Source organism: Vigna unguiculata, chromosome 8 (assembly GCF_037176805.1).
Source record: "Vigna unguiculata cultivar grain cowpea cultivar isolate G323 ecotype 2 chromosome 8, ASM3717680v1, whole genome shotgun sequence".
Classification (NCBI taxonomy): Eukaryota; Viridiplantae; Streptophyta; class Magnoliopsida; order Fabales; family Fabaceae; genus Vigna; species Vigna unguiculata.
The window spans coordinates 4594249-4658584 of record NC_140799.1 but is presented as its reverse complement, the minus strand read 5'-3'; the positions used below and the strand labels follow the sequence as shown (position 1 = coordinate 4658584).

General features: G+C 32.0%; 3 protein-coding genes, 1 long non-coding RNA gene and 5 pseudogenes across 4 annotated transcripts in view; 6 read left to right on the top strand and 3 right to left on the bottom strand.

The window, feature by feature from the left end:
• Window positions 1–2781, top strand: part of ER (enhancer of rudimentary protein) — a 7077-nt gene extending 4296 nt beyond the window's left edge. Inside the window, exons 3-4 of the mRNA XM_028084278.2 lie at window positions 1833–1953; window positions 2417–2781. Coding sequence (XP_027940079.1) covers window positions 1833–1953; window positions 2417–2507 — 212 coding nt within the window. The 3' untranslated portion in view covers window positions 2508–2781. The remainder of the gene's footprint in view (window positions 1–1832; window positions 1954–2416) is intronic.
• A 347-nt stretch (window positions 2782–3128) lies between these two features.
• On the bottom strand, window positions 3129–5280 carry LOC114194183 (L-type lectin-domain containing receptor kinase IX.1 pseudogene; annotated as a pseudogene).
• A 7378-nt stretch (window positions 5281–12658) lies between these two features.
• On the top strand, window positions 12659–14965 carry LOC114194180 (L-type lectin-domain containing receptor kinase IX.1 pseudogene; annotated as a pseudogene).
• Window positions 14966–19599: 4634 nt separating this feature from the next.
• On the bottom strand, window positions 19600–21461 carry LOC114194254 (L-type lectin-domain containing receptor kinase IX.1 pseudogene; annotated as a pseudogene).
• Window positions 21462–26274: 4813 nt separating this feature from the next.
• On the bottom strand, window positions 26275–27041 carry LOC146884041 (cytidine deaminase 1 pseudogene; annotated as a pseudogene).
• A 2052-nt stretch (window positions 27042–29093) lies between these two features.
• Window positions 29094–30523, top strand: LOC114194252 (L-type lectin-domain containing receptor kinase IX.1-like). The gene has a single exon (XM_028084375.2). It carries the CDS (start codon window positions 29212–29214, stop codon window positions 30508–30510), a length of 1299 nt encoding a protein of 432 aa, XP_027940176.1. The 5' UTR covers window positions 29094–29211; the 3' UTR covers window positions 30511–30523.
• A 6314-nt stretch (window positions 30524–36837) lies between these two features.
• LOC114194181 (L-type lectin-domain containing receptor kinase IX.1-like) lies at window positions 36838–39575 on the top strand. The gene is made up of 2 exons (XM_028084275.2): window positions 36838–38201; window positions 38780–39575. The coding sequence occupies exons 1-2, from the start codon at window positions 36859–36861 to the stop codon at window positions 39429–39431; spliced, it is 1995 nt and encodes a 664-aa protein (XP_027940076.1). The 5' UTR covers window positions 36838–36858; the 3' UTR covers window positions 39432–39575.
• A 1304-nt stretch (window positions 39576–40879) lies between these two features.
• LOC114194182 (L-type lectin-domain containing receptor kinase IX.1 pseudogene) lies at window positions 40880–43111 on the top strand (annotated as a pseudogene).
• Window positions 43112–47318: 4207 nt separating this feature from the next.
• LOC114194185 (uncharacterized) lies at window positions 47319–48175 on the top strand. The gene is made up of 4 exons (XR_003606350.2): window positions 47319–47526; window positions 47598–47690; window positions 47775–47876; window positions 47959–48175. It is a non-coding gene; the product is annotated as an uncharacterized LOC114194185 (long non-coding RNA).
• The last annotated feature ends 16161 nt before the right edge of the window (window positions 48176–64336 follow it).

Sequence of the window (64336 nt, the reverse complement as noted above, 5' to 3'; positions counted from 1 at the left end):
CAATAAAACTTTGATGTTTATGAGATAGATTCTCAATGCATATATATTGAGAAATAGGATGTTTAATACATTCTGAATAACACTTATCTTCTCATTGTTATCTAAAGGGATCCTCACCTTTTGAGTTAGACAACTCTTATTGACATGCAGTCAAAGAGGACTGTTTCCTTCTTTGATATTCTTTGCCGAAGAATTTGTCTTCTTCTTCCTTACTGTTGTTGGATCAATCCAATTTGTTGTGGCTTCATCACTTATATCTTGAACATCTTGCAAAGATAGTTGTGCTAATGACAGGAAGGAAAGCTTCTTTACTTTAAGTGCTTTCACCCTTGAATAGCATGGTTGGCAAAAATGGATTGTTTCATGAAAGATGACATCCATGGTGACAAAGACACAACGATTCAGTGTTGAAGATTTTACGTCAACTAAAGATATGACTAAACTTCAATATATAAATGAGTGCAAATCTTACCTTACAAACTGTTTTTTTTTTAGATTGAGTTAGGTTTAAATTTTAATTTTTAAAATGATATTAGAGTTTTTCTTAGTGAGGTTATTCAAGCCTATCATGTCATTTGCTATCAGACTATCTACAAATATCTAGTCTTATGTTTAAGATATTTAGTGATAAGTGTGAAATGTATTGGAAATTCCACATCGACTAAATATTTCACCAAATTACAGTATGCAAGTGGGTGTAAAATCACCTTAGAAGCCAATTTTTGAGGTTTAGTTAGACTTAAAGTCCATTTTTTAAAATTACGATGATAACATTTATACCCTTTATTAGAAGGATAACTAACAACTAATAATACACATTTAAGGGTTCTAGGATCTAATTTATTGTGATTAGAGGAACATGAGAGTCAACAAAAGCAAAATATCCAAATACGCAACAAGGCAGGCTTGAAACTAGGGGAGAAGAAGCAACAAAAGACAATAGAGACTCAATAGGTCCAATGTCATATAAGCCATGGGTAAATGCAACTTATCCCAATAGGATTATGATGCAACTGTTGGCATTGTGATTACTGACGTGGGCACATCTTTCTGACCCACCACTGGCCTTAACAGCGGTGGTGAACAACGGCGGTGACAGATCTTGATATGGCAGTGAGAAAAGGCTCCCTAGATCGGGAGTGTTGGTACCAACTTAAACTATTACATGAAAATAAAGAATTATTTTATTGATAAGAATCACACCAATTAAATTCCAATCACCTCTTTTTGTATTAATCAAATTCTTTGAAATAAGAAAATAAGCTTATGTGAAATGAGTATGAAGATTTTAAAAATATTTTTTCCTAATCACTTTACTGAGAATATTTTTGTTCTAATAATTCGCTATTTACAACAATATTGATTGAACCAATATCTGCATCGGTTTTCCATACAATTTACTGTACCCTTATTTACGCAATGCTCTCAACTGAATAGAGCAAATGATTATGTTTTCATGTTATTTTTTTGTTTCAACCGTTCTGGAGTCAAATAAAGCCATGAACATTGATTATTTTTTCACTTTTTGTTTGATCTGAATTCCATTTCATAGAAAAGGTGTTACATTCTTTTGGATTTTTACAGGAATGTCCATAACTTATCAAATGTAGATAAATACATAAAAAACAGTGGTATTAGTCTTCACTAACTTAGAAATATAGCATGCTAGAAAGGTTATGGATAGATAACTGATGCTTGCTATGAAAATAATTTCCTTTTCTTTTTGGGGTACAAGCTGGTATATTTTTTTTTACATATATTTTAATTTTTGTATTTTATTTTATCTATAATTTTTTAGCATTACATACAGTTTTAATATTGTGCTTGTACAGGCATATGTGCATTGTATGAAAGGAAACTGAAGGAGTTAAATCCGGCCATCAGAAATCTCTCTTATGATATTGCTGATCTCTACAACTTCATAGATGGTCTTGCGGACATGAGCGCCCTAGTGTATGTCTCTCTTTCTCTCACTCAAATGATAAGTGCGTGCATAGTTCATTAATTCAGTCAGACTTTATTAGAAATGCAGTAAGTGACATAGTGCCAGCTCCAATAATATTTCTGTTTGTCGGCTTAATAGATGAAATAAGCGACCACAGATAATTTTTTTAATATTCTTTTAGAGGTCTTATATCCTTGATAACATTGTTGGAGGAAAAAAAAATTATTTGTAACACTCGTTCTTCCCCTTCCTCCTCCTATCAGTCTTGAGGGTTGATAAGAACTTAAGAAATCATGGCAATCGTTGTATCATATGTTTGCCCTTAACATGTTTTGACCCTCTGAAAAGAGTTAGGAAAAATGAGGGGTGTCTTGTGACAGGATATTTCAATTGTCTATGCATATGTTGTTTTTTAAATATTTGGGTCTTCATGGCATTAATTAATATGACGTGTTGATTCTACCTGCACAGGTATGATAGTTCAATTCATGCTTACTTGCCGCATGATCGACAGTGGATTAAGCAAAAAACCTTCCAACATTTGAAGAAATTGGCACATTGATTAATCCCTTAACTTTTGGCAATTCAATGTAAAAAATCGCAAAGGGTTGAACCTGTCTGTTATGTGGCTATACCCCGCTGGCTATGTAATATGAATACCGAATGCTGCAAATGTTGGCACGTAATTATAATTCGACAGCTGCTAGTGCTGAAGTTTTATGAACAAACAAATGATTGTCGTGGGCATGGTTGCTCTACCTTCAATTGTCTGAGAATTTGTCTTTTTAAAATACCTTCATCTTGTGGTAATGTCAACCCGTAAGTTGCACCGTTGAGTATCCTCTCCATACATTATAATTCATGAATGCTAGTTTTGAGAGTTCATTTTCCACATGGCTAATTTGTTCTGTAGTGGTGGATGCTATGCTCATAAATGTGAGGTAGCATCTGCAACTATCCAGTTATTTACTTCTGTAAAAGAGAATTTCGACTTGAATAAGATATGAAAATTTTGAGCAGAAGGGATTAGTTAAAAAAAGAGAAAAAGAAAGATGAGTAGAAATGGTAGGGTGGTGTTTCACTATTTTTAAATAATTTATCCTGTCTCACTTCCATTTTTTCACTGAAGAATTACTTTCGATTTGAAAGTCATTGGACTCGCGAAATGCATAATACGACAGTTATTTTTTTAAGAGAAAAATGGCTTAGATCGTATAATTTAGAAGTCTTCTAGAAATATTTATTTCTCTATAGTCTCTATTATTAAAAACATATACATGCATGAAATACAAATCACAGACACAGAACTAGACCACAACTTGCTACATACTATCTTCTCATATACATTGCATGCTGTTGATGAGTGCCACTGGTGTGTGAAGTCATAGTGAAAGCATTGGCAATGGCGTTTCTTGCTTTAGAGTATTAATAACCTGTTCTGCCTTTGGCCTTTGCCTGTGATCTGGGTGAGTACACCATATTCCCAGAGTGAGCAAACATCTCATTTCTTCCACATCATAATCTCCCTTCAATCCCTCATCTGCAGCATCCAAAATATTTCCATCCACATACTTTTTCCACACCCAATTTGTCAATGGTACATGGTTATACTCTCCATCCTGGTAAGTCCTCCTCCCACAACCTATCTCTAAAGCCACAACCCCAAAACCATACATGTCAGACTCCTTGCTGGCCCTTCCTTCCTTCACATATTCAGGTGCAAGGTACCCATATGTCCCCACCACCCTTGTCTTCTGAGTCCTCAATCTTGGATCCACCAACTTTGCTATCCCAAAGTCACTAACCTTAGTGTTGAAATCTGTGTCTAACAAAACATTACTTGACTTTATGTCTCTGTGAAGAACACACTGCTCCACCTCTTCATGAAGATAACGCAGTGCCCTAGCCACACCTAACGCTATATTGTATCTCACACCCCATGTCAAGGTTCTCCTGTTGCCAAATATATGAGTGTCAAGGCTTCCATTACTCATGTACTCAAAAACCAGTAACAACTCTCCTTGCTCATGGCACCACCCCATCAATTGCACGAGGTTTTTATGCACAAGACGACTTATAATCTTCACCTCGTTTGTGAATATTCCCTCAGAATCTTCTACATCAGAAAATATCCTTTTCACTGCAACCACGCGCCCTAAATCACTCAGAAACCCTTTGTAAACTTGTCCAGTGCCTCCTTCTCCCAGCCTTCTATCATCTGCAAACCCGTTCGTGGCTGCAACTATTTCCTCATAACCAAACCTTCTAGGCATAGCTTCTCCATTGAAACCAAAATCATGTTCGTTTCTTCTCTTCTGGATGATGATAAACCAAGAAACAGCAGCAACCACTAGCATGAACAAAACAGAACAACTCACTGCAACAACCACTACTTGGACTGAAAACTTGTATTTAACTGTGATGCCATTATTGCCTTCTTTTTCTTTACTGTTTAACTGTGTGGAATTCAGAGTTGACGTGAGTTCCCAGGAATGAATAACATTCTCCTCATTAGACAACCCGGTTGCACCCGAAAACCCAACAGTGACCCACTCCGGGAGAATTTCCCCTAGGTCAATCTGGTACGAAAGAGAAGTGTTGGGCATAAAACCAGAACTGGTTTCCTCAAAGAACCATGAAACAGCAAGGAGTTTGGCAGAAGCACTGTAAGTTATCAACACATGCCCCATGTTCCCTATGTTGCTGTCAATATCAAACAAGGAAGAGTTGAGAGACACCAAGGAGTTATTGTTTATACCCACATGCTTCATTGGTGGATCAACATTAGCATTTGGAAAAGTGTCAAATTCAACAGCAATGATGTTATCTTGGTTGGCACCGTAAAGGCCGAGACCGCCACCACCTGAATCCGACGGAATCGGGTAGGCAAGGGGTGCGACGTAGAAGGCAAAACCGTCGCCATAGTCGGTTCTCGAGGACACATCGATGGTGAATGAAAAACGGGTAGAAAAATCAGTGACGTGTCCGTTAGAAGAGTTTTTGAAGCGTAGAGGGAGGCCATAGATGGCTCTTCCAATTCCATTGTCGACGAGAGAATTTAGCACTATGCTTCTGTTCTCAGTTTTGGCTACACCAGCGTATCCAACAAGGCTTGCACTTTGAGTATCGTTGAAGTTAGTGATGTTGAAGGAAAGTGGTTGAGCTATGGTTAATGGAAGAACGAGAAAGATGTAGCAAAGAAGAAAAGTTTTGATGTTGTGGAAACGTGCCATGGTAGCCAACATGGGTTTTCACGACAGAGTCTATGTCTTAGAAAGCTATTTCCGCATTGTCTTGTCTTATATATTTGGTTACATACGATAGGATGATTTGTGGACTCATAACCAAACGTTTTGAAGTGGTCTTGAATTGGAATGGTTCATAAGATATTTGTTTTGAACGTGCAGCACAATCCAAAAATATAAATACTACTAAAAAAACTCATATTTATTGTTAATTTTGTTTTAATTTTTTTTAAGAATTACTTACAAATTTTGTTGTGAAAAAAATTTTGTAAAAAATTGTTACTACTTTTTTATAAAATATTTTATATAAAACACTTTTTACATCAAATTTTATAAAAAATATTTATAAATTATATAATTTTGTAAGAAATAATTATTCGTAAAGAAATTACATGTCAAATAAGATTTTTAGAAAAATGAGAGATTTTTTTTTTTTTGCAATTTTTTCAATAAATTTACAAAAAAAATTCTATGTAATATGAGAATTTTTCATAACGAGACCTACTCTAGGAGTTATAAATTATATGTAGTGTAGAAAGCTAGACAAAAAAAATTAATACATATATGGATGTGGAGAATGAGTCTACTGATCATGAAAATTTTCATAATAAATTATGAGTATACAAATTAACAATTTTTCTTCCAACTTTTTCTTATTATTTGTTTTATTTTATTTTATGTTTTCTTCGTTAATTGTGACCTTGAAGTGTTGTGAATTTCGTAATTGCAGGGGTGAGTTTATATATGAATGGATACAATAAGTGAGTGAGACATATTATAGGTTAATTAGTAATTAAGAATTTAGGTTAATGTGTGAGTATTAGTTCTTGTGTTGTGGCTTGAGCAATGAAATTGAATAATGGAATCAACACAAAGTACGAGTATCGGTAACCATTCCAATCCATAGCCAATGACAAACCATAAGACATGTATTTAGTTGACCAAAACATGATGCTAACAAACAAAAACTTATGCCAAATATCGGACTTTTGTCGTACACATACGATACTTTAAAACGTAAATGTTAATTCGTGTGACTTTTGAAGACCAACTATAAAAATGTTGGTTTAATCAACACTAAATTATCACTAATTTTTAAATTATTTTTTTTAATTAAAAGTTTAATATCAACTTGGTCATCAATTAGTATTGATTTAGCTTACACAAAATAAAATCTACTTATAATGGACGAAGGAAGTGTAGTTGATATAAAGATGAGTGTAGATGAAGAAAATGAAAGTGAATGAATGAGATGGGCGTAAATGAAGGAGATGGGGAGAATAATGTGGATGTATGAGATAAGAATAAAATGTAGATGAAAGAGATGTGTTTAAATGAGAAAATCAATTTGAACAAAGGACATGAATATGGATAAAAGAAACAAGTATGATAAGATTTATGAATGTAAATGAAGAAAATGAGTGTGATGAGGTTTATTTAAAAAATGAGAAAAAAAATTATGAATAAGAAAATTTGTCTTCTATAATTTAGATATTTAGATTAAAAATAATACTATTTATGAATAATGCTATTTATGTTTGTTGTCAAGAATACACAGAGATTCATAATATATAACTTATAACGTTGACTAAGTTAATAAGTTAACGTTAATCTTATTTATTGTAGTTAGTGTTCTCATAATATGTTAATTTAAATTAACGTTTACTATGTCAACACTAACCTCATTTGTTTCGGTTAGTCTATGCTAATTAAACTAACACTAACTTTATTTAGGTTAACGTGCACTAATCAAATTTATTTTAGTTAGTGGTTGCTAACTTATTTATTTTGAATATTTATTTTAATTAGTGGTATTTAAGCTGGGGCTTCTATTTATTTTTCATATTTATTTTACTTGGCGTATGTTAAGCTAATTTTATTGTTTTAACAAATTATCTTAGTATAGGTCAAATCAACACTTATCCGACATTAACGAATATTTATTTATTCAAAAATTTTAAAAATACTTTTACACTTTTAACTTTTTCTTAAAAAAATTAATCTTTTACGTTATATTAGAGTTCATTAACATCGTACTTAGGTCAATAGTAATATTTGGAAGATAATTTTTTTTTTTTTTTTTGTAGTTACACAGTGTTGTTTCAGAATATTATGACATTCTACAACTAGTTATTTAAGATAAAATAATTTAATTGTTATTTAATCAAGTATTGAGAACTAGTTATTTAACCAACTTTAAAATAACTAGTTAAATTACTTTAAATTACGGGGAGCAGTCAAGAAACTTTGGTGAGGTTGTATTGAGGAAAGAGGTTGCTCCTATTTTTATACGAAGTACTACGTAAAAACAACATACTAATACTTGTTATTATCTATCAAGATATATTCTACCCAACTAATCTTTCTTAAAGTTAATGGAAGGAAAACTAGAGCTCTCAAAATAGTTTGAAACCGGCGAGTCAACTTGGTTTACTACGAGTTTAGGTTGGGTTGGGTTAAAATTTTCTTATAAATTTTAATATGAGTTGATTTTAAATCTGGTTCAGCTAGAATCCGGCTCACCCGGGCTGAACCTGTGGTGAGCCAGGTTGGCTCATCAACCTGCAGATATTTAGCTAACACATAAATAATTTGTATTTTTGGATTTTGGTTTGTATTTGGATTCTATTAAAGTTTATTTAGATTTTAATTAGAATTATAATTTAGTTTTGACTGAAAAAAAATATAAAAAAAATATTTTTTTAATTAAGTGAATCCGTGAGTCAACCCTTTTAACCCGCTAACCTGTGGTGAGCCAAATCGGATTCGAATTTTTTTGGCTCGCTAAAAAGTGAGCGGGTTGGATTGACTTACTAAATCATCAACCCGCGAGTCGAATCAAGTTACCTATTTTGATAGTTTTAAGAGAAACATATTAAAAATTTTCTACAAATTTGATCCACGGAATACATATAAAAATCTAAAGTATATGAGTTGAATGTAATAATCATATATAGTAACTTTCGGAGTACAAACATTGTTAACTCTATTTGCATGAGTATGTGTGGTAGTTAATTTGCAATATTCTTATAGGAATTCAAGTCATTTATAATTTTTGTATTAATAGTAATTAATATATATATATATATATATATATATATATATATATATATATATATATATATAAATAGAAAATACTTATATAACAACTCTAAAGAATCCACTAAAAGAAAATGAAGTTAAAAACATAAAAATATAGAACAACTAAAGCAATAAAAACTTTACTCTTCTCATGTTTTATCTTATTAACTCCACATTCCTACAAACTTGTTTAACCTCTCTTTAAAACCCGACCCGAATGTATAACAACAGTATTGTTGATTAATTTTAGGTATAATTAGTCGTATAATATCCAGTTTGGGGCTAGGGTGTCAAATAGGTACCCGGTTTAAAAAAAGTGTCAATTGTATCCCAACTTTTGAAAAAGTGCTTCAATTAGGTCCCTTTCAAACAGAATTGACTAACGCCGTTAGTCAACGTGCCACGTGTCAGTCTGTGGTTTTTTTGATTTTCTTTTTAATTTTTAATTTTTTGAAAAAAAAAATGCCATGTGTCAAGTCCCTGTGTATGACACGTGGCATTGTCAGTGTCACATGTCAGTATCATTATCAGATGTCATTGTGTTGATTTCGATTTAGTCCCCATATATGTTTTTTGTTTCAATTTAGTACCTAAGTATGTGTATATGAGTCAATTTTGTCCCAATTTTTTTAATAATTAAAAAATCCATTTTTTTATAAAATTAAAAGTAATTAAGTATAAAAGTTTAACAAAAATTAAGTATTTGATATTTATATTAAAATTTAGTGGTAAAAGTCATTTTATTAAGTCATTTTTAATAATAAAAAAAAATTAGTATAACATTCAAACCAATAGAAGTTTTGGTTTAAAATTAGTAAGAGACAATATTGTTCTATTTAAAGAAATTAACAAAACATGAGTACTTAATAAAAAAGTAATTAATAAAGTAATATGTTAAAAAGTCGTTTTTAATAAAAAATATTAGTATAACATTTATATAAATAATAAATTTGGTCTGAAATTGAGAGGAACAATATAAATATTAGTACTTGATTTTGTAAAAATATTTATACTTAATTATTTTTAATCTTATAAAAAATGGATTACAAAAATATTTTAATTATTAAAAAAAATTGGGACAAAATTGAATCAGATACACATACTTAGGTACTAAATTGAAACAAAAAGACATATATGGTAGGGGTGGCAAAACGGGTTGGACCGGTCCAGCCCGTCAGCCTGTGCTAAAAGGAACGGGCTGTGTTGAAGATTTCAACCCGTCAGCCCGTTCTGGCCCGTCCCGTCCAGCCCGTCAACTTGACGGGCCAAAGTACGGGCCAGCCCGTCCTGGCCCGTTGGTCCGTTTTAAAAAAATAAAATAAAAATAATTAAAAAGATTAATTTTTTAGGTTATATATTTTAAATGTATAAATATATAATAGTATTGTAATTTAAATCATTAACACCTACAAATTAAGTTTGAATTATTAGTTATAATTGAATAATTTAATATGTAAATTTAATAATTATTTTAACTTATCTAATTAAAAACATTAACTAATCAATTAAAAGTTAAAATAATATTTTATTTGATTAAATATGACTTTAATAATAATTTATATATATATAAACAAATTTAAAAAATAAAACAAATTAAAAAATTTGAAAACTAATTAAAAAAAAAAAAAAAACTAGACGGGCCAGCCTGGCCCGTTAGCCCGTCCTATACGAGACGGGTTGTGACTATTGGCCCGTTTCTGTTTGACGGGCCAGCCCGTCCAGGCCCGTTTTTTGACGGGCCACATACGGGCCGAGCCAAAACGAGTTGGGCTGGCCCGTTTGCCACCCCTAATATATGGAGACTAAATCGAAATCAACACAATGACATCTGATAGTGATATTGACACGTGGCATTGTAATGTCACGTGACAATGCCACGTGTCACACACAGGAACTTGACACGTGGCATTTTTATTTTTTTTTCAAAAAATTAAAAAAAAATAAAAAAATTTAAAAAAATTTAAAAAAACCACAGACTGACACGTGGCACATTGACTAACGACATTAGTCAACTCTGTCTGAAAGGACCTAATTGAAGCACTTGTTCAAAAGTTAGGATGCAATTGACATTTTTTTTAAATCGGATACCTATTTAACACTCTAGCCCCAAACTGGATACTATACGACTAATTATATCTTAATTTTAACTCACCTTATTCATAATACTCCTCAAGGAAGATAGGAAGTATATAATAACATGAAATCGTAATTCAATTAATTATCTTTAGAAAAATGTCTTCGAATTATTTTGCATATTATTGAAAGCTTCGTTCCTAAAACATTAAAAATACAAATATGACTTACAAAACAAATAAATTTAAGCGAGATTAGTGGAAACTTTCATAACTTGAAAAAATAAAACCCTAGCGTGGGCCCCACCCCAATTACTACCTCAATTTACACTCCTAAATTATTTGCATCCATTATTGGCATCCATTATTGGCTTATTCTATGCTAACTCGATTCAATTATAACACAGAAATGAGAATCAAAACCAAATTATCTTACTTATCTACTGTGAAATTTCCTCTGCATTACGTTGGATCATTTAATTCAGTCAATAACGTTTCAAACCAAATACTTTATACATAGCTTCAGAAGAAGACACCGTGCTATACAAGTTTCAATATCTACAATAATAGTATTTTAAGTTTATCATTATGTATCAACATATTTTTTTTTATTAAATAATGATATATTTGTGAAATAAATATTTATTACAGATATTAACAGAAGTATACTAAAATAAATTTATTATTATCATAACTTAAAAAATAATGATGATTTATTTGTTAATATCATATAAAAAATAAATTAATCTTAGGTATTTTTCTTTGAATTCAAATATAAGCAATTTTTGACCCTCTCAACCCAATTTATGTTCATTTGAACTTAAGCCTCATCTCAATAGATATATAGTTCTAGTTATTTAATGAACTTAAGTGCCATAATTACTATTTTTCATTCTAAAGAAAATCATTTTTGTTTATATTTAAATTGGGTGGTTGTAGCTATCCGCATTGGTTATTTTTAAATCGTGATAATAGATAATAAATATTATAATTATAAAAAAATTATCTATAACATTATAGTTAGAATGAAATGATAAAATAAAGATTCATTTAAATTTTAAGAAATTAATTGATTGTTCCAATAAGAAAAATATATTTACTGTACACATTTTATCTGTGGGTGATGATATACAAACACCCATCTAACACTAATAAAAGAGTATTTTTTACCTTAAAATATAAAATAAATTAAGATAAATCAAATAGAAATAAAAATATTAGTTTTTTATTATTAGAAAGGTTTAGAAAAATTGAAAAGTGTATGTTTATAATTTTCCCTTTAACTATTGTAATTAAATAAATAAACAGTATGTTTTCCAAAAAGAAAACAAAATCAAATAACTAATACAGTACTATTCTAGTATATGTTTTCCAAAAGAAAAAAAAAATCAGATATATAAGTTGTCTGTATTGCACGGGAAAATAAATCAATTAAATGATATCACATGTTCTTACGTCAATATTTTTTTTACATGAGATAAAGAGATAGATAACTATATTTGAAAAAAAATACTTATGAATAAAATTCTAGTTTTTTTCCCCTAGATTTGCGTATATAAAAAATATATTTTCTGATAAAAAGTAAACTATATTTGTCAAACAAATCTCGACATGGAATCCAATTATCAATGTAATTATTGAAAAATTATTCTTGAATTTCTCAGATAGGATAAACGTGTAATTATAACTATTACTAATGCTTTTATTTTTGATTTGAAAATTAAAATATTGTGTTTCTACTTTGCTCAATGTTGTGAAGACTTGGTCCAACAACAACATATATTTTTTCCACCACAACTAAATTAATTCACGTAATTGTCTCACTCTCCTTCCTCTTCATTACGCTTGACTACCAAGTCAACATAACAATTGAAATGAAAAAATAAATAAATAAGAAAAGTGCAGTACACGACATTTCGAGTATTTGAGATGTAACCTATAGGAAATATTTAGACTCAGTCAGTAAAACTTCTTTATCTGATCTTCCTCTTTAGTTAATCTCTAATATAAGTACTTATCATACATTATTATTTTTATTTTTTTTTTGTTTTCAGTATTTTATAAAACTAATACACTTTTATAATTTTGCATTTATACTTTAATGAGATGTAGATTTGACAAAGTAAAAAGTAATTTTTTATTCTTTGAATTTAAAATATTTTTTTATCTTCACCATGCTTCAATAACTGTATAAAAGTTCATAGAAATTTCACGATGAAATACTTTATATTATTAAAAAGAAAATTTACTAAATTTTGAGTTAAACTTTATTTAAGCAGCAACCTGCATGAACAAATTCAGAACAAACTCACTCATTCTCGGAAACAAATCCACTTTTGTTGTTCTTGTTCTCTCATTCTTTCTTTTGTTTCCTGATGAATTCCTTAGCTCCAGCAAAAGTTCAGACCAGAAAACAGCCATTGAGAATGAGATTTCTAAACATGGTGACCATTTTTGTTCTACTCTTAGCATTTCCTTCTCCTTTCCTTAGAACAGTGGAATCACTAAATTTCAACATAACAAACTTCGACGACCCTGAGAGTGCAAAAAACATGGCGTACATGGGTGACGGCAAAACAAAGAATGGTTCCGTAGACCTTAACATAGTTTCGTATTTATTCCGTGTCGGGAGAGCCTTGTCTGCACAACCTTTGCACCTTTGGGATTCGTCTTCAAGAGTTGTAACAGACTTCACAACACGCTTCACTTTTTCTATTGAAAAAAGAAACGATGAAACGGGTTCCTACGCTGACGGTTTCGCCTTCTATATAGCCCCTCACGGCTATCAGATTCCTCCAAACGGTGCAGGTGGCACTTTTGGCCTTTTCAATGGCTCTTACAATAGCTTCCTTCCCCAAAATCGCATTCTCGCTGTTGAGTTTGACACGTTTAACGGCTCAATTGACCCTCCAATGCAGCACGTTGGCATAGACGATAACTCTATCGTATCTGCGACTTACGGAAAGTTTGAGATCGACGAAAATCTGGGGAAGAAATGTAACGCTTTGGTAACCTACAGTGCTTCCAACAAGACCCTTTTTGTGGCTTGGTCCTTCAACGGAACCGCAACGAGATACTCCAATTCTTCACTTTCTTACCAGATAGACCTCTTGGGAATTCTACCCGAGTGGGTTGATGTTGGGTTCTCTGCTTCCACCGGCGAACTCACCGAACGAAACATCATTCACTCGTGGGAGTTCAGTTCCACGCTGAATTCTTCCACTGCTTCGAAAGATAATCCCTCTGGTGGCAATGAGAAGAGGGGGAATGGGTTGAGCAGGGCTATGGTGGTTGTGGTGGTGGCGTGTTCAATGATTTTGGTGGCCGTGGCAGCGAATGTTGCAGCTTGGATAGTAATCATGAAGAAGAGAAGGGGTAACGGCGATTGTGGTTATGATGAGGTTGGTAAAGGTCGTTCGGCTAGGTTTGATTTGGACAGGGAAACTATACCGAGAAGGTTTGATTACACAGAACTAGTTGAAGCCACGAAAGGGTTCGCGGATGAAACAAGGCTTGGAAGAGGAGGCTCGGGACAGGTTTACAAAGGGGTTCTGAGCCATTTAGGGAGGGTTGTTGCTGTGAAAAGGATTTTCACTAACTTTGAAAGTTCAGAGAGGGTTTTCATCAACGAGGTTAAGATCATAAGCCGTCTTATACACAGAAACTTGGTGCAGTTCGTAGGGTGGTGCCACGAGCAAGGAGAGTTTCTGTTGGTTTTTGAGTACATGCCCAATGGAAGCCTCGACACTCATCTCTTTGGCGACAAGAAAACTCTGACCTGGGACATTAGGTACAAGGTAGCGTTGGGAGTGGCTTTGGGACTTCGTTATCTTCACGAGGATGCGGAGCAGAGTGTTCTTCACAGGGATATTAAGTCAGCGAATGTGTTGTTGGACACAGATTTTAGCACAAAGCTTGGAGATTTTGGGATGGCAAAGTTGGTGGATCCAAGGTTGAAGACTCAGAGGACAGGGGTGGTGGGGACTTACGGGTACCTTGCCCCAGAATACATGAACGGAGGTAGGGCTAGCAAGGAATCAGACATTTATAGTTTTGGGGTTGTGGCTCTTGAGCTTGCATGTGGAAGGAGGACTTACCGTGATGGAGAGTTTCATGTGCCTCTGATGAACTGGGTGTGGCAACAGTATGTGGAAGGGAATGTGATGGATGTTGTTGATGAGAGATTGAAGAAGGAGTTTGATGTGGATAAAATGAGAAGCTTGATCGTTGTAGGGTTGTGGTGTACTAACCCTAACGACAAGGAAAGACCAAAGGCTGCAGAAGTAATAAAAGTTCTTGAGCTAGAAACGCCATTACCAGAGCTTCCACTTGATATGCATGATCGTCCTTCTTTTTCTCTAAGTTCTTACACGCATGCACTACCCAATTATAATTCCTTACAATCTCTACCCTTCACTAACAGTTTTGTCACTACTGGACGTTAATTTGAAGTCAGGTTCTGATGATAAGTTATGCGTAGTTTATTTCGTTTTATTTTATTTTTGATGTTGGTTTTGTTACAAAGTATTTAGTGGTAGTGGTTGGAAGATGATCTGTTTTCTGTTTGAAAAGTCATGGATGAACATCTAAATACTAGATGTCACTGATAAGGATATGTATTATAGGTGATATATATATATATATATATATATATATATATATATATATATATATATATATATATATATATATATATATATATATATATATATATGATGTACTTGATTATGTTATGTAATAAAGGTGGCATGCACATCTTATCCCACAAAAAGAGATGAAAATTAATCTTCTCTCTATTAAATTTTGATAACTTTCTCTTATAATTTTAGGTATTATTTTTTAAGTGGTTTTTCATTTTTCATTTTTTTTATTTTAATATTAAAAACCAATTAAAAGAAAAACGTATTATTTCATAAAAAAAAATCACAAGTCAAGTCAAAACGTTGTTATATAAAATAAAATAAATATTCAGACAAAAGAATATTTCCGTTGTTATATATTTAATGCAAGAAAGTGATTCTACAATGCAATCACTCTCAATATGACTATCTACCAAATATAATATGTTGGCATGTAAAAACAGTGGTTGAAAAAATGAACACCACAGAAAATATTTGAGCTCCAAAAATCTCACTTAATCTCCAAGTGAGATTTTCTTAATGAAGTCCTTAATTGTGAATCTAGACCTTTCTAGGATTATGGATGGTATGATTAAAAGCACAGTAAAAATAATATTGTTAATATTTATCTTTATCTAATATTTAGCCTTAATAAAGACAAATTTTGAACAAAAAGTGTAATACAAGGTTATACAATAACACCAAATATTGAAAAAAAAAGAAAAAATATATTTTGAATTATATAATATATTAAATGCATTATGATATATCTAATAGTAATAAAAATGATTAGAATCCGTCTTAAAAAAAGCTTTAGTTTTAATTGATATTAAAAAAATAAACTAATTAAAAGTGATTGAACATATGATCATGGGTTTAGAGCCTTCACGGGAGGAGCAGATCAAATTTTAAGATTATTTATTCTTTATTTGCATCATTGTCTTTTAAACTTCCAGGAACAATTTTTCTTCTTCATTTCATAAATATATTCTGTTATAAAATTAGAAAAGGCAAAAGTTAGAAATACAAAAGTTAAAACTATATATAATATAATCTACCAGTAACATAGAAACCCTAATTAATTCTATCTAAAATTTAAGAAAAACTAATATTTATGGTTTTGTAATAAAATAGTTAATAAAACTTCAATTTCTATTTTGTAATTGTGGATGATTGATTGAGTTAATGTAATGGTGTCAAATGTTAGAGAAACGCGAGCAGAGACAGAGGTAGGTATATCGGTGGGTCATGGTCTCTTTTTTTTTTTTGCAATTTCAAAATTTAAGTATGTGTAAACAAAGGTAACATAGTAGTACAAAACTCTTTTTCACTCTGATCCATGCTATGAATGAGTGCATGCTCGGGATAGGATGAATGAAATGTTAGATTCTACAATTTTGCAGAGAAGTGGCCAAGACATTCAACAAATTTTCTAATTAGATTCCTTAGTTATGAAACACAACAAAGAAGATGGAGAAGAGGATGAAAATAAACTCACATATAACCAATTCAAGGATAATATATTAACTTTGCTAGTTGCAGGCCATGATAACACAATTGCTACTCTTACAAGACTCATTAAATTTTTTGTTGAGAATCTTACTGTTTTCGAGAACATGAGAATAAGTATTGAAGACCCTATAAAATCTTCTTTGTTCTATATTCAATGATTTTAAAATTTAACTTCCTAAATTTTCAGGAGGAACATAAGCAGATTGTGGTCAAAAGAAAAGTAGGAACAAATCTTACCTAGATACACTTGATTGGACACTTGCATAGTTATGATTTGAATTGGATACTTTTTTTCTCAAATCAATGAATTGAATGTCTCACTTGCATAACTGACCAAAGCTCACATGATTCACGGAATTCAACATTCTTTCGGTAAAACTAGAGTTTGCTTTTGCAACAAAAAGTGAAACAAGACATGAAAGGACTAAGGTAGCTGCTGATATAACACCATTTGCTGATATAACACCATTGCACACACAAATCTGTATGACCATAGGCTTAATTGTAAACTAGTTTCAACCAACCACCACCTGTTTTACCTACTGCTGAAGGTAACACTCACACGACTTGACAAAAATGCAACAAAGTTACATTACAGCTAATATACTAGGACAAGTTACATTACATGAGATGGATTGAGCATACACTTCTTTCATAGACCATCAAAGTCTTACACAACTGGGTCAAGAAGCAGAGAAAGATTCAAAACAAATGTGACTTGCAAGGTGGAAAAAGGCACACCAGACCAGTGATGGTGAATGGATAACAAAAGGGCTGCAAGAAAATTCTTGTCCTCTTCACCAACTTTGGCAAGAACAGAAAGCCATAAAAAACCAATTGGGCAATGCTACAATACCATTTTTTGCAGGCTAAACACATGCCTATGCTAGTACCTCCCAATCACGTTCGACTTCAATATTGAGATACATTAGGGTTTCACAATCAAAGAATCAGAGAGGTGTTTTTACCTTACCTAGTAACTCCCAGTCGAATTTGTGAAATCAACAACTAAGTGGGGATTCGCTCAAGCTCCACAAACCTTGAAATTTGTTCGTTCACCAATCTTCATAAGAAATGGAGGTCCGGCAAGAATGGAGTTCGGAGGTGCACTGCAAAAGAAATGAGAAATGAAGCTGAAAAATAAATGTGGTACACAAATGCAGCTGGAACAACAAAAAAAAAAAAAAAGAAATGCACCTTGTTGTTCAAAGAAGTGAGGAATGCATCTTCTTGCTAAAAGCTTTTGAGAAAAACAACTTCTTGCTCGAAGAAGTGAGAAAACAACTTCTTGCTCGAAGAAGTGAGAAATGAAACTTCTTCTCGAAATGTAGCTTCTTCTTCAAAATATTACGTGCGAAGTGGATTTAAGCTAGCTGAAAGGTCAAGACTCCAAATAAAAGGGGGAACTTTAATATGTGCGAATCTTTTTAACTTCTCATTTTTTTCCTCTTTCTTAGACCTAACGTCGACAAAGAGTCAACAAAAGTGGACACTATTGCGTTCCAGACTTGCGTGACTCTATTGCGTCCCATACTTGCGCGACTCTATTGCGTCGTCTTCGAAGACGCTAACTGCGACGTAAAACTTCAATAATAATATAAAATGTTAATATATATTACCTGACTTCCACTTTAAATATTTTATATTTTTTTCTTGTGTAGGGTCGGCTTAACGGACGTAAGGCCGACGCTATTAGCGTCATACTTGATGTAGACACAATTTTTTTGCGGCTAATTTGAAACATTCTTGAAGTGACCATATTTAATGACTAAGGGTATGATATCAAAAGAGTTAACTTTCTCTTTAAATAATAACATTCTATTTTTACAAATAAAAAACAGTTACTAAGAATTTTAAAGAAGAAAATAATTTTTTTTCTGTTTTAAGCTTTCTATTTTTTTTTCAGTTTTAAGTATTGAAGTATTATAAAAAAATGAAGTAAATTTATGTCTTAATAAGGAAATGTTGTTTTCTTTTATAATAAGAATAAACTTAAGTGCTAAATAAATTTTTTATGATGTGAAACTTCTTTTCACTTAAATATTATGATTAAATTAATATATAGAATTTTTACTTTATTTTTTATTCACTTTCGTCCATGTTATTTATTTTATTCAATATATTACACTAGGATCAAAATTTTTTATAAATTTGTAAATGTTAACCGGCTTCTCACAACATTTGTTAAGTTTTAATTAATGCGAATATTTTACATTACATAAATACAATGAAAATTGCAAAACAAAAAAAGCTGTCTAATAATAGTTTAAATTGATAAATAACAAATTAAATTTCTAAAACATAAAATAAAATTTAATCAGCTAATTTAAATAAAATGACTAGTTTAAATAAAAAAACATATACATTTTTTTTTGAAAAAATTAAATAAAGCACTGAGTTTTTTAATAAGAAATTAATAATTTAAAAAAAATTATTATTATATAATAATATAATTTTTCTTAAGAAGCACAAACTAAACATCAAGACAAAATTAATTAATTAATTTTGATTCTAACATATCTATGATCATTCACTCGATATTTATTATACTTATAAAAAAAAACCAGAATTTAACAGTCTTCATAGAAAAGAGCCAAGAAAGACACTATTACATCACTAAAACTGCTTTGGACTCCACTTGGCAAGATTAACATATGTGTGATGAGTATTTTAAAAGTTCAGGAAGCATTCCAAAATGAAAATTATAAATTAAATGAAAGCTACTTATTGATAAAGCTGTCGGGTTGATTTTCTTGAACTAAAAGCTTTTGGTAAACTTTAATGTTTATTGTTAAGGAAAAAAAATATTTGACCCATTCTTACACTCATTTAGTAAATTATTTTTCACTGTCTCATTAAAAAATATTAAATAAGTGAAAGATATATACAAGAATATACCAAAACCATACACTGTGGCCAAAATATATTTATAACAAACTTTATTTTATTATTTTAAACTTCAGTGTTTCTAATATGACTTAGATAACATTGTTAATAATTGATAAATTACAAAGATAATATAAAATTAGATCTTCTAAATCGTTTTTTATTTTTATTTTTATAATAATTAACCATATTTCTTGACTACTTAAAATATGACATCAAATTTGAAATATGCTTCCCCTTTGCACTTTTGCAGGATAAGAAGCAGGATCATGCATGTTTAGTAGACAGGATTGGCAGTGACACTTTTTGTTGAAGAACATTAATAACCTGTTCTGCTGTTGGTCTTTCCTTATGGTCTTGTAGGGTACACCATAGTCCCACAGTGAGCAAGCATCTCATTTCACTCACATCAAAATCCCTCTTCATTTTCTCATCAGCACCATTCAAAATCTTCCCATCCACATAATGTTTCCACACCCAATTCATCAAACCCACATCATCATAACTCCTCCTTCCACATGCTATCTCCAAAGCCAAAACCCCAAAACTGTATATGTCTGATTCTTTGCTAACCCTCCCTTCCTTTACATATTCTGGAGCTAGGTACCCATATGTCCCCACCACCTTTGTCCTCTGAGTCCTCAATCTCGGATCCACCAACTTTGCTATCCCAAAATCACTAACCTTAGTGTTGAAATCTGTGTCTAACAAAACATTACTTGACTTTATGTCTCTATGAACAACACACTGCTCCACCTCTTCATGAAGATAACGCAGTGCCCTAGCCACACCTAACGCTATATTGTATCTCACACCCCATTTCAAACTCCTTCTGTTCCCAAACAGATGAGTCTCAAGGCTTCCATTATCTAAGTACTCCATAACTATCAATAACTCCCCTTCCTCCTCGCACCACCCGATCAACTGCACCAGGTTTTTATGTATAAGTCGGCTTATGATCTTCACCTCGTTTCTAAATATTCCCTCCGAATCTTCCACGTCTGAACAAACCCTTTTCACCGCCACCACGCGTCCTAAATCACTCACAAATCCTTTGTAAACTTCTCCATGCCCACCTTCTCCTCCAACCCTTCTATCATCTGCAAACCCGTTCGTGGCTGCAACTAACTCGTCATAACCAAACCTTCTAGGCATAGCTTCTCTGTCAAAACCAAATCCATCCTCGTTTCTTCTCTTCTTCATCATCCAACACGTAACACCAACAACCACGATCACAAAAATAGTACACCAAATCACTGCAACAACCACTACTTTTCTCCGACCCTTGTATTTTGTTGCGATCACATTTTCTTCGTTTGCTGGGGAAATGGTTAGATCCAGACTAGAACTGAATTCCCAGGAATGGATGACGTTTTCCTCAATGGACGACCCGGTTGAACCTGAAAAACCAAGAGCGACCCACTCCGGTAGAAGTTCCGCTAGGTCGATCTGGTAGGAAAGATAAGCGTTAGGCGTAGAAGCGGAACTGGTTCTCTCAAAGAACCACGAAACAGCAAGGAGTTTGGCAGAAGCGTTGTAGGTTATCAACGCATGCCCCATGTTCCCTTTGTTGCTCTCGATATCAAACTTGGTATAATTGAGAGATACCACAGAGCCATTGTTGATCCCTACGTGCTGCAATGGTGGGTCTAATTCGTTTATAAAAGTGTCAAATTCGACAGCAACTATGGGTATGTTTTCATCGTATAGGCCGAGACGGACACCAGCTAAGTCGGTTTTCGGAATCTGGTAGGCAAGAGGTGCAACGTAGAAGGCAAAGCCATCACCGTAAATGGAGTTAGGGGATTGGATAGTGAACGAAAAACGAGTTGAAAAATCGGTGACTCGTTGGTTAGAAGAGTTTTTGAGGTGTATTGGTTGGCCATAGATTGCTCTTCCAACTCCACTGTAGGTGAGTGAGTTGAGTAGTATGGTTCCGTTCACAATCTTGGCTACGCCAGCGTATCCAACTAGGGCTGCACTTTCAGAGTCTTCAAAGTTAGTTATGCTGAAGGAAAATGGTTGAACTATGGTCATTGGAAGGATAAGCAGAACAAGAAAAGTTGTCCAGTGGTGGGAATTTTCTGAGGTAGCTATCATGGTTTTCTTTGACAGAGTATACTAGGTCCGAGGAAGCATGTTCAGGATTGTCTTATATGTCTTTGCAACTTGCAGGTAAGACACGGAAGAAGATGATTCATACGAAACTTGCATATAAATCATAATAGAATGACGTAGTGACCCCTAACCACACGTTTTGAAATGGTCATGATGATCAGAAGAATACAGTTTACTATTAAATTTTGACAAAAGGTGTTATTTTTTAAATAGTTTTTAAAATATTGAGAATGAAAAAAAAAAATTAGAATTATTTAAAAAATGACACCTAAAATTATAAAAGAAATTATCAAAATTTATTACTCAAACAAATATTTTCTTTTTTGGAATGATTCATTAGAATTTAATTTCAAAACGAAAACTTCCTAAAATTTAAGATGTTAATGTAATAAATTCAAAAATAATTTATTAATAGTGCTAGATTAGAACGAAGTGGTTCGACTTGAGGTTCAGAAAAGAATCGCAGGGAGCTTACTAAAACCAGGATTAATACTATTTTCACAAATTGGCCATAGAAAAAGAGTTCAAAAGAGAGACGGTGTTGAATTTGTAATAAAAAATGATTTTTTAACGAACAAATCTTTAACATAGAGGATTTTTTTTTTTTTTATGACGGGATTCAAAGCAAATATATGTCACATAGACATGGGTTGTTCATGGATTGAATTTTTAATAATTAAATCCACATTTATTTTAAATTTAAATAATTAGATTAAATTTTCGATCAAAATTTGTTTTTTCAGTAAAATTTGTTTGAATTTTCTTAAAATTCAGATCCAAATGTTTAGATTTAAATTCATTTTAAATATTTGAGTCAAGTTTAAAATTCAGAATCCATTTTTTAAAAAAGAAATTTAAATTGAATTTTCTAAAACATATGCTCTTAAGGACGACACTATACAATTTGGCTAAAGCTGTTAATTTGGTCCAACCCACATATATAGACCCTAGCCCATGTGGGTTAGGGCCAAAAACATCCACAAGACAAAAAAGTCGCGTCTAGCTCTAGGACCTATTAAGGTCTAGGACCTGTCAAGGTCTAGGACCCGTCTAAGTCGTTAGACCGAACCAAGCTTACCCGTCTAGATCGTTGGGCCAGGCTAGGTTTGTCTGACTCGTCGTGCCGGCCAAACACAATTAAGTCGTGTGCCAGCCCGACCTCACACGGTCGGGTCGTCAGACCCGCCATGCCCGTCAAGGTCGTCGGGTCTGCCTAGTTTTTACGGGTTGTCTGGCACGGTCCGTTCGAATCGTCGGGCCGACTCAGCCTGTCCGGGTCGTTGGGCTTGCTCGATCCATCAGGGTCGTCGGGCCTACCCAGTCCGTACAGGTTATCGAACATGACTCGTTTGAGTTATGTGGCCGACCTAGTCCATCCAGGTCTTCGGGCCCTCTTGCCCTGTTCGGGTTATTAGGCCCGCTCGACTTCTTCCGGTCGTCGAGCTTAACCGACTCGTTTGGTTCGTTGGACCCGCCTAGCCCGTTTGTGTCTTTGGGTTCGCCGACCCATTCAGGTTGTCAGGCTTGATGTCTCATTCGAGTCGTCGGGCCCGCTCGGCACTTTAGGTCGTCGAGCAAGGCTCGTCTGAGTCTGAATTTAGCCTAGTCCATCTGAACCTTTAGCCTAACCCAACTAAAACTTTAAATTGAACATTTGGATTGGATTTTTTGGATTATTCATATTTAAAAATCTTGATTTAGAGAATGAATATCCAATTCATAAAATGTATAAAATGTAGATTAGATTAAAATCCATATTCATTAAAATAAATTTTAAATAGATTAAAATTTTAATAAAGTAAATTTCAAATGAATTGGATCGAAATAAAAGTAGATCGGATTAAAAGTAGATCGGATTAAGAAACCCCTAATGTCATGCCACACCCTATCACGCCATGCCCCAGCATCACACATGTCTAATGGTCAAGCCATCGCACCAAGCGCAGACAACACGGTGAAAGCTGCTCTTATTGCAGGTCACATTTTCGTGTTTTTGTTTTTATATTTGTATTCATTATACTAGCTAAGAATAGTTCATATACTAATTAAAGTATCTTTATCGAAAAGAATCGGTAGAATCATCTTCATGTACTTGTAACATTGAGGTTGAAGTCCCCACAAATGATAAAAGAAAAGGTTGTGAGAAGATGAACGTCTATGACAATATTATTACTTTTGAAATTTGTGATGTAAGTATTTCTAAATTTCTAATTTGTGGAAATTTTATGCTCTCAACCCATAAAATAAGAATTGACATCACTTTCTAATCATCCAATACAGAACACCTTTTTCTAAGCGAATCAACAACACTAATAATCTTCTTTGATAACACTTATAAGTCTTTTAAGAGAGATCAAGAAAACAAACAACATGAATAAAATATGAATCTAAATACACATTAAGATTTATATCACTTTCAACATAAAACCTTAAAATAATAGGTTTGTTTGTTTTTTCTTTTCCTTATATATACAATGTTTAACTTTCTTATCTCCATTGAATTTGAAACTATTTTTTTTATGTCTTTTGTCAGCTTGAGTTGATAGCAAACTTTAATTTGGTTGTTGATGAGAAGTTATGTGGAGAACACGGTCATGGATAATAATATATACAAAAATAATAGGATTTCTTTAAGGTTAAAGCAATTCTAATGAAAAAATAAATAAAAATAAAGCGAGGAATATAAAAATATACAAAAAATGTTTGAGAAAAGATTTGTTGACCTGAAGGATCACACTCTAAGAGCAGATTGCAAAGAAAGAAAAATATAAATAAAAAATGTTATACTATAAATCATTGCATGCAGACACATACATTGGAATATTTACCTTGAGTTTTTTTTTTTTATTGGTCAGTGTAAAATTATTAGTGATTAAATATCTTGTTGATAGAGAATAATGTAACATTCTATTCATAATTTATCCTTCCCTTTCTAACATTATGTGATTATTCGATTGATTATTTTTAACTAAAGAAATCCTGACTCTGTAATTTCGATAATAGTTAGAAAACCCTTTTTTAAAAATAGATTTAGGTGAACGTTACGGTAAAACCTACAACTTTAAATGAAGATAAGAATTACTAACTTATTTGTAAGCCTTTCATCTTAAAGTTATTAATTGCTTAAGAAATCTTATTAAAGAAATGACTTAATGTTAAATTAGCTATCTAATTGAACCTAGAGACATTTTTATTTGTTAATTATAACTTAATATAATAAGTTTTATTAATTTTTCTTTGTTCTATCCCTCTCTTCCCTATCTGTTGGTTGTGTTCGATTGTGAGAATTGTGTTTATTTCGTACCATGAATACAAAAGAATAAAGATAAACCGGGAAGTTTGGTAAAGGAAAGTTTAAAAGTGATTCAGCATGCAACATTTCATAGCAGCAACAAATTGATGGTGATAATAAAGTAGGGAAGTTCTGCATGATTGAAGGTGAAAAGTTGTAGCAAAAATGTCGTTTATGTAGAGTGATTATACTATGCTTGATGAAATCAATTGGTTAACATATAGATAAAGTCTATTTTAGCATAGTCAAGTCCATGCACATGTGAGTGGAGGAGTTTCTTTGAAGGGTTATTTGGTCTATATAGACCTTGACAACAAATCTTAGCCTTTCTTTTGGTTTAACTTGTGACTATTGGAAGGTTCCATTAGATTTTATAATGTATGGGACAGGAAACAAATGGACTTGCTATCTCACTGAGTTAGATTCAAATCTTTCTTTTTCCTTATAAATTTCGAGTTATTTCTTTCTTGGAAGCGAGCAAGATTGAATATACTAATTGATTTATGTTAGAGGAAGGGGTGACAAGTGAATAGATAACTTAAATTTAAATGCTTGAAAATATCAAACATAACGAAGTATTTATAGGTTTTTCATGGAAAATCTAGACTCTTTTCTAAGTGCTTTTATAGGTTTTCTAGATTTTACTTAGGAAAACTCATGAATCATTTTAGATATTTCTATATTTCAAATTATAATAATATTTTTCTCTTCGCATTAATCTTTTTAAGCTTCGGTTCATAACTGAAATCTATTCTTTACTTTATGTGTCAGTTCTTTCTTGAATCAAAGCCTATTCTTTACTTTGTGCTTTAGTTCTTTCTTAAATCGAAGCCTATTCCTATTAAAAAAAAAGAAATATTGTTTCAATTTCTTCCCACAATTTAACCAACTCAAAAAGAATCACAAACAATATCCAATACATAATACAAACATAGTATAATTTTCTATCAATTTACTTTGAGTTAAAGTTGTGCAATGTACATATATAAAATAAAATAAAATTCAATCAAAGAAACTACTATATCAAACTATTATACAAAATTCACTATAACTAACTCATTAACAATCTCAGAGCCAACCACAAGCCTTATAGATGTTTAGAGAACCAAAAAAGGAAATGCTTCTAGTGTGAAGAAACTCAACAAAAAAATACTTCCATTAGAAAGAAAGGATTACACTAGTGCAGTATCCCCTTTTGGTCCCGATTATTTTTGAGATTCTGTCTTGGTTTAAGAACCGAGACATATTAAAGCGAGGCAAAAAGGCACTCCCTTTTGGCCTTGGTCATTACCCGAAGCCATATATATCTTTTCTGCCTCGGTTGTAGAGAGACCGAAGCCATAGATTCAATATTTTTTTAAAAAAAATAAAATTCGCAGCCACCGCAACACCATACCCCATTGAACCACCATGAGCAAGCTGCCCGCAATTCGAAATTACAGCAGCTGAACCATCACCACCGCGCTTGCAGCTGAACCATCACCACCGTGCTTTCACGCTGCCATCACCATCGAGAGTTCATCTTCACGCTCCCAAACCTCGCCGTCTGCTCCTGTTTAACGGCGGCGTCTTCCTTCTCCACCAAAACGACATCCACAATGTCGTGGTAGTCGCCACCGCCCGTGGCGACGAAGGCGACGAGAGCGGCCTGGATGGGGTCGAGGCTGGGATTAAAGGCAGCGAATTCCAAGTAAGAGCCTTTGTAAATATTGTCGTGGCAGTCGAGGAGGGTGACGCCGGAGGGGGAGGCGGTGTAGGATGCATGGGATTTGTTGGCGGCTTCGAGAGCCGCATTCTTGAGCTTGTGGTTGTGGAGGTGGCCGTTGCAGAGGGCATCATCGTCGTCGACGGTGTGGTTTGGGAGAAGAGTTAAAGCGTTGTGGTGGGTTTCCAAGAGAAGGGGAGTGGAAGACGAGAGGAGGTCGTGGGGGGCGAATTGGTGAGGGAGGAAGTGAGAGAGAGGGGTGAATTGCGGCGCTGATGAAATTTGTAAATTAGGGTTTCTGGGCAGGGTTATAGGCTTCAGTTCTATTTCAACCGAGGCCTAAAACTGCCCAATATTGCCTCGGTCGAAAAGTAACCGAGGCCAAATGTGTTCTCGCTGGCGCCAATTTTAAAATTTTTATTTCTGGACTGCCTAATAGGCTTCGGTTCTTAAGGAACCGAGGCCTAAAGCTGCTTACGGCACTGGTTGTTTGTAGAACCGGAGTAATATAGGTTGCTGAAATTGAAAAATTGCCACCGCCTCCTTATAGGCTTCGGTTCCGCCATAACTGAGGCCTATAAGGCGAGGTAAATTATCAAATCTGTACTAGTGTTACAAAATAGAAAAAGAAAAAAAAAATCAAAAGACGAGAGAACGACAATTTTTTTTAAAAAGAACCTTAGACTCTAGATACCATATTAAATAATATTAGATATAGTAAAAATATGTTTGATATTAATCTCCCTTATGTAGAAAATACACATAGGGTATTGTGTTTATAATAAAGGAGGTTATGAGCTAAGCCCAAAATATACCTAAAGAATAATAATAAATAAACTGAAGATAGAGATAAAGATAAGATATCTAATAATATATCTAACAAAGATAAAGAGGGCTTTGAAAATAAAAGAGAGAAACAAATTTTGTGACGTGAACTTTTAGTGGAGGATTTATGTTATGTTCTAGTGTCTTAATAGATCAATGAGTTATATTCTCCTCTTGGTAGGTTGTCTAATTATATACTATAATTTATGAATTTTGTTATGTAAAATTACAATTTTCATAAACTTTTTGCTTAAAGTATAAACTTTAAGACTTATTATATACATATGTATTTGGATAATCTTATAAGTATTTATGTATAAGGATTAGAGTACACTTTATTTTATATATATATATATATATATATATATATATATATATATATATATATATATATATATATATATATATATATTGACAAAATAAAAACATGACATCTTTGAATACTTTAAGAAATTGAATTTTTACCGTACAATATCTAAAATAATATCTATTATTAATAAAAAGTTATAATCAATTTATGAATTAAAATTTGAATTAGTCTTCAACGTTAACTACCGATATTTATATTAAATATTTATGTATTTTTAAGCTTTGTGATTATATGTTGCTTTAATATTGATTAGTATGACTGGTCATATATATATATATATATATATATATATATATATATAAAATATTATTTAATTTTTTTCTTTCGGTGTACATATCCATCACAATGAATCAAATTTTTCTTTTTCTTTACATTAAATAGGAAACGCCAAGGCAGCCATGTTATGAGAAATACAATATTTAAAGCAAGCAAGGATGAGCATGACATTTGACAAGAACTGTTATACTGTTAGCCCACGCAACTCCTGAATGTCAATTCCATATCACTTACGCCAAGAGTTCATTTTCCTTCATCTGCATTTCATTGTCCAAAATATAACTAGGGACATGATATATTCACACCCTATTTTTTTATACTTGCATTTGACACTCCTGAAAAATATTATTTTATTTTTTTAAAAAAATTATATTTATTTTTATTAGTTAAATATAATATTTTTATTATTTTATTTTATTTTATTTATTTATGTTTATTAGTTAAAACTACAAAAAAAAAATGTCTCATAAATAACCGATTTTAGTCATCAAAAGTTGTTAATTACTATAATGACCAATTTAGTTTAGTTATCAATTTACAAAATAAAAAGAAAAATATTGGTTACTAAAATAGTCATTATTATAAATGAAAAATTATAATTGGTATCTAAAATGAATTCTAAAATTTAGCTACCATAATTTTGGTTACTAAAGGAAATTGATCACTAAAATTTAGCTACCTAGGTTTTGACGATCAGAATCAGTTAATTTCTAAATCAGTCTCTAATTGAGTATGGATCAATTTAGTGACAAATTATAATTTTTCATTTATAATATTAACTATTTTAATAACTAATAATTTTTAATTTTGTAAATCAGTATCCAAATTAGTTACTGACAACTGATCACTCAAATTTATTGTTAATAGGATATTTTCTTATAGTGTAAATGTAATATTTGATTGTTAAAAGAGTTTGTAAAATGGAAGTAAGAGAAATGAGAAATGTCAAAATATAGATTTTATTGAAACTTTAATGGGTTGTGAATTTTTGAAGGTAAAAAGCACTCCTTTTAATATTTTAAGCATAATATTTTAATTGTATTTATTTTATTTTTAAAATTTTAACATACATTATTTGTTGTTAAAATAGATTACAAGGTGGGTATAATTTTGTTAAGGGTCAAAGTATTATTTTACATCACATTAACTAGACAAAAAAAAAGGTGTAGGGGTCCATAATAAATTCTGATTTATGGCAACGTCATATATAGCTATCCAGTTATGTCTCGCCATTAACTCAAGCTTAGCCTCACTGGTGATAAACCATGTTGGCGTCCTTTGAAAATTTCCACTATCAGAAAACTTTTCTTCTGTTCTTCGTTCTCTTTATCCTTCCAATAAATTTAGCTCAACCACTTTCCTTCACCATAACTAACTTTAACGATACTGAAAGTGCAAGCATAGTTGGATACGCAGGCGTAGCCCTCATAGAGAACGGAGCTGCAGTTCTCAATCCACTCGTCAAAAATGGAGTTGGAAGAGCCGTCTATGGCCAACCTCTACGCATCAAAAACTCTTCCAACGGACATGTCACTGACTTTTCAACTCGTTTTTCATTCACAATCGACGTATCTTTAGGAACCATCTATGGTGATGGCTTTGCCTTCTACTTGGCACCCCTAGCATACCGGATTCCGACCACCACTTCTTATGGCTCCCGTCTCGGGCTATACGATGACACCCAAAATAACATCGTTGCTGTCGAATTCGACACTTTCATAAACGAGTTAGACCCACCAATGCAACACGTAGGGATCAACAATAACTCTGTGGCATCTCTCAATTATACCAAGTTTGATATTGAGAGCAACACAGGGAAGATGGGGCATGCGTTAATAACTTATAATGCTTCTGCCAAACTCCTTGCTGTTTCGTGGTCGTTTGATGGAACTGGTTCTTCTTCTACTCCTACCGCTTATCTCTCGTACAAGATTGACCTGTGGGCTATTTTACCGGAGTGGGTCAATGTTGGGTTTTCGGGTTCAACTGGATCGTCCACTGAGAAAAATGTGATCCATTCCTGGGAGTTCAGTTCAAGCCTGGATATTAATTCTACGCATGGAGAGGGAAAAAAAGAAAATGACATCGCAACCAAATGCAAGGTTCAGGTCAAAATAGTAGTTGTTACAGTGATTTGCTCTATTGTTTTTCTGCTCGTGGTTATTAGTGTTTCTTGGATGACCATCAAAAAGAGAAGAACGGAGGATGGTTTTGGTTTCGATAGAGAAGCAATGCCTAGAAGGTTTGGTTATGACGAAATAGTTGCAGCTACCAACGGGTTTGTAGATGATAGAAGGCTTGGAGAAGGAGGCTCTGGACAAGTTTACAAAGGGTTTCTGAGTGATTTACGGCGCGTGGTTGCAGTGAAAAGGATATTTTCTGATGTTGAAGATTCTGAGAGAATATTTATAAACGAGGTGAAGATTATAAGTCGTCTTATACATAGAAACCTTGTGCAATTCATGGGGTGGTGCCACGAGAAAGAGGAATTGTTACTGGTTTTTGAGTACATGATTATACGACGACTTTGTTTTTTCAAGAAAAAAAAAAAAAGAAACCTTTAATGTCGTCCTCCCGCATGACAACTTAACGCAATTTAAAAAAAAAAATCAACGGACACTATTGTACAAATTTATGATCAAAATAATTCTGAAATACAAAAAAACCCTTACTTAATTAGGTTCATATAACCAAAGGATAAAACTATTCGATTTTACGGATGCTAACTTGTCTTAATGAATAAATCTAGTGAAATAAAATTTGTATATGGACTAAAGTCTTACTCAGTTAGACTTATATAACCAAACGATAAAACTATTAGACAATATTGTTTTTCTCAATTGCGGTGGACAATTTAAGAAATATAATTTAATATTGTTTGTTATGTTATTGTAAAATAATGTAATAAAATAAATTACTATGTGTAAAAGTTCATCCCATCACACATAAATAATTACAATTAATGTTTATTATGTTATTATAAATATCAATCAGAAGTTAGAAATATTATGACTACTCTAATTTATTATATCGACCTTCCAAACATTTCAAACATTTAAAATAAATATTTGCATCAATATTAATATTATTTATACTGCAATCCTAATAAATAATAATATTCATTATATAAATTAAATATACAACATATAATTTATATTAACAACAAAATGATTACGTACCAAAACGATACAAAAATGACTGATAGTACGTATAAAAACTTATAGAACAAATTTCTATAATTTTTATCTGATAGAGTTCTCTTATCAAATATGTCAATCCTTAATATTCTCTAGTTTTATCTAATAGAGTTTTTTTATCAAATAGATTTAAAATAAATAATCATATGTCAATCCTTGATAAACTCATACCGTAACTCAAACAAAAAGCACTACTTGACCATCACACTAGAATAGTTGACGTTAAAATATGGATATAAAACAAAATTATATATTCCTCATTATTTTAACAAAATCTTAGTCTTTCTTTTGGTTTAACTTGTGACTATTGGAAGGTTCCATTAGATTTTATAATGTATGGGAAAGGAGAAAAATGGACTTGCTATCTCACTGAGTTAGATTCAAATCTTTCTTTTTCCTTATAAATTTCGAGTTGTTTCTTTCTTGGAAGCGAGCAAGATTGAATATACTAATTGATTTATGTTAGAGGAAGTGGTGACAATAGATAACTTAAATTTAAATGCTTGAAAATATCAAATATAACGAAGTATTTATAGGTTTTTCATAGAAAATCTAGACTCTTTTTTAGTTGCTTTTACAGGTTTGTTAGATTTTACTTTGGAAAATTCGTGAATCATTTTAGATATTTTTATATTTCAAATTACAATAATATTTTTCTCTTCTTTAATTTGAAATTTTCTTTTTCGCATTCATTTTCTTTAAGCTTTGGTTCATAACTGAAACCTATTCTTTACTTTATACGTAGGTTCTTTTTTGAATCAAAAGTTATTCTTTATTTTATGTTTCAGTTCTTTCTTGAATCGAAGTCTATTCCTATTAAAAACAAAGAAATATTGTTTCAATTTCTTCCCATAATTTAACCAGCTCAGAAAGAATCACAAACAATACCCAATACATAACACAAATAGATATAATTCTCTATCAATTTACTTTGAATTAAAGTTGTGCAATGCATATAGAAAGTAAAATAAAACTCAATCAAAGAAACTACTATATCAAACTATTATACAAAATTCACTATAACTAACTCACTAACAATCTCAAAGCCAACCACAAGTCTTACCAAATAAGGAAATGCTTCTAGTGTGAAGAAAGTGAACCCAAAAAAAAAAATACTTGCATTAGGAAGAAAGGATTACAAAATAGAAAAAGAAAAAAAAAATCAAAAGACGAGAAAACAACGGATTTTTTTAAAAAGAACCTTAGGCTCTAGATACCATATTAAGTAAAATTAAATATAGTGAAAATATGTTTGATATTAATCTTTCTTATGTAGAAAATACACATAGGATATTGTGTTTATAATAAAAGAGGTTATGAGCTAAGCCCAAAATATACCTAAAAAATAATAACAAATAAACTAAAGATAGACATAAAGATAAGATATCTAATGATATATCTAACAAAGATAAAGAGGACTTTGAAAATAAAAGAGAAAGAAAAATTTTGTGACATGAGCTTTTAGTGGAGGATGCCTTATGTTCTAGCGTCTTAATAGATCAATGAATTGTATTCTCCTCTTGGTAGGTTGTCTGGTTATATTATATAGTTTGTAAACCTTTTTATATAAAAATACAATTTTCATAGACTTTTTAATTAAAGTATAAACTTTAACAAATACATATTATATATTTGGATAATCTTATAAGTATACACGTATAAGGATTAAAGTACCTTTTATTTTATATATATATATATATATTTTGACAAAATAAAAACATGACATCTTTGAATGCTTTTAAGAGATTGAATTTTTACTGTACAATATCTAAAATAATATCTATTATTAATAAAAAGTTATAATCAATTTATAAATTAAAATTTGAATTAGTCTTCAACGTTAACTACCAATATTTATATTAAATATTTATGTATTTTTAAGCTTTGTGATTATATGTTGCTTTAACATTGATTAGTATGACTGGTCATATATATATATATATATATATATATATATATATATATATATATATATATATAATATTATTTAATTTTTTTCTTTCGGTGTACATATCCATCACAATGAATCAAAATTTTCTTTTTCTTTACATTAAATAGGAAACGCCAAGGCAGCCATGTTATGAGAAATACAATATTTAAAGCAAGCAACTCCTGAATGTCAACTCCATATCACTTACGCCAATAGACACTTCATTTTCCTTCATCTGCATTTCATTGTCCAAAATATAACTAGGGACATCATATATTCACACCCTATTTTTTTATACTTGCATTTGACACTCCTGAAAAAATATTATTTTATTTTTTTAAAAAAATTATATTTATTTTTATTAGTTAAATATAATATTTTTATTATTTTATTTTATTTTTTTGTATTTATGTTTATTAGTTAAAACTACAAAAAAAATGTCTCATAAATAACCAATTTTAGTAATCAAAAGTTGTTAATTACTATAGTGACCAATTTAGTTTAGTTATCAATTTACAAAATAAAAAGAAAAATATTGATTATTAAAATAGTCATTATTAAGAATGAAAAATTATAATTGGCCTCTAAAATGGATTCTAAAATTTAGTTACCATAATTTTGGTTACTAAAGGAAATTGGTCACTAAAAATTAGCTACCTAGGTTTTAACTATCAAAATCAGTTAATTTTTAAATCAGTCTCAAATTGATTATGGATCAATTTAGTGACTAATTATAATTTTTTATTTATAATATTGACTATTTTAATAATTAATAATTTTTAATTTTGTAAATTAGTATCCAAATTAGTTACTGATAACAACTGATCACTCAAATTTATTGTTAATAGGATAGTTTCTTGTAGTGTAAATGTAATATTTTATTGTTAAAAGAGTTTGTAAAATGGAAGTAAGAGAAATGAGAAATGTCAAAATATAGATTTTATTGAAACTTTAATGGGTTGTGAAATTTTGAAGGTAAAAAGCACTCCTTTTAATATTTTAAGCATAATATTTTAATTGTATTTATTTTATTTTTTAAATTTTAACATACATTATTTGTTGTTAAAATAGATTACAAGGTGGGTATAATTTTGTTAAGGGTCAAAGTATTATTTTACATCACATTAAATGGACAAAAAAAAAAAAAAAAAGGTGTAGGGGTCCATAATAAATTCTGATTTATGGCAAGGTCATATATAGCTATCCAGTTATGTCTCGCCATTAACTCAAGCTTAGCCTCACTGGTGATAAACCATGTTGGCGTCCTTTGAAAATTTCCACTATCAGAAAACTTTTCTTCTGTTCTTCGTTCTCTTTATCCTTCCAATAAACATAGCTCAACCACTTTCCTTCACCATAACTAACTTTAACAACACTGAAAGTGCAAGCATCGTTGGATACGCAGGCGCAGCCATGATAGAGAACGGAGCTGCAGTGCTCAACCCACTCATCAACAATGGAGTTGGAAGAGCCGTCTATGGCCAACCTCTACGCATCAAAAACTCTTCCAACGGACATGTCACTGACTTTTCAACTCGTTTTTCTTTCACAATCGACGTACCTTTACATACTGATAAAAACTTAACATAAATTATATTATCTCTCGCTATATAATGATTTAATTAATGTGTCTCGAGAATAATAGGTAAATGATTTTAACCATTATTTAAAATTCTTTGTAGAAAAGGATACATTAATTTGTGTCCCGAGAATAATTAATATGTCTCGAGAATACATTAAAATTGTACAAAAGCAATGTATTTTCCATTTCAAATATTTTTTTTTGTTAGTAATTTTTGAATCAATGTCAGAAGAATTAGTTAACATTTATAGTTAAATATACATCCCATTTATAAACGTTCGCTTAAGTTCATAATTATTTAAGTCCCGTATAATTCCGTATTTAAAAAGGTAAAATTTTGAAATGAATAATTTTATGACTTTATTCTCACAAAAAATCACGTAAAGTTATTGATTTGATATTTTGTTACATTTTATATATATATATATATATATATATTATAGGATGAAAGAAAATATATGAATAGAATAAAATAACAAGTTTCTCTCGTAAGCATATCTTTTATATTAATCATAACTCTTTATATCTCTCATATTTTTAAAATTCTTACAAATTTTCAAGACTCATAATATTTCATAGTGTAATTATATAACACTTAACATTCTATACTCTATACTCTAATATGATTCTTAAAATTTCATAAATCCGCATCTAATTAAGTCTGCATCAAACTCTTAAGATCAAAATACAGACTTAAGCAAATATTTACTGTGTGTATTATTAGATTTGTGTTCATATTAAAAGCCACCATCTCCTAGTTATATTAAGATTTTGAATATGAACTTAAATTTCACATTGGGTAAGACAAGAATTATGCGAAAAAGAAAAACAACAAATTCATTTTCTTAAGTATTGGATTATAAATGATGTTGTAGTTTTTTATATGAGTCTGTTCATAATTCATCATTGTTGAATCTTATTAGTGGATTTTCTCAAATGCTAAAAGAACCTATATAAACATAAATAAGTTTCAAATATGTAGCACAAGATAAAATTTTATTTTAAATACTCAATCGTTTTTTTTTCTTCAAATTGACTACCTAATTAATATATTAAAACCTTTGGTAATATATGCCATAATTCTCTTAGTTTTACTTCCTATATTTATAAAATTGAAATACATGTCAAAGAATAATATGTATTAAACAAAATTATGATTTGAATACTGAAATGATACATAATCATCTAATAAAAAATTATGGGTTGATACTGAAATAAGATAATTTAACATCACTTTGAAAAAGTAATATATATATATATATATATATATATATATATATATATATATATATTTGGGATAAAATAAAAATAAAAGTTTTCTTCTTCTTCTTTTTTGAGAACATGAAAACTAATAATTTATTAGAAATTCAATTTAAAAAGATGTTATCAATTAGTGACACTTTATTTCACAACTTTAAAAATTATAGCCTAAAAGTAAAATCGTAGAAGTCAATGCAAATATCTCTACTAATAATGTTCTAGGTGAAAGTGTCTTTCTTATGGGTTCCTTCGAGGATTAACACTTTCCGCCAAAGAAATTTGTTTAGTGGGTCTATCATGTGAATGAAGACTTTGGTTCAATTATAATAAATAAATATCATGTGAATGATTTATATTATTTTTGTAAAGTGACACAGGTCTATGATATTCTAACTAAGATATTTCCATGTCTACATCGATTGTGTAAAAATATTATTGAAGACATTAAGTAAGAACATTAAACCAAAACTCACGACCGCAAAAATCAAGAAATAATCATGACCATGTTTAGATAAGTCATTATTGCCGATAAAACTAACCCACTACCGTTTTAATGGTCTGACTTGTCTAAGTAGAAAAATGAGACAAATTTTATATTTAAAGAATATATTCGATACTATTCATTTGACATTTCAAGATAAAGGACAGAAAAAAAAATAGTAGCATTTGACTGTTATAAAAAAAAAAAGACTAACGACGAAGTGATTACAACATGTAATTACACTGCTCTGATTGAGTTTGGATATTTTATTTAAGTAAGGTCGAGTCTGAATGTTACGAATGGAAAAGAAAGTTCGTGGAATGTGATAAATTATTTATCATATATAATTAGTATCCATACATATTTAAACAACAAGCTCCATTCACCAACATCTACAACACTGTTCTTCCCCTTGTCTCAGGCCATTCAAAATTTATATGAAAAAAAGAACAGCCACTGAGAATGAGGTTGCTAGAGATGGTGACAACTTTTGTTTTTCTGCTGGTTCTTCATCCTCCTTTTCTTAAAACTGTGGAATCACTAAATTTCAACATAACAAACTTCAACGATCCTGAGAGTGAACAAAACATGGCATACATAGGTGATGGCAAAGCCAGCAACGGCAGCGTAGAACTCAACATCGTGGACTATCTTTTCCGCGTTGGAAGAGCTTTGTATGCAAAACCGATGCACTTGTGGGATCAATCATCCAATGTTCTCACAGACTTCACCACGCGCTTCACTTTCTCCATCGACAGAGCCAAAAACGGCACCTATGCTGATGGTTTCGCCTTCTACATGGCCCCTCATGGCTACCCGATTCCTCCCAACTCAGGGGGTGGCACTTTTGCCCTATTCAACACCACTTCCAATACCTTTATTCCCCATAATCACGTTCTTGCGGTTGAGTTTGACACATTCAATGGCACCATTGACCCTCCCATGCAGCACGTTGGCATAGACGATAACTCTCTCAGCTCCGTGGCTTCTGCCAAGCTTGACGTTGACAAAAACCTTGGAAAGAAATGTAACGTTTTGATAACCTACACTGCTTCCAACAAGACACTCTTTGTGGCTTGGTCCTTCAACGGAACAGCAACTTCACACTCCAATTCTTCACTTTCTTACCAGATTGACCTCATGGAAATTCTACCCGAGTGGGTGGATGTCGGGTTCTCTGCTTCAACAGGCGAATTCACTGAACACAACGTTATTTACTCCTGGGACTTTAGTTCAACGTTGAATTCCGATGCTACGGATAATTCCTCCGGTGGGGACGGGAACGGGAAACGAAAAGTTTGGGTGATTGCTGTGGCGACTTCTTCAGCGGTCTTGGTGGTCGTCGCTGGGAGTGTTGCAGTTTGGGCAATGATGACGAAGAAAAGAAGGGATAAGGTTGATAAGAGTAATGACGGTGAAGTGGGAGCTAACTCGGTTAAGTTTGATTTGGATAGGGCAACTCTACCAAGAAGATTTGATTACAAAGAACTACTTGCAGCCACCAACGGATTCGCAGATGATAGAAAGCTTGGACGAGGAGGCTCGGGACAGGTTTACAAAGGGGTTCTGAGTAATTTAGGAAGGGTTGTTGCTGTGAAAAGGATTTTCGCCAACTTCGCAAATTCAGAGAGAGTTTTCATCAATGAGGTTAGGGTTATAAGCCGTCTTATACACAGAAACTTGGTGCAGTTCGTAGGGTGGTGCCACGAGCAAGGTGAGTTTCTGTTGCTTTTTGAATACATGCCTAATGGAAGCCTCGACACTCATCTCTTTGGGGACAAAAAACCTTTGACTTGGGATGTTAGGTGAGTTAGACAACATAGACTTTATGGTTTTAAATATATTTTATGACCTGTTTGGAAACATAATTGTTGGTATTTTAAGGTTGTGAAGGGGATAGTTGAAGGGATAGAGAAAATGTGTAGATAGTAGAGTGTGAAAGTTGTAGTTGGAAGGAGTATGTAGTTGTAGTAGTGAGAGTGGTGTGTTAGATGTGATCTTAGTTCTTGGCATTCATCAAATGATTGAGTACATGGGTATTTATAGACCTATAGAGTATTCTAGAAAGTGCTAGCCACAACTTGTGTGGAATGTTCTAGATTTTTGCCTATGTAGAATGTTCTTGATATTTTTCTTCATATCTTAGGCTTTTCTACTTTGTTCTAGAACTTTCATTACATTTCAATACTTTTATCTTATGATTTTCTAGATTCTTCTAGAATTTGCATTACACTTTAATAATAATATATTTCAAGAATAGACTATTTCCGGTCACTTTTTTTTTTTTTATAGTAATTGTCATGTGTTTGCCAACACATCTGAAACCAGTAGACGGATCCACTTCAACCTAAAAGAATAAATTCTCCATCTTATGCAAACACAGGTACAAGGTAGCGTTGGGCGTTGCTTTGGGACTTCGTTATCTTCACGAGGATGCGGAGCAGAGTGTTCTTCACAGGGATATTAAGTCGGCGAATGTGTTGTTGGACACAGATTTTAGCACAAAGCTTGGAGATTTTGGGATGGCAAAGTTGGTGGATCCAAGGTTGAAGACTCAGAGGACAGGGGTGGTGGGGACTTACGGGTACCTTGCCCCAGAATACATGAACGGAGGTAGGGCTAGCAAGGAATCAGACATTTATAGTTTTGGGGTTGTGGCTCTTGAGATCGCATGTGGAAGGAGGACATACCGTGATGGAGAGTTTCATGTGCCTCTGAGGAACTGGGTGTGGCAACAGTATGTGGAGGGGAATGTGATGGATGTTGTTGATGAGAGATTGAAGAAGGAGTTTAATGTGGATGAAATGAGAAGCTTGATCATTGTGGGGTTGTGGTGTACCAACCCTAACGACAAGGAAAGGCCAAAGGCCGCACAAGTAATAAATGTTCTGGAGCTAGAAGCGCCATTACCAGAGCTTCCACTTGATCTGCATGATCGTCCTCCTGCTTCTCTAGTTACATATTCACAACAACCCAATTCTCAGTCCATGCAGACACTACCTTTCACCGACAGCTTTATAAGTGTTGGACGTTAGTAACCCATCCTTTGAATTCATCTATTTCAGGATGAATTCGATGTGTTTTCAATGAACTTATATCCGTGTAATTGTTGAATAAACTAATTGTTAATGTTAAGTAGTTTTTTATTTCAATAAGAGAGGAAAGTATTGAAAACAAGTGTTTTTGAATAAACAATACATAATATTACTTACTTTGTTAATACTTTGACCGCTATACATACAAAATTTTATTACAATTTTATATAATAGATATACTTTTTAATTTAATCTTTTTAATTTTAATAACTATTCCAGTGTTATGTAATTTCAATATTTTTTGACAGTTTTTTGTGTAATAGATATATTTTATTTATTTATTTATTATTATTTATTCATTATTAAAAATACAATTAATTGTTTTTTTAACAGTTTTGTATTGTATTATTTTCAAATTTCTATATTTTTAATTTTAATAATTATTAAAGTTTTATTTAATTTTTATATTTTAGTTTTATATAGTAGATGTATATTTATTGTTTGTAATTTTATTTTATCTATTCTTTTTTATTTCAATATTAAAAATACAATTAATTATTTTTATTACAGTTTTATAAATTAAAAATCTTTTTTATTTTAATTTTTTTTTTAATTTTAATTTTTGTTCAAAAAATTTAAAAACTGCAACGTGTCAGTCTACCGTCGTGTCGCATGACAGCTTACAATCATGACACGTGACAATGATAATAGTTGTTTTCAATTTAGTCTTCTATTTAAGTTTTTGGTTCAATTTAGTAACCCAATTTTTTAAAATGATCAAATATCGTCATTTCCATTTGAGACCAAATTAGTAACTAAGTTTAATTATAACTTATATATACATGTTAAAATAATTGTTTTGAATTTATACATCAAATGATTACACCTAAATATTCAAATTATTTTATTTTTTACAAGTGTAAAAAATTTCATATGTAAAAAATTACAAAGATAAAAAATATAAAAAAAATTGAAGAGGACGAAATTGAATCATTTTAAAAAATTAGGATACTAAATCGAACCAAAAATTTAAATAAAGGACTAAATTGAACACAACTATTATCACTGTCATGTCATGTGTCATGATTGTAAGTTGTCATGTGACATAATGTTAAACTGTGACAATTTTTAAATTTTTTTTAAAAATTAAAAATTTTAAAAAAAATTAAAAAAATTAAAAATTTCATGACTTGAGACGTGTCCTGTACGGACACAGTATTAACCCCAATTTAATAAAAAATTAAAATACTAAATTAAACAAACCAAAAATATAAAAACATGCTAAAACCAAAATTGAGTTACCAAATCAATAATAATGCCTCTTTAAAACAACTAACAATGAGCATAGATATTTGACAAGAACTGATAAGTACTATGGCCCACGACCCTGAATTAAATTCCATATCAGTTAGGCCATCAGACACACTTCATTTCTGTGTTTTCTTCCTTCATCTGCATTTCATTGTCAAAAACATAATGCTGTCTTGCCTTCTTTTTTCTTTACCTTATTTCTCTCTCTCTCTCTCTCTTTTCTTAATTAACTACAAATCTGTGGCTGCCATGTAAAGAAAATTAGACTCAGTTGTAATAAACGATGGTGGCAACCTTCGAAAATTTCCACTACTTCAAAACTTTTCTTCTGCTGCTCATCCTCTGTATCCTTCCAATAAACATAGCTCAACCACTTTCCTTCACCATAACTAACTTTAACGACACTGAAAGTGCAAGCATCGTTGGATACGCAGGCGCAGCCATGATAGAGAACGGAGCTGCAGTGCTCAACCCACTCATCAACAATGGAGTTGGAAGAGCCGTCTATGGCCAACCTCTACGCCTCAAAAACTCTTCCAACGGACATGTCACTGACTTTTCAACTCGTTTTTCTTTCACAATCGACGTACCTTTAGGAACCAAATACGGTGATGGCTTTGCCTTCTACTTGGCACCCCTTGCATACCAGATTCCGACCGCCACCTCTGATGGCTCCCTTCTCGGTCTATACGATGACACCCAAAATAACATCGTTGCTGTCGAATTCGACACTTACATAAACGAGTTAGACCCACCAATGCAACACGTAGGGATCAACAATAACTCTGTGGCATCCCTCAATTATACCAAGTTTGATATTGAGAGCAACACAGGGAAGATGGGGCATGCCTTGATAACTTATAATGCTTCTGCCAAACTCCTGGCTGTTTCGTGGTCCTTTGATGGAACTGGTTCTTCTTCTACTCCTACCGCTTATCTCTCGTACAAGATTGACCTGTGGGCTATTTTACCGGAGTGGGTCAATGTTGGGTTTTCGGGTTCAACTGGATCGTCCACTGAGAAAAATGTGATCCATTCCTGGGAGTTCAGTTCAAGCCTGGATATTAATTCTATGCATGGACAGGGGAAAAAAGAAAATGGCATCGCAACCAAATGCAAGGTTCAGGTCAAAACAGTAGTTGTTACAGTGATTTGTTCGGTTGTTTTTCTGCTCGTGGTTATTAGTATTTCTTGGATGACCATGAAAAAGGGAAGAACAGATGATGGTTTTGGTTTCGATAGAGAAGCTATGCCTAGAAGGTTTGGTTATGAGGAAATAGTTGCAGCTACCAACGGGTTTGCGGATGATAGAAGGCTGGGAGAAGGAGGCTCTGGACAAGTTTACAAAGGGTTTCTGAGTGATTTAGGGCGCGTGGTTGCTGTGAAGAGGATATTTTCTGATATTGAAGATTGTGAGAGAATATTTATAAACGAGGTGAAGATTATAAGCCGTCTTATACATAGAAACCTTGTGCAATTCATGGGGTGGTGCCACGAGAAAGAGGAGTTGTTACTGGTTTTTGAGTACATGAGTAATGGAAGCCTTGACAATCATCTGTTTGGCAAGAGAAGAAGTTTGACATGGGATGTGAGGTACAAGATAGCGTTAGGTGTGGCAAGAGCACTTCGTTATCTTCATGAAGACGCGGAGCAGAGTGTTGTTCATAGGGACATAAAGTCAGCTAATGTTTTGTTGGACACAGATTTCAACACAAAGATTAGTGACTTTGGGATAGCAAGGTTGGTGGATCCGAGACTGAGGACTCAGAGGACAAAGGTGGTGGGGACATATGGGTACCTAGCTCCAGAATATATAAAGGAAGGGAGGGTTAGCAAAGAATCCGACATGTACAGTTTTGGAGTTTTGGCTTTGGAGATAGCATGTGGAAGGAGGACTTACCAGGACGGTGAAGATAATCACGTGCCTTTGAGAAAATGGGTATGGAAACATTATGTGGATGGGAATATATTAAATGCTGCTGATAAGGAATTGAAGAGTGATTTTGACGTAAATGAGATGAAATGCTTGGTGAGTGTAGGAATATGGTGTACCCTCGAAGATCACAAGGAAAGGCCAACCTCAGAACAGGTTATAAATGTTCTTAAACAACAACTCCCATTGCCACTGTTTTCTTCTAAACCCTCTCATAATGCGAAACTTGATTCCTTTGAATCGTCTTCCAGAAAAGCATAATTCCGTCCTTTTCAAATCTTTAGTTATTTCACGAATCGCTCCTCGTAAAGAGGATGTCACCGAAAAGAAAGATATGTAAGTGCCAAATAACATTAAACTACAAACAACAGAAAGATATTTTTCTGTTTCACTTAGCAAAAGAATATGCACTTAGATTGATTCGCCCTAAATTTGATTTTTGTGTAGTAATAAGATTGTATTATAGTAATAACAAGGGTTTTTTTTTTAATTTTGGGGTCGATTTTAAGTCAATTTTATAAAAATGGATTGGTTGAAATTGGGTCAAATCGTCAGGGTGGAATACATATCAAAAGTGAAGTCGTCTTCCACCCAATCAGTTTCTATTTTTTTTTTTCAAAAAGTGAAGTTGTGCTTTAAGAGACCGATTTCTATTGATATGAAAAGTGAAGTCGTCCTCGTATATGACGACTTCACTTTTCAATTTTTTTTAAACGTTGAAGTTTTATATTTTTTAATGTCTTGCTAGTAACTCAAGCTTAGATTCAGTGGTGATAAACCATGTTGGCAATTTTTGAAAATTTCCAGTATCAGAAAACTTTTCTTTTGTTCCTCATCCTTTGTATCCTTCCGATAAACTTAGCTCAACCACTTTCCTTCACCATAACCAACTTTAACAATTCTGAAAGTGCAAACATAGTTGAATACGCAGGTGTTGTCATGATAGAAAACGAAGCTGTAGTTCTCAACCCACTTTTCAGTTTAAAAAAAAAAATAACAAATATAATCTCTATGGAAAACGTAAAAAAAATCAATTTAAAAAAAAATAAAAAGTGAAGTCGTCATGTACGAGTACTACTTCACTTTTCATATTAACAGAAACCGGCCTCCCACAGCACGATTTAACTTAAAAAAAAAAAAGGAAACCGGCTGAATGGAGGATGACTTCACTTCTAATGTCGTACTCCACCTTAACGATTTAACTCTATTTTGCAAAAAAAATTCAACGAAACCCATTTTTACAAAATTAACTTAAAATGGACCCCAAAATAAAAAAAGCCAATAACAAGAATCTACTTTAATATATACTAGAGGTTGTATTTGTAATAACAATGCAGTACTAAAGTGATTTTTGGCAATTATAAACATACAGAATCATTCTGTAGAAATATCCTTTTCACCCCATGTTTATCTTCAACACCCCATAAAATACAATACAAAACTGAATTAAAAGTAGGAAAATTGTAGTTTGACACTCACTTTTTCTCTTACTACCATTTGACGCTGGTATTTTATTAATAAACTATTATGTTTAATATATAAAAATGAATATAAATGAACTTTTGTAGTAAAATAATAGTATTTAGGAGTGTCAAATGGAAGTATAATAAAATAATAGTATTTGCAAGAAAAGACTTTTTCTTGTTATATTTAAGAATTTTAATTGGCAGGTAATTTCTTTGTGAGTAATTATTTCCTACAAAATTATAAAATTCGCAAGTATTTCCTATAAAATTTGTTACGAAAAGTGTTTTAACAAAATATTTTGCAAAAGAATTGACAGCAATTTTCTGCAATTTTTTTTTTTCATAACAAAATTTATGAGTATTTGCTACAAAAAAAATTCAAAACAAAATTGGCAGGAAATATGAATTTTTTTAGTAGTGTAATTAATATCAATAATCAAATAATCAATTTTGAATCTAACTCACAAATTGCTTATAATTTTTTATTTATGACTATTTTAATAACTAATAATTTATAATTTATAAATTAATATATTAATCATTTGAAGAATTAATTTATTTTTAAAATTGGTTATTTTTTAAAGATTTTTTTAATAATATAAAACTATTGAAGGTATGTATGCATGAACTCATAGAAACATTAGTCTACAACTCCTCTTCACAAATACACTTGAAACACATTTAAATGTACATAAATTTATGTGCTACAGGTATTGTAATTGTCATTTTTTAAAAATTTCATCGAAAATAGTAGTGGAAATATCATCTTCTTACATTAAATTTTGTGATCACTTGATGCATGAAAAAGGATTTGTTTACGAAATATTCACTTTTTTCTAAAATTTCGTTTTGTGTTTGTTTTCTTTCATTTGGAAAATATGATAAGTGTAAAATAATAGCAGATTTTAACTTGTTTTTTGTTTATATTTGGAAACTTATCTTCATTTTATTATGTTTTTGTAGTACTTTTTTTTATTTAAATTCAGTTTTTACTATTTTTTATTATAAATTTACTTTTTTTTTTCTTTTGTTCATTTTTTACAGGAAAAGGAGAAGGAGAAGATTTTGACCTAAATGGAAATCAAGATATCGTTTAATATATGCTGGCTTGAGTAGGAGCTAATCACTCAAAAGCCCAAGCAAGGATCTCTTGCTTAAGTGATCTTCTAACACTTAATCAAGTGAGTTCCATTCTTAAATTATCAAATATTATAGCACAACTTGCACTATATTATTATTGTTATTTTTCTTGATCAAATGAATCACTCTTAGAGTATGGTACCCTGTTTTCTAGATCAAACATTATTGGTTTAGAATGGATATTATTTCGTGTAGATACATTAAATATTTAGAAGTATTTTAAATTTTTTAAAATTCTAAACTGTATGGAAAAAGTTATTTCATGCTTCGGTTATTAAAATTAATAAAGGCGTAAAAATTATCTGAGGCATCTATTTTAGTTATGAAAAACATATTTTGTTTAATTAAATTTCTAGTTTTAGTTTTAGTAGCAGTTTAGCTTTAAAAACTTTTAATTTAAACCATATTATATATATATAATACTAATTTATATGTTTCAAACGATTATGATAACTTTAAATTTTTATCCACTTGTTTCAAAGAATATTATAGTAATGCCTATATCACACAATCATGTAATACGATTGAAAATGGATGAAAATAAATTTATAAATGTGTGTTTTTCTTCATTTTATCATTGACACTTTTATAATTTTACAGCCATAATTATTTCCTTTTTCTAAAACTAAATAGATTTTCCCCTTTTGTTAAATATCTATGTTTTATCCTTTCTTTTGGTTTCACTTCTTTTCTACTTTTAATTTGTTTAAATATTTTTGTTTATGAGTGTTTAAATATAGTCACCTAGGATTTAGTATCAACTTAAAGCAAGGTTCATACTATAAGTAACTAAGAAGTGTTGTCAAATTGCTTATGTTTTTAGTTTTCAAGAGTGTGTGTCTCTTATATTGAATGTGCTATATTTGGTTGGTTTTGTCTTTTACTTGGTTACATTGTGATGTGTCTATCTTAAAATAAGGTATGAATTATTTTGGCTTGAACAGACCCTACTTCCAATGGATAAATCTTGGATAGACATGCCAAGAAACACACCTCAATATATGGATGGCTTAAACAAATTTTTGGACTTTGCATTTGCTAATAGTGGTGTAAGGGGGAAAATAGTATGTCCATGTCAAAAATGCAACTTTAACAAATGGCAGGATCGTGAATTAGTGTATGAGCACTTGACTCTTAAACCTTTTCCAAAAGGATATACAATGTGGCTTTTACATGGGGAGAGAAGAGGAGTAAATGTGACTGATGAAACACGTTTAATGCCGCAAGAAGATAATGAAATAAATTCGATGTTTAACATGGTTAATGATGCATTTGGGTATCATCAATATAGCTATGACACGGTGGACGATAAGGAAATGGGTCCAGAGTCAAGCCATGCCGGGAATGATGATATTGGAGATTTTATATTCAATTTTAGGAATATCTAACCAATTTATTTTCAGGAACCTTGAAAGTGAGGATATCTTCAACTAGTCAGTCCCCAATTGCGCCTCAATCTAATTCTCAGCCACCATATAAATCATTTCATGTATCTGAACCAACAATACCAACTACATCACATTCATATTCTGAAAATGAAGAGGAAGAAAATGAGGAGACTGGGTTGCAAGTAGATGAACAAAGGCCTGCAACCCGAAAAAGAGCATGGTTTGTTAATGTCATTGGTAAGCAACTATATACAAAGTACTACATAATATATTATATGTATATTTGTCTTTATAATAAATTAGTAACAATTATTTTCTCACATTCCGTAGATGATCAAGGAAAGAGAATTACAAAACAACTACGAACCAATGATGTGTGGCATTTACCTTCTAATGAAAGGATTATTGTGCAGTGGAATAATGAGGGTCAACCAATTACGGATGGTGGAGCATTATTGAATAGGTTCTTAGGTAGCATTGCAAGAAACTCTAATTCTCTTCCTATTAGTTATTCTAGTTGGAAGAAGATTCCTAAAGATTATAAAGAAGACGTACTTAAGAATACTATTCAAGTCAGCATTGTAAAAGCTTAATGTATGATTTAATTATACCATAACTCTTGTTAATTTTAACTGTTTTATGTTTTGAAGGCTAAGTTTGATGTTCATTCCGATGTTCATATAAGCCACATCCTCAAATCACTTAACATAAAGTGGAGAGACCACCGACAGGAATTGTGACAACTTAGAAATGACGAAACACGTACTAGAGATGAATTGATCGCAATGGTTCCAACAGGAATAGATAGAGATCATTGGGCTTCTTTTGTGGATTATCGACTAAATTCAAAAACAAAGGTATATTGAAACTATTTTTCATCAACATTATTCAAGTTAATGATTATTAATTTTTATACGTTGATGATTAGGAGCATGCTCTGAAAAATAAAGATAATAGGGCAAAGCAAACCATTGCTCACACATGTGGATCTAAGAGTATTGCAAAGAAAAGAGATGAAATGGTGACAATACTACATATCTTGATGTGAACTTTTTGTTTCAATTTTTGGATATATGTGTCATATATTTTTTCTTTAATTTTATAGGAAAAAGAGTGTGGCCACAAGGTTAGTAGAGGAGAGGTATGGATAGCAACACATAAACATGCTAATGGAGCCTTTGTGAGTGATGAAGCGAGGGAAATCAATGTAAGTTCAATTCTAATAAAGTCTATAATTGTCAACCATACTTTGTGTTATTTTAATTAGTTTCTTCTTATGTTCTTTGTAGGAAAAAAATTCAAGTATATGAATCAACATCATCATCATCTGTATCAAAAGAAATATCAAGTACTGATTCCTTAGCTTTTGCTTTTGAAAGCCAAGAACACTATGGACGTGTTAGGGGTTTGGGTTTGGGTCCTTGCCCATCTAAAGTGTTTGGCTCCAAGGGTCATTCATATAATGGAACATTTTCAAGTTATCCTTCTAATGCTCAGTTACAAAATCAAGTTAATTTTTTAGTTTTGATCATGATGCATTACTTTTATCAAATTTGACGTTTGAATATATTTAAAGTAATATGTTATGTAAACCAAGATTGTCAAAAGAGCTCCATTTTTTTTCTTCAAAAGTAGAAAATAAGAGTTATTTTCTCTATTTTGATTATTTTGATGAATTTTGTGTTTTAAAATAGGTTTCTACATTGACATCCCAACTCAATGAAATGAAGGCAATGGTTAATTTTTTGGTACAAAATTATCAAGGAAAGTTGCATCGTGATTTTACTATGCATCATGCACCAACGATAATATTTAAATCTTGATTAAATTGATATATGTTTGATATTATTATTTGGAAATTTATTAATTATCATTATTTTTTATATGTTAGGTATCTGATCAAGGAAGTGTTCCTAATGAAGAAACAAATGATCAACATCCAACACTGCATTAGATGATATTTTTCGTTTACTTTTGGAATTTTTTAACAAATATGCTTCTAGGAAACTTTTGGTTAATTATGCTAATGGGGAACAACTCTAATTTCCTTTTACATTTTGGTTTATTGTAGGTAGATAGTGCACTGCTTATTATGTCACTATCATTCAAATGCTACCTCTCCAACACTTATTATATTAAGAGCATTATGACTGCTAGTCCAGTATTGGTACTATTTGAATGAATATTTGTATTGTATCATTTGAATGAATATTTGTATTGATTGCTTATTTTGAAGTGACCTTGAAGTTTTTGCTTATTTGTATTGATTGGTACCAAAATATTAAGCAATAAATAGGAAATTCCGTAGAATACATTTTTTTTCGTACTCAAATAATTAACTAAACAAATCAATTATCAGGAAAGTACAACTTTATCATTTTGAGCACTAATAACTTTTTGGTATTAACAGGGGTTTTTGAGGAATTAACGGGGTTTTTGGAACCTCAGGCATTAACAGGGGTTTTTGGAACCCTAGACATTACCAGGGGTTTTCGGAACCTCATGCATTCCTGGGGGGTTCATAACCTCACTGGGGGTTTTCAGAACCCCATGCATTACTAGGGGTTTTCAGAACCCCAGGCATTACTGGGGGTTTTCAGAACCCCAAGCATTATTGGGGGTTTTCGAAACCCCCGGTAAGTTGCGCTACTTCCAAGGGTTGCTTAAAACCCCCGGTAATCCGTTAGTCACGCTTGCTCTTCTGGGGAATTTCAAACCTCTAGTAAAACCATTAATGGAGGTTAAAATCCCCAGAAACGTCAAATATAACCCTCGCTAAAAATAATTATTTTTGTAGTGAGAAGTTGCAAGAAAAAGAACTAACTTAAACCGTTATGAATTTAATTAAGACTAGACAACTCTTTTTTTTCTTGTATCATTGTAAAGTCATGATTGAATAAACAACTTGTTATATAGGTTAGTGACAGTTGAAAATTCTTAATTTTAAATTAAGAATTAGTTGATACCTATAATAAAAACCACAACTTAGAACAAGGATAAAAATTATAAAATGATTTGTAAGTAATTGTTTAAGAAATGTTTTTCTTTTTTTATTTATTGTGAAATGTTAGTTGTAAGTATTTTTTTAGAAGTTGAACTAATAACTGCTTCAATCATTCCTTCCAAATCCATCAAGTAAACCTTATAAGAGATGGTAAAAATATCCGTACTGCGATAAAATATGTCAAGAGTAATACATGAATACTTTAAATGAGTACCTGTTGGTAACAAATAATTTAATATCCACTTATAAATGAGTCGAGTGTGAGCATCGTACCCATACGTGAGAGTATTTATTACCTGTAAAAAAATAAAAATAAAATTTAATTTATATTTATTAGGTTAAATTTAATTAAATTAAAATTTCATTTATATTATTATAATTTAAACTATATTTTATATATTTTTTGTAATTTTATTTTAAAAAATTATAAATTATTATTTTTTACATATTTGTCGGTATCTATAAATACTTGTGAGCTTTAAAAAACCCACAAATATTTTTTAAATGGGTATCTGAATGATAACAGGGCTGGTAACAAGTCATATTTTTTATTGCGGGTTGGGTAGCAGGTAGGCAGTGTGCATGCCCGACTTGACCTATTACCATCTCTACTTATAACTCCTCTTATTGAGGGTAGTTGAATCAACAACCTCTCACTTTCCCTTCCAAATGTATTATAATTGACTTGATATTCCTCTTCATTAAGCATGACTACCAAGTAGTCGTTCAACAACCACTCTCTGACCTCGCTCAAGTATTTTATAACTCAACCCACTTCTGGCTTACACTCAAGATGAATACAAGGTTTGAGTAATGAAAAGATCACATTTTTAACTAACTAAAAAAGGTGGTGTCCTTCAACAAAGTGGCTATGCATACCCTTTGTTGGTCTGATGAGTAGTTTTGAACTCACTTGAATCTCTTTCTCTTTTTCCTATAGTTTGTCATGCTTTGATGTAGAGTAGTAATAAATATGTTTTATGCAACATTAATTACTTTTTTATTCTTTATGCAACTTCTATGATAGTTGGCAGTATTTATCTTCCTAGATTGCATAACACTATACTTCTGAGATGATGAAAACACACATCGTACTAGCTAAGCCAGATTTGACAAATGCTTGTGTCAAATAAATTTGAAAACATTTTAGTTTTAGTTTAAATCCCAAGAAAATTTTGAATAAAGCTTTGACTTGAGCATGAATTTCTCTATGACAAATGGTGAAGACATTCTCTACATCACAAACTTAAGCTTTATTATATTAGGTTAAATAATTCCATTGGTCCCTATTTTGTAGAAAAATCTCAAATAGGTCATTTTTTTGTCTCAATTAGGTCCCTATTTGGAAAATTTATTGCAATTAGGTTCTTTCCGTTAATAGTTCACTTTTTTTTTTTTTAATTTAAAAAAAATGTCATGTGTCAAGCTGACGTTGTGTCACGAGGTAAAGCAATGTGATGTTGCAGTGACAGTGCCACATGTCACTATTGAATGTGAAACTTCTCAATTTTATTTAAATATTGTTTCAAATATTTATATAACAATTATTTATAGACAAATGTTAGAGTTGGTTTAAAAATAATTTATAAGTTGAATTGTAAAATTTTAAATAAATATATATATTTTAAATTGTTATAAAATTATTTTAAAATCTTATATTTGAATTTATGAAGTTGTTATTTTTAAAGCAAGTCTAACATTTATTTATAAATTATAAATATATAAATATTTAAAACAAAATTTAAATAAAGTTTAATGCAGAATATAAATTTAAATAAACTTAATTTTGTTAAAAATATCAATTGTAATTAGGGATGTCAAAGTGAGCCAACCCGGCTCACCCGGGTTGGCTCACCACGGGTTGGGTTGAAAATTAGGTAACTCAACCCGGCTCACTTTCTGGTGAGCTGGAAATTTTCCAACCCGGCTCAACCCACTACGGGTTGGTGGGTGAAGTGGGTTGACTCACTAACCCGTCTAAAATTTAAAAAATAATATTTTTTGGCATTTTTTTTTATCATTTTTAAAGAAAATTTTATGATTATTTGTTGTTTGGACTTATTCCTAAAAGTTAGTAACATACTGATGCACAAACCATGCTAGCCAAATACAATAGTATATTATCAAACCAAATGGGCTCAAATGCAGTAACCACAATGATACACAAATCAAGCTAACAACCCAGAGTTTTAAATTACAAAACAGAATCCATAAACTACATGTTCAAATGTCTCCCTTCTTGTTGACAGTGGCATCCCTAAAAGTGGAATAGCAAATGCTAAAAAAAAAATCTGCAACAGCTGAAACAAAAAATTATAGTACAAATCTGCAACAGCTGAAATACATGCATTAAGATTCATCATTCAAATTCAACAGAAGAACAACCCATATTTTTAAATTACAAAACAGAAGCCATAAACTACATGTTCAAATGTCTCCCTTCTTGTTGACAGTGGCATCCCTAAAAGTGTAATAGCAAATGCTAAACAAAAAAATCTGCAGCAGCTGAAACAAAAAATCTGCAACAGTTGAAACAAAAAGTTATAGTAAAAATCTGCAACAGCTGAAATACATGCATTAAGTTGCAGTGAGCATCCCTTACTTACTTCCAATAACTATCGTCCATCATGAGGTGCATTAGAGTCACGGACAGAAAAGTCTAGAAGAATTTATTCTTCTTTTTGAACATCTTCATTATCTTCATCTTCAAAAACAAAACAATTTATTAGCAAAAATTGGTATGATATGAAGAAAATATTGGAAAGTAATATAAAGTAATTTACCAATATTTTTAAAGCCATGTAGCCAATTTTGTGTTAAAATTAGTGCTTGAACATTGTCAGGAAGAAGATTAGATCGATACTTGTTGAGCACATGACCACCAATGCTAAATGCAGACTCACTAGCAACTGTTGTTATTGGAATACTCAACACCTCACATGCTAATCTACAAAGGTTTGGATAGCGTTCTTGACGATCCTTCCAATAACTCAAAACATCCAACTTTGGAAAATACTTTGGCTTAAGTGATGTTTCAGTTAAATATAAATCTAACTCAGACTTGCGAGTTACATTCACATGTTGGCTTACATAATTGATATATTCCTATAGCAATACAATGCAAACATAAAATGGGTTAAAAAGATTACATAATAATAACATTAGACGGGAAAGAGGACTAACTTACATTATATGGATCAATCTCTTCATCTTCAACTATGTTGATATGTTCTTCTGTTGAACAAGTAACTTGGGAACTTGATGCATAAGATGAATTTGACCTTACACTCACATATTCTTCAAACAATTTATACATCTTTCCTTTGATATGATTAAGTTTTTCATCACAAGTTGAAGCATCAAGCTTTGAATAATGAAATCGAAGAGCCTCAAGTTTCATATGTGGGTCAAGAATCATGGCAATTGACAAAATGGTACTATATTCACTCCAATACTTGTCAAATTTATCCATCATTCTTTTTGCCATATCTTTCATTAGTGGGTCATCACTCTTGAGTGTATCCCTTAGCAACCACTCAATTTTCCACACTTGCATAAAATATTCATTAGATGTTGGATAAGATGTGCCCGAAATCAAATTGGTTATCTTATAAAATGGCCTTAAAAATTCACACATCCTCTCAGCCCTTTTCCACTCTTCAGTGCTTGGACAATGTTTAAAATTTCTATCACGTATAGTGAAACTTCCAAAAGCACGACGATACTTAAGACCACTTTCAAGCATTCGAAAAGTAGAATTCCATCTAGTAGGCACATCTAACCTTAAACCCACCTTACCATCAATACCCCTCACTTGAATAACACATTCTGTAAATGCTATTTTTCTTGCCTCTGACCCTTTCACATATTTAATGCTATCTCTAATTTTCTGCAAAGCAACTTCAGCCACTTTTAAACCCTCTTGAACTATAAGATTCAAGATATGAGCACAACATCTCACATGGAAAAATTCACCATCACATAACAAGCTATTTTGTAAGCTTAATTGTTCACACAAGATTTGTTGCATACGATCATTAGCAGTAGCATTGTCTAAAGTTATAGAAAATATTTTCCTATCAAGTCCCCACTCAGTCAAACATTCAAATACTTTATTTGCTAAATCATGACCTGTATGTGGAGGTTCCATTTTACAAAAAGCAAGAATCTTACTATTCAGTTTCCAATTGTTATCAACATAATGCGCTGTTAAACAAATATATCCCTCTTGATTACAAGCAGTCCAACAATCTGATGTTAAGCAAATTCGGTTATGACATTGATGCATTTCAAGTTTCAATTTCTCCTGCATTTGAAGATGAAATTTCCATAAATCAGAGACCGTTGTATTCCTACTCACATGTTTTACATCAGGGTTCAAGTATGAATGCAATTCTCTAATCCATTTGTATTCTACAAATTTAAATGGCAAACCATGTTTCACAATATCCATTGTCATAATCTCACGAACATGTTTTTGATCAAGTTCCCTACTCCTCAACTTTCCCATATTGTCAATTATCATTCCTTGTACATCCTTATATTTTGGGCTAACATTACACTTTTTTCAAATGAAGCAATAATGTTGAAGTACCTATTTTAGTTCCACCAATTACATACTCTTGCCCACATGCATTACATTTAGCCTTCTCTTTTCCATCTTTCACTCCAATTTTAGAAAAATAATTCCAAACTTCCGATGTACAAGTCTTAGCTTTCTTACTCTCTTTTTCAACATCATTACTTTCATTGTTTATTGAAGGTGGTTCCTTAACTTTCTGATTATTGATACTGTCATCAACAACATTGCAATTGACATTGACACTCTCATGAATATTATCAGATTCCATGCTATAAATTACCTTTTGGAAAAAAAAATCAAAGCAAGAAAATCAAATTTTGGGTAAACTTTTTCATGCACTTCAAACTGCAGATTATAATTTTAAATTACATAAGCAAAATTCAGAACCATTCAAGGTGAATATGTTTTCCATAAATCAGACCCACAAAGTACAAATATATCATAAACATAAAACAACAGAACAACATCCCAGTAGCTCAGAAAAAAATTAAGAAACGAACCTCAGATGAAGCAATTGCAGCGGAGGAGCAACCACGCAAAGGGGCACAAACATGAAAAACCACTCTCACTCCGATGACCACTCACGCGAAAGAGCACCAAGCAGAGTAGTAGCACTAACGAGCAGACGACCACTAACACAGACCACCGTCGACGCAGAACTGGAGCACCGTCGAAGCAGAACCGGAGCACCGTCGATGCAGAACCAGAGCACCGTCGACACAGAATCGGAGCACCGTCGACGCAAAACCAGAGCACCACCAACGCAGAATCGGAGCACCGTCGACGCAGAATCGGAGCACCACCTACGTAGACACGGAGCACCACTGACGCAGACGCGGAGAACCACCAACACAGACGCAGACGGACACCGGGAAAACAAAATGAAGGTCTCTGTGTGTGGTCTGCGTGAAGAAAAAGCTGTGTGCGTATGGTGTGGGCAAAGAAGACGAGAGAATCTCTATTGTCGCGAAGAAGGAAAGGGAAAAATGAAAAAAATTAGGGTTTCTAATTCATTTCAGGTGGTGGAACGTACGCCATCTGATTAAAATTTTTTATTTTTTTTTTAATTTGGTGGGTTGTGGGTCAGCTCACTATAACCCGGCTCGAACCCACTTGACCCGTGGGTTAAGTGAGCTGAACCCGTTTTAGTCTATAATCATAATTTTTTTTTAAATTTCCAACCCGACCCGGCTCGAACCTGTGGTGAGCCGGGTCGGCTCACGGGTTTGGGCTCATATTGACATGCCTAATTGTAATAAAAATACCATTGTAAAATTTATATAAAAATGAAATTTGGTATAGGGATGAAATTGATTGAGTTTTAAAAAATTAGAACAAAATTTAGACAAAATAACAAATACAAGGACTACATTGAGAGTTTTTAAATCAAATAGTGGCGCGTGGCACTAGCATTGTCACATCACACTACCTCTACCATGTGGCACAATGTCAGCTTGATACATTGCAATTTTATTATTTTTTGTAAAGTTATAAAAAGTTTTAAAAAAAATCACTTACTGACACGTGGGACAAAGTTAATGTTGTTAGTGCACTATTGACGAAAATGACTTAATTGCAATAAATTTTCAAAATAGGAACCTAATTGAGACAAAAAAGAAGAAGGGAACCTACTTGAGATTTCCCTATAAAAATGAGGACCAATGGAATGATTTAACCATTGTATTATTTAAGTTAATATCAGCTTGAAGTCTTGGATCGCAGTTATCATTATATGATCAACATTTACTTCTCAAACAAAGTTGACTTTGACATGCTATTATATTAGCATCGCTCTTTATCAATGGATGATACTAGCACTAACACACAAAAAAAGTTTTTTACATTTGATATTTTAGGCTTTTTACGTCTTATTTATGTCAGGCACAATTTCAGGTTGTGAAAATTTACGTATAGTAAAATACCATACGTAAATTTATGTTTGGTGTTTTCATAATAAACGTAAATTTATATTTAGTACATGTATAACAGATGTGAACTTATGTCTGATGTAAAAGCAAAACATGTTTTTCTTTATTTTGTGCCAAAATTTACGTCTAGTGGGATAATAACAAATGTAATTTTTTGTCTATTAATGCCTTAACAAACTTAAATTTTTATTTTTTTAAAATTAAATTGGTTTTGGCATAAAACCAAAACCTGAAAACTAGAAAATATCTAGAATGTATATATTTCAAATATAATGTTTTGAATACATTTTATAAAGTCACAATAAATATATAATGAATAACACCTAGGGGACTATCTGTTTCTTCATAAACACTATTTTCATCAACTTTCTTTTTAAACAATGATATCCTACACGTTGGACATACCTTCAATGCAACAAACTCGCCTATTTACAATACATAATCATTAGGTCATGCATGTATTTTCTTATACTCCAAATTCATTGGACAAAATTTTTTTCACCTCGTAATTACTATTAGGTAACCTATATTATTTTTTGGAAGCATCTCCTTCAATAACTAACAATTCTATGAAACTTGTATCGGTCCATCCATTTCTTGTTTTTAAACTAGACAATTTCAAAGTTGTCGACAATCGTATAAACTTAGTGCATCTTGGGTACAATTATTCCTTTGAACCATATTTCAAACTATCATATAAACACTACAACAAAAATCACTTTAGACAACGACATAAAATTGTAATCTAAATGATAAAAACTGTGGTTTAAAGATTATACCACAATTGTTTAGGCATGGTATATGTGAGTGTAGTTATAGGTAATAGACAATGGTTTTTAGTACGACAATACTTTTAAAACCATTACTTAAAGTCCTCAAAATAGACAACAGTTCTTCAGGTTGATTTTAGACCTCATCTATATTTTTAGACCACATTTTTACTGGTTTTGCCTACATAATTTAAAGCAATAATTATATAATCATGGACATTTATGATATTTATACAACATTTATAAAAATGTTGTTTATTATATGTCTAGGCCATATTTAGTTAGTTGTTGTCTAATTTAGTGTATAGTCTAAACTACAAAATGTTGTAGTGAAATGAGCTATTCCAAAATTGTCTTCACTAACATCACATACAATGTCCTCGAAATGATCATTCATCCATTCTTTCACATATTCTATTGTTGTGACATCGTAAGGTTGTCTAATATTTCTCCATGCCAAGTCCAAATTGCATGACTTCTTACCATATTGAAGATGAATAGGTGATCACATATTTCGCTCAAATCCTGATGTATCTAATTCAACAATGAACACAAGAACAAAAATATGTCTTGTTTACAGAGATTCCCTTCTCATACTCCGCACTATTAGTACATTCATCTAACTTTTGATAACACTTTTCTAATAATTTCAATTATAACAGGTAGTAACAAAATTCATTTTCAACACTTCAACAAAAATTGTTTTAGGCAACAACACAAAATTGTGAGTTAAACCATAAAAATCGTGGGCTAAAGTTTAGACAACAATTTATTATGCGTAGTATAGGTGAGCGTAACTGTAGGTAATAAGTCACGGTTTTCAGTACGATAACAATTTAAAATCGTTGCTTAAAATCCTCATAAAAGGCAACGATTTTGGTGTACATGTTTTTCAAAATTTCACATTTTAACATTGTGAGCTCTTGGCGTTTTCAATCTAAAATCAACGGGAGGGAAGAAATTCAATTTTTTGCGTGTTTGGAACTAAGTTTTGCATTTTCAGTCAAAAAATGAGGGATGAAATATTTCTAATCTAAAAGTTTTAATTGTTAGTGTATTTTAGATCACATTTTGATGGATTAGTCCACACTTTTTACAGGCAACATTTATATAAATGTTGCTTAAGATAGTTTTTAAGGCACATCTAAATAAATATTACATTTACTAGGTTTAGACCACATTTTTATATCTGTGATCTCGTTTAGTGTTGTCTAAAGTCATTTTTGTTGTAGTAGAAGTAAAAACAATTTGAAATGAAATATTATTTGAATATAACACTTGTTTGTAATTCTGAATTTGAAATCAAATTTTAATTGTAGTATCATCTGGTGTTAATGATTGAGACCATACAAATAATAATTTTTTCAGATTACTCGTTTTTTGGTGATGGGTCTGGTGGAATAAGTGCAATTGCAACTATTCTTGGCGGATTGTACTTGCTCTATGCTGTGAAGACTTGTCCAACAACCACATATTCCATCAAACCTTATGTCTCTGAACCTTCCTCTTCACTAAGCTTGACTACCAAGTCAATGATGTAATCAATTTTTAAGAGCTCTTCTATGATTTCATTATCAATCATGTATATTTTATTATTTTAAATTTGAATAATTTTTTAAAAAGCTTAAAAATTTCAAGTATCTGTTTATTATAACTTAATATGAGAAGTATTTGTATGTTTGTGGTGATAATTAAGTAGGGGGAAAGTTCTGCACAAGTTGAAAAGCTTTTGAAAATTGTGATTGATGAATGCAATTAGATTTTGAAAAAAAAATAATGTAAAGTTAAAAATATGAAGTTAAACATTTAGGTATATTTATAAAAGAAATTATTTAAGGAAAATATTAAGTAACAACTCAAAATTCAATACCAAATTTCTAACTGATATTATTATGACCCAGAGTACTGTATGTGTAATTATGGGTAGAAATAAAGTTTTAAAAATTAAATATTTTCACCTACAATCATATTATTATTTAATTTATTTTTTTAATTTGTTACACATAATTTATTTAGTACCTAAATCATTTTAATCAAATAATATACATTATAAAAATTAATTATTAATTATAAAAAAACTATAATTATAATGTTTTATTATAATAATTTTTAGGGTTAAATATGTTTTTAGTCCCTCAAGTTTCAGTGAATTTTGAAATTAGTCTCTCATCAAAACTTTATACCAATTTAGTCATTCATCTTTAGAAATACGTGAATTTAGTCCTTCTTACCAAATTTTGTTAAGTTTATTTGACATTTTAAACGCGTTTTATGATAATATTTGAGTTAACATTAAAGTGAAAATGTGTCAAACGATGTAAACAATTCAAATACTATCATAAAATGTGTTTGAAACGTCAGATAAACTTAATAAAATTTGGTTAAAATGACGAAATTCACGCATTTTTAGAGATGAAACACTAAATTGATCAAAAGTTTTGAAGAGGGACTAATTCCAAATTTCAGTGAAACTTGAGGAACCAAAAACATATTTAACCCTAATTTTTATATTACCATAATTATAATATATTTAAATTATTTTATTTATTATAATTAAATTTAAAATGTTTATTTTCAATTAATTTATAATATTAAATTAAATATTTTTTGTTAAATTTATATTAACATAAGTTTATAAAAGATTATAAAATTTTAATAAATTAATTTATTATAAATAAATATAAAAATATATAAAACTGGAAATAAATGTGTTAAGAACTCATTCTTAAAAAATATAATTCTAGCCATAAATAACCTATAAAATTAGAAAAAGTGATGAAAATTTAATCTTTCGCAACAAAAATTGTAGAATAAAAGAGTTTAATTTGAGAAAAAAAAATTGATAATATCTAATGTTAATAAAATTAAAAAGTAATCTATTAGAGAGAAGAAGAAAAAGTCAGAATTGGTTATCTAAATATGCAATTGGATAATGTAAAGTGATGCATGGAAGGGTTCATAAATGTAGGTGAGACAGCACATGTGATCTTTACTATCATCCCAGTTTTTTCCAGGAACGTGTTTATATAACTTGCATGTCCTTTTCTTTTTTGTTGTGTGATGCTTGACGGATGCACACAGAAGGAAATGAGAGAAAGAAAAAAAGGAAAGTAGAAAGTGACACTCCAGATTGATGTTAGTACACATAAATCATTGTGTGGAAAATTATAATACATTTGACTTATTTGGACACCTATGTGGAAAATTTATTTGATGTTATTTGGACATAGAAATATTGAATAATTACATGGAAAATTTATAATTGATCTGATGTTATCCGGACATAGAAATATTGAATGAGCTTATGTGGATAATTTATAAAAAAACTAATTTAATTGTTAGAAAAAAAATCAACTTAAAACGTAGTAGGTAAATATTAATATTTAAAAATGATTTCTTGAATGAACAAATATAGTTTTTGTTTGTTTGTTTAATATTGAGATTCAGTTATTGTATCGGGTGAATCTAGTTTTCTATTTCAGATTATTTCTAATTTGAAAAGTTTGTATATTTCTTTTAAATTAAATTATAAGAGAATAGTATTAGTAACGAATGTATTGAATCTTTCATAGGACACTTTAAGAAGATTAATCACTTTGTAATAATTTATTAATGTATATATATTTTAAAATATATTTTTAGTTAACTGAATTTTGTATTGATCTTTTGGTTTGATAGGGTAAATTTTAGTTGGGAATTTTAGTCCATCACAAAAGCCACAACAATTTTAACACATTGAGCTTGAGCCACAAAAGCCATAACAATTTTTTAGTATATTTGGGCTTGAATCACACAAGCCAAAACATATTTTAGTCCCTTGGGCTTAACCCCTAAAAGCCCCAACATCACACAAAATCAGACTTTAAAAGAGATATCTAATTGTGTGACCTATTGGCAAGTGTACCAAGTCAGTTGTAAAACTAAATGGGGGTTATCGTATCTACAAGGATTTAGCAAGTATATTGATAGTTAGTTTTTGAGCTTTTGATTTTGATAAAGAGTGCAAGTAAATATAGATAATAATTAGATAGATTGAGTGGAATAGGGACTATGAATTGATTTCATCTTATCTTCTTCTACTACTTCACTATCATCTTGTTTACTTATTATGAAAACCATTCAATGTCCTGGGAGTACTCTTTCTATGTAGATCTATGTTCATCCCTTAATTGCTAGAACCTAAGGACTTCAAAACCAATGTGATTCCTCAACTCCTGGTAGAATGAATCCTTACTTTAATGTGCAAGACTCTTTGAATGAATCCTCGCCATGTGCAGGACCCTTTCATCTAGCATCCCCTCTAGCATGCAATGAAGCATCTATTACAGGTATGATGATTTGATTAGACCACAGTTTGAGACCAGTTTCCCAACTCAATCCAAACCAGTTAAATAGATGAGTGATCAAGTCATCATTAAGCATAAATCAAGCCACAATCATTATACATAAAATTTACACTAAGAGAATCTCCCTCTTGCCTCACAAACCCTATTATATTCTACTGCTACATTTTTTAGCCTCCACTCAATGCTTCTAATGAGGACCTAAGGTCTTCATTTATAGAAATTTTTGGGCAGTGCTCAGCCTAATTTTCGGCGCTCAACATGCACTATCTTAAGTGTTGAGCACATTCTCTTGTGGCTCAGCATGCACCGCCTTAAGTGCTAAACACATTCCCTCGTGGCTCAGCTATGCACCGCCTTAAGTATTGGGCACCATTTTGTTATGGCTCAACTCCAAAATTCATATTCTTGATCCTTCCTTGACCGCCTTACTAGAGCTTAGTCGTGAATTCTTGGCATCAATTGCATTATTTTTAATTCTTCGAGAAATTGTTGCAAAATCATCAAAAAATCATCATTTTTTTATTTTGCTTCTTTTTAGTATCTCATTTTGTAATTATAAGCTAAAATGGGTTGTTTAATTACAAAATATGATCAATGAAAGCATGATAAGTCTCATTTTATATGGAAATTTTACTTATTCTAGACACTTATCACGGTGCATATTTAATTGTGATTGATTACCACTTTCATTTAGTGTAACTTCAAGTAAGTGATAAAACCTCTTATGAAGAAGATAAACCCCGACAATAAAGAATATAAATCTTGCAAGACATATACAACTCCATTGATGAAATGCATGTTGTATGTGTAACATCCCGTCAGGATATTACTGATTTATGAATAAATAAAACAAATAAATATAACAGCGCATTTAATAATACCTCATTTTCCCAAAACGCGGGAAAATTTAAAGCTTTATTAATTGAGCGGATAAAGTTTAGAACATCGATTACATAATTAAAACCACCATGTTGTTAAGTCACCCATCCGGGTTTACAAATGTTTCCAAAACAAAGTAATACAAGTAAAAGTTCCCCAAGTCAATCCCCTCTCCGCGACTAAGCTGCACCAGAGCCACCTGCATCACCAACATCTGCTCCCGTGTACCGCGTACACGATCATCGCCACACACACGCAGATAGGGTGAGCTTAGCAGATAAAACACACATAAATACAAAGCCATAAACATATATATAAATCAGTATACATACACATAACACCACTTAAATTAACTTTCCACATTGCCCTATATTTTTATTCCCTCAGTTCGATCTCCAATAAGTTTATTCGTGTTCTACTTCGTTTGCTAATTACTTCAAGGTGACTTGCTGCCATACCTATCGGCCACAACCGATAGAGCACGTGCGGGAATACATGCTACGGATCATACACCGCAACGCCAGGTAGAGTTCCCATATACGAACAAAGCCCGTATCATCCCAAGACTACCAAACTCGTCAGCCAACAACTGAGGAGGGCAATCTATCTGGATCCATCCGTACTGGCCACAACCAGCACACTCATACCGGCCACACTCGCCAACCCAAGCCACAACTCAAAGGTTTCTCGTGTTCATCCGCCATCCCGAGCCACAACTCAAGAGATGCTATTCCGAGCCACAACTCAAGGAATACCACGTGCTTAACCCCTATCCCGAGCCACAACTCAAGGGATACGTTCCGAGCCACAACTCAAGGAACTCCAGCAACCTCACCTCTGAAGCACTACCAGAAACCTTGTAGAACACCCTACGAAGTCCATCAACTAGGACTCACAGCAGCTAAATCGACTAGCGGGGGACACGTACCGCTAGGCGCCACAGCTTCCAGACCGCCTGGCGGGGGACACGTACCGCCAGGCGCCAAGCGCCTCAAACTCACAAAGTCTGCAACCACCGCCTGGCGGAACAGTCTACACCGCCAGGCGGACGCTGGTCCAGGAGCCACTATTCGTATCGCCGCCGCCTGGCGGTGCCTATCCCACTGCCAGGCGCCAATCAATCCAGAACCCCACTGAGTCCTTACCATCGCCTGGCGCTACCCATTCCCGCCGCCAGGCGCTGTATCAGTACAGCTGACCTCTACTGGTTTAGGTTCTCTATCTCAGATTTATCTCAATACCAATGAGTTTCAGACACTAAATGTAAAACTTACCATATTACCTTACCATATTGTGTTTCAATAGTCCAGTCAGTAATAATGTACTCCAACCATCTATGTCCTCAATCCCAACAATCCCTACTCTAACACGTAATTATGAGTCGTGCCTGAAACCTTAGACTTAACAGAGTGACTAATGCCAATTTAAGTATTCTGTTCAGTACTCTAAGCCCTAACAATGTACTATTAGTAACTTGCTCACGGTTCTTTCTTCAAGGCTTGCGAGTATATTAATCCAACGCTTCCTCCCATGCCCCTAACAATTTAAATCCTTATACTCACTATCCCAATCCACTCACCTATCAATAATCAAACCATCTGATTTACCCCGACTTAAGCTTTCTTCTGGTTATGAACAACTCTCGTGCTTGATTATTCATGTGACCTAGTCAAACATGCTTGTCCGCAACATAATAAAACAACTCATGACCTCCTAGTTTCTCGACCCCAATTTCCTCTTAATGAACTAATTCTTCCCAGACCAATTCTCCAACCCCTCAGCATTCTTCTCGTCAACACGGTGAGGAAACTTCCGCGTTAGCGCCTGGCGGCAAGGTTCGTGCCGCCAGGCGGTACACCCCATCTGCCAATTCCAGGTTCTTTTCCAGAACCCACGCCCTGCCAATTACCCTACTTTGATAATTCTCTTCATTCTCCATTCAGGTTCCAACCACGTTCAGAGCAACCGAAATCTAGTCCTATAAATCATCAATTCCTACGACAGTTCATAACACTCCGCGTTCCATCATACCACAGGATATCACAGCGTTCGACCAAACAAGGATTTCATAGCCCTTTATCATATTGGCATTCTGCCCTATGGATTCTTACGATATAATGACTCAATTCCTCGTTCCTTCGTTGCAACTACATTTTCT

Excerpts from the sequence above, each read along its gene's own strand:
- LOC114194252 (XM_028084375.2), top strand. The coding sequence starts at position 29,212 with ATGTTGGCGTCCTTTGAAAATTTCCACTATCAGAAAACTTTTCTTCTG.
- LOC114194181 (XM_028084275.2), top strand. The coding sequence starts at position 36,859 with ATGAGGTTGCTAGAGATGGTGACAACTTTTGTTTTTCTGCTGGTTCTT. Across the intron at positions 38,202-38,779 it reads CCTTTGACTTGGGATGTTAG|GTACAAGGTAGCGTTGGGCG; the intron begins GTGAGTTAGACA and ends ATGCAAACACAG.